This window comes from Salarias fasciatus (assembly GCF_902148845.1).
Source record: "Salarias fasciatus chromosome 7 unlocalized genomic scaffold, fSalaFa1.1 super_scaffold_4, whole genome shotgun sequence".
In the NCBI taxonomy this organism is placed as follows: Eukaryota; Metazoa; Chordata; class Actinopteri; order Blenniiformes; family Blenniidae; genus Salarias; species Salarias fasciatus.
Window position 1 is genome coordinate 3,630,145 of NW_021941229.1, and position 60,948 is coordinate 3,691,092.

At 46.5% G+C, this 60,948-nt stretch overlaps 1 protein-coding gene and 1 non-coding gene across 3 annotated transcripts; one reads left to right on the forward strand and one right to left on the reverse strand.

Annotated features, from left to right (window-relative positions):
• Nucleotides 1–30,397: 30,397 nt before the first annotated feature.
• trnat-ugu (transfer RNA threonine (anticodon UGU)) lies at nucleotides 30,398–30,471 on the forward strand. Its single transcript has one exon. It is a non-coding gene; the product is annotated as a tRNA-Thr (tRNA).
• Nucleotides 30,472–33,916: 3,445 nt separating this feature from the next.
• On the reverse strand, nucleotides 33,917–59,383 carry atp8b1 (ATPase phospholipid transporting 8B1). 2 transcript variants are annotated; one of them, XM_030085210.1, is made up of 30 exons: nucleotides 59,233–59,383; nucleotides 47,667–47,848; nucleotides 46,394–46,491; nucleotides 43,576–43,689; nucleotides 43,396–43,494; nucleotides 43,159–43,220; nucleotides 43,009–43,081; nucleotides 42,818–42,888; nucleotides 41,825–41,907; nucleotides 41,586–41,744; nucleotides 41,308–41,396; nucleotides 41,037–41,227; nucleotides 40,674–40,758; nucleotides 39,851–39,974; nucleotides 39,444–39,487; nucleotides 39,203–39,359; nucleotides 38,914–39,102; nucleotides 38,693–38,805; nucleotides 38,436–38,600; nucleotides 38,197–38,308; nucleotides 37,853–37,928; nucleotides 37,338–37,470; nucleotides 37,096–37,224; nucleotides 36,864–37,020; nucleotides 36,552–36,775; nucleotides 36,377–36,460; nucleotides 35,584–35,829; nucleotides 35,350–35,488; nucleotides 35,031–35,161; nucleotides 33,917–34,927 (listed from the first exon to the last, which is right to left on the reverse strand). In XM_030085210.1, the coding sequence occupies exons 2-30, from the start codon at nucleotides 47,827–47,829 to the stop codon at nucleotides 34,694–34,696; spliced, it is 3,744 nt and encodes a 1,247-aa protein (XP_029941070.1). In that variant the 5' UTR covers nucleotides 47,830–47,848; nucleotides 59,233–59,383; the 3' UTR covers nucleotides 33,917–34,693. The 2 variants fall into 2 exon arrangements, with proteins under 2 accessions (XP_029941070.1, XP_029941071.1); XM_030085211.1 differs by lacking the exon at nucleotides 59,233–59,383 and adding an exon at nucleotides 48,873–48,951.
• Between the last annotated feature and the right edge of the window lie 1,565 nt (nucleotides 59,384–60,948).

Here is a 60,948-nt window from a genome sequence, read left to right on the forward strand (position 1 = left end):
CCTCATGGAGCCGAATCGCTCCTCGAGTCAGTGGAGGACATTATTCAGTACTTTGCACTCCAGATAAAAAGCAACAGGTTAGTTGTCTTTGTGAGCCTGTATGTTTGAAGTAAAATCATCAAGTTTCTTCTATCCTCTACCTTCATAGAAGCAACAGACACATTAACAAGCAACTGAGATAAACTGCAGCATGCTAATGCTAATGCTAATGCTACTTTGAGCTGTAAAGTGTTTTGTGTTGCTGTCAGCATGACTGAATCAGATGAGGATTAATGAGGAGCTCATAGTGAAGTGAAACCCGAGCAGGAGACCCCGGCTGATAGTCTGCTGGAGCAGCAGAGGTGAATTGTGGGGCATAACATAGGTAATCCTTAAACTTATTTTCCATTGCGCAAAGTATAGTTTTGTTCAGCAGATATTAAGGTGTGTGACTCATGTCTCGTCACTCTCATCTTGCTTTCCTGGCTTTGGTGAAGGACCTTTCTGAGAAGCATACATGTATACATGTGTTATCTGTAAACTGAAGGCAGAGTCAGAGTCAGAATCACAACCATCAGAAGATAGTGTCCAGGATTCCCCTGACCATCTCTCACTTACTAAACAATATTCTTCGTCTCATAAATGTAAAATAGTAACTGTCTTCATTAACTGGGTGCACTAGGAGCTTTTGTGATGAAGTTCAGTCCTTAAGCTCGTGTCCAGAGTTTCTGTTCGTTTTCAATCTATGAATCATTGATTAAAGGTGTAATACACCTTTCGTAAGGCGGTTCTCCGTGCTTGCGCCCAATCAGCTTCTCCCTTTTGCGCATGCGCATTCAGAGTGTTTATGTAGCCGGTGAGCTTCTGAGCTCGTACTTACCGATGGCGAGTCTGACATAATGAAACTGTAGCTGTTTCGGAAAAAAAAGCTTTATTTATGAGCGAGGCGGATCGCAGAAACTGTACAGAGCCGTGCACGCCGGAGAAGAGGAGATCGCGCTCGTACACTTCCGCGTTTTCTGGGAGAAGCAGGAGAGCCGGGCGGATGGTCTGGCGCATGCGCGTTGTTCAAAAAGTGAGTAACAGACGTGGGGCTTCGTCTTTTCGAGAAAATGTTGTATTCCACCTTTAACTATAATACAACTAATAAAACTATAATATAATATTAGCATAAAGCAATGTGCAAATTTATTCATGAGCTCCGCCTTCGTCTCATAGATCCCCATGTTATCCGAAAAAGCGCCGGTCAGCTTCAGCCAATAGATTTCGAGCTTCCACTTTGTCATGCTGTCAGTCAACGTGTGGTGCAGCCAGAGAGCACGGCCGCTCGCCCCGCTCGCCCAGCAGAGGAGAGTTAGCTCCGCAGCAGCCGCCGCGCTTACCTCGGATATATCCACTGTCTGCTGAACATCCACCGTAAACAGCTCAACATGGAGGATGCTGTAGGACTCGGAGGCTCTCATTTTCACTCCACAGGCAGAGGCGGAGCGTGGGTCTCAGTCCAGAGGGGGCGGAGCATTCTCGATGGGTACTTATGATAGTAATTTTACCATTCAAACAATCCCTCATGCTACCATCAAACAACACACTAATGCTCACTTTTATTGAGCCAAGCAAACCTCTAAGCCTCAGAAAGCAGAATAAAGTCACAAACCAGTTCACAAACTTTTAGAACAAATACACATAAGCACACCCGCACACAAATGCAGCCGACAGGCGTCAATCTCAGAGCGTCCGCTGTCCATGGTGCTGAAAGCTCAGATAAAAAGTCACGGGCTAAATCTGTACCATCTTTGATACAGCTTCAATATAAAATGAACACAGCTGGTCTAAAGTTACACAATCTATTCAGACAGATATAGACACAGATATCTATATCTTTTGGAATTCACGTATATTAGAAAAAAAATAGACTCAGTGTTCTCTTGTAGTTGAGAGCAACACAAGGCACATTCAAATAGAAAGGTGTTTAAGACCACAGCATTCTGATAAAGATAATATTTTTGAAGGTTTCACTGACTCACCAGTGGCTCCGATGTTAGGTTTTGGGTAGTACCGCTAGCGGCTAGCATAGTGTTTAGCATACTGTTTAATGCTTAATGCCGCACAGCCAATCAGCTGGCTTACAGCTCTGATGCATTCATGGACAGTCGTAATGTAAGAATTGGCAAATTGGAGCCCACACTCATCTGCGTATACCTTCTCGCACACACTGCACATTGTATTATAATAATTTATTTCCGATTAAATGTGAACACATCAAATGAAACGTGGCCCTATGACCTTGTGGGCCGTGGGGCGACCGCCCCCTTGCCCCCACTCTGGCTCCGCTACAGTCCACAGGTAATGCACGAGCACAATTAAAGGGGCGTGGCTTGGTAGCTCACGAAAGCAGAGGGAGGGCGGAACCTCCAGACGTCGGATTAAAAAAACCTCTTTCTTTCAAAACTCTGGACACGAGCTTTAAACTTCATACAATAGAACCAAATGTGCTTGCAGGTTTTTGTGGGCACCACATGGCAGCTGCCTGCATTTAAAGAATTTCCCTCTGGGATTAATGGAGTATTTCTGTTCCAGTCTTTCATTTTACGTTGAGAAGATTAACAGGATGTAATTGTAATTATCACTGGAGTTGTAAAAATCACTTTGGCTGTACAGACAGTAAACTGATGTAGTCTTTATATCTAATCCCATGACTTTTCATACGTCCAACATACAGCAATGGGCAGTTTCCAAAGTCTGCTTTCCATCCCTGAAGGGCCTCGAGATGTTTTTAGATATGACGGGGAGTTCTGAAACCAAGCAAACAAGGTCCGATAGCAGGTAGGGAATCGAACCGTGCTCATGTTCCGAGCTTCAGGACGGTGGCCCTCAGCTTGAAACACACCGTCAGGCAGTGAGTGAATCCCAAGTCTGCACCAAAACGTCCCGTCACACCAAAGAGAGCCAACTCTGGGTCACAGCCAGAGGCACAATGTATTGTGGTGTATGGAGGAAATTACCCAGAGTTCCACAGTGGGGCTGGAGAACTAATAAAGCCTGCGTGCGCGGGTCCGGTCGGGCCTGCAGGAACTTTGCCTCCTCATAAGGCGTCCGCCTTGTTTGTCCTGATAAAAGTGGACATAAATCCGTCGCCTCCCTTCCTTCCATTGGTGGGAAACGCTGGTTCCGGCCGGCGACCGGATGATGATGGATGATGATTGGACAGCCGGATCAGGGTTTGCCGTGTATTTCCATACATCATCCGGCCGGCTCCCTCTCTGCCCTCCACGATCTGCACCTGCGTCGCCTCGCTTCCCCCGAAAATACCTCTGATTAATGTCCAGAGCCCAGGAGGAGAGGAGGGAGCAGAGAGGAGAGGCTGGGATATCAATTAAAACAACCCTCAGACTGGGGAGGGAGGAGGAAGAGGAGGAAGAGGAGGAAGAGGAGGAGGAGGGGGGGGGAGGAGGAGGAGGAGGAGGGGGAGGAGGAGGAAGAGGAGGGGGAGGAGGGAAAATGGAAGAGGGAAGTTTGGAGGAAAAACCAATATGAGGTGGGAAAGAATGAGCAACAGGAAGGAAAAAGAGTGAGACGATGAGAAACTAGTGAGAAATAAGTTTGGTTAAAACAGAAATATTGATTCGGAGCTCGATTATAAACACATTTCTGTTAAACTCATTTTAATTCCTTTAGCTATTTATTCTGCTGTTTTATTGCTTTTTTCTTTTTTAATTGCTCTTTTGTTTTCTGATTGACCTGCTTTGTTGTTTCTATGATTTTAACATAATTTTCCGTATTTTTCTTTTTGAAGCGCTTTTAATGTCCCTGTGTATGAATGGTCATATACAAATAAACTTGCCTTGCTTCACTTTACAGAAGTGAAAATAAGAAATAAGGTATAAAAGCAAAAAATGTTTCCTTTGACTCTAACGATGGGACGGAGTGAGTTTAAAGCCTGTTAGCTGGTTTCTAAACAACTCTAAAACATCACATTCCAGCAGATTCTCGTGTGAACAGGGTGAAACAACAAGCTGTCACTGACATCCGTGAGAATTTTTTTCCATTTCAGTTTTTTTTATTTTGTATATTTTACTGTCAGTTGTGAAATATGACGTGTTGTTAGATCAGTTTCGCACTTTCCTGAAGATCCATCACATATTAAAGGAATTTATATGGTTTTTATGTATATGTATGTATATGTATACTTACATAAAAATGACAGAAAAGTTTAATAAATAAATAGATAAACAGGTATGTTTTGAAAAAAGTCTTTAAAATGAATAAAAGTGCTGAAGTCAATAATAATAAGTAAGTATAAGTGATGGATCCTTAAAACAAAGTTTTTCTAATATAACATGTTACTGACAATATCTGGTAAAATATAACTGAGTGAATACAATGAAAAGAAGGTTCAAGAAAAAGAGTGAGAGGAATGACTGCTTATAAATGTAGAATATCCATGAACAACAGCGTGTAACGCTGGCCTGAGGGATGCTGGAAACAATCCTCAGAGATGATTTTGTTCCTGATTTTCGTGATGTTTTGTTTCTGACTTAAAGGTGCGTTCAGGAGTTTGCACGTGTTATGCGAAACAACGGCCCCTGCAGGCCTTGGGTGTAACTGCAACTTAGTGAAACGCTCGTGCCTGTGGCTTGCGTCCATGTACGTGCACGGAAGAGGGGAACTCCTTCCTCGCTCTTTTAGTAGCGCTCGAGTAAAATCTAAGTTTCTTTTCGCTGGTGGAGTCTGTGCTGGAGCTGTGGCAGTGCTAGAAGCCAGTCTGTTCTGACTTTCTGGAAGATCCATCCTCAACACTGCTTGTTGCTCGCTAAGCATCCAGCAGAGTAATGGCAGACAAAACGAAAGCTAAGCAAGTCAGGCCAGCGGGAGCGTGCATTATGTCACATCATCTCAAATTCTCCCCAAAAAATTCTGGTGCCGGACCGGCACTGCAACTTTCAAGTGACAATTTAGCGCTGTTAGCAATACTTACAATGAGTATGTCAGGGCACATTGTACACATCATTTAATATTTGTAACATATTCATGGTGGAAAATAAGTATTTTTAAAGTTGAAAAACTCCTTAATGCACCTTTAAAGGCCCTATCATGGAAAATGAACTTTTATGAGCTTTTAACATTGTTAGTGTGCAACTGCTTCATAAGAACTTAAGTCAGTGTTTCTCTTCATTTGTCCATATTTGAATAATCTATAAGAATATTCCGACCCCACCTCCTTCCCCCCTCAAACGACTGACCGACCTCCGATCTATGCAGACCGGTTGAACCAATCATTAAGCACCGAATATGCATGACCTCTGACCTCCAGAGACTTTCATTCACTGCTGCTTTACTGGCAACTTCCACAAGATGGCGGTATGGAGACAAGATAGATGTATACAATATAGACTCAGTGGTCGGCATGGGTCTATGTATCACGTGTCTATGGTCGCCACGGTCTTGCTGGTATGCAGGTTCCGGGGTAACGTGGAGTCCAGTCCAGATGATGAAGCTGAAACATAAATACTGCTGAAAATCCGATCATGACATAAATATGGTTTCAAAACGTCAAAGTAAGTGGATACAATGCAAAACACAATAAATATACCTTGAAGCAGTGGGTGAAAATAAGGTGGCTTGACTTGCCCGAGAATAAATATCTTGAGACTTCCACATGTGTGACTCGGCCGCACGTCTCAGAACCCCAGTGCAACACAGACCACTTTGCTTCTCCGCGTTTCCAAGCTGTCGGCCATTTAAATGGAGAGATTAGAGCCTCTGTGGAGTTGTGACTGCTGAAGTTGAGCTTTCTGTGGAGCAGATGGTCTCTGACGGATCCGTGTCTGTCCCCCGGGGGCTCCGGGGCCTGCCGGGGCTGCGTGGTGTTGAGACAACCCTATCAGTGTAGTCATCTGGTCTCAGGTGATCCTGATCGCCGCGCAGCCCTGCAGCACGGCCAGGCGAAGCCTACGCAGCAGCACGCAGTGAGAGCAGGTCGCTCACCTCTCCCGCGCTCTCTTCTGGATTCAGGTTCTTTTCTGAGCAGCAGTTTACCTTCCACATGTGGAGAAAACAGATTCCATCTTAAAGTTATTTCACCAGCAGACCAAACGAAAGACGACAGATAATTATATTTTCACGTAACGCAAAGCTGCAGATTTTCACCTTTCAAGAGTAAACGCCTCGGTGTTGCTTCTAAGATCAGAAACATTCTGCCCGTGTCCGCTCGCCGGACTGATCCGGACTGATCCGGACTGATCCGGGGCCCCGGTCCGGTCCAGACCTGGTCGCAGACAGCAGAGGAATCCAGACGGTCCAGGAACCAAACAGGATCTTTTGTCATTGGAGGGAATTTGTAACTTTTCTGAAGGACGGCGGCGCTCGCTGGCGCCAACCTCCGACACACAATACTAATATTAATCCTTAAAATAATGAGATAATGCATCAGCTTATTAAAAAGCTGAAAAGATAATCTGAAATGAAAACAAGCAGAAATGTGGGGGAAAGAAGCTCTGTCAGTGTGTGTGTGTGTGTGTGTGTGTGTGTGTGTGTGTGTGTGTGTGTGTGTGTGTTCTACACCTAGCAGCCACAGTCTCCAGCAAACACATTTATTTTTCAGCGGCATTATTTAAAAATGCAAATAGATGCAATTACGCCGCCTTGTTTATCAGCGGTTATTACCAGTATTTTGGCGTCGCCACGCTGAAGAGGAGCCATATTTCAAAGCGTTCGCCGTCGGCCGCTCGCTGACGCTGATAACGAGTTTCCCCCCTCGCAGATGTAATTACAAAACTATTTTCTGGAAAACAACTCTGGTCCTGCGACCCCCACAGACACACACACACACACACACATATACATTTATATATAGATCCATGCAAACACACACACATCTCCCCCTGCAGCAGCTCTAAAAATACCGCGGCTCTCACTGATAGGGATCAGCTGATGGATTCATGGCGAGGCCATTATTACTGGGATTAATAGTCACTTTTGGTGTGTGTGTGTGTGTGTGTGTGTGTGTGTGTGTGTGTGTGTGTGTGTGTGTGTGTGTGTGTGTGTGTGTTTTAAGCGGCCTATATGTGCGCTCTCTGTGTGTGCATTAATCAAGTTATTAAGGCTCATCATTTTGCCCGTTTTGAGTGTGTGTGGCTGTTTTCCTGTTGTGGCTGTTCCTCCTCGTACCGATCGGTTTTGCTGCAGCACAGCGCCAGGAAAACGAGTGGTTTCAGTTGAAATGAGGCATTGCACCGCTCCCACGGGATGACACACACACACACACATCACACTCCAGAAGTGATGGCTGTCATCGTCACACTGATGTTATGATACTTAAAGGTGGATACACACGACGACGTAATCAGGATGATTTTATTGGAACTCTCGCTGCAGCATTTTGAACCAGTTGGAGACTTTTACTCCAGTTGTTGGTTCCTGATGACAGCTGCAGTAGTCGACTCTGGAGGTAACAAATGACGGATTAATTTCTCAGCATCGCTTTGAGTCAGCATGTTCCTGATTTTAGAAATATTCCACAGGTGAAAGAAGGAGGTCCTGCAGGCCTGTTTAATGTGGGAGATGAAGGTCAAAGGTCACTCCCAGGTTCCTCACAGTGTTACTGGAGGTTAAAGCAACACCATCCAGGGTCACTCTGTTTAGATCATTTCTCTCTCAGGTGTTTTGGATCAAATAGTTTTAGGACCAAACGAACCAAAACGATCCGTCTGCATCTCAACCAGACTTCTGCTCGAGAAGTCAGAGAAACGGCTGCCTGAGGGAGGAACTCAGCTCTAATCTGTTGTAATCACATATATATATACTGCTAAAATGAGAAAAAAAAACAGCTGTTCCATATGAGATGGTGGACAGAAAAAAGCTTCTTTTTATAGGATTTTCTTTTTTTCTTTTTTAGCCAAATCAAAGTTTTTGGTCACTTGTCGAGAATTGGCCAATCGATGAATCCAGAGATCTGAATGATGGAGCTGATCTGCAGCTGAGTGCGTCCAGACTGCAGAAAATGAAAGAATGGAACTTGTGGACTGAAGGAGGGATCGGGCGTGATCATCAGAAACCCACCGATGCTCCGGCCGGATCAGTGAAGTCTGGATCAACTGAAAACTCTCCTGCAGCCGCTGCCTTAACGCTGTCGTCATGTCAGCATGCAAAGTGTGAAGTGAAATTCATACGTTCATCATCTGCCACCTGCGCACGTGTCAATCTGTCTCACACGCACACACACTCACACTCACACACACACCTGTGTACCTGTGTACATACACGTGTTTAAATGCCACAGATATGCATCAACCACACATATGAAAGCAAAAATACAGTCTCTCTCTCTCTCTCCTCTCTCTCTGTCTCTCTCACACACACACACACACACACTCAAACACACTCCTGCAGCGAAGGCATCGTAGTGCAGATGTGTGTGTCGAATGCACAGGATGTGGTGCCACACATGAGTGGTTGTCACGGCGCTCGGATGACAGATGTAGTACTCTGGTCTAGGCTCAGTTCCAGACACACACACACACACACACACACACACACACACACACACACACACACACATACACACACACACACACACGGCTAAAGCCACTCTTCATTTATCAATAATTGGTTTTTAATTCCATTTGGCAGCCAGCAGCGCGAGCGGCAGAACAACCACAATAATTAGTCCATCAGAGAGAAAGAAGAAGAAGAAGAAGAGGAGGAAGAGGAGGAGGAGGAGGAGGAAGAGGAGCTGGAGGGGAAGGCTGCAGTTTGAGAAGAACCCACCTGAGCTGGACTCTGACTCCGTCTCTACTCTGTTGTTTCCAGACAGCACCGGGATGATTTGAATCAGGGAATTGGATTGATATGAATCCCTCCTCCATCGATGGATCCTGCCGGATCATGTTTCAGAGAACACACTCCTGAAAAGCTAAGATAAAGTTAAACTTTCTCAGTTTTCAGAACAAACTCTGGAATATTGCGACGTCCTGTAATCTGAGTCAAACCGAGGCTTCAATCTGCTCCTCTGGCCGCTCTTCAATAAACCTGACTGACGCCAACGCGTTAGATTAGAGTCCAATCATTTCATTAGCAGAAGTGGAGCCCTGACCTCCGACCTTTAGCAGAGCTGCAGATTGGGGACGATGTTCAGCCGGTAGAAAGTGACCTAATTCGGATTGACGAACACCGACTCTGGCATTTATTACCGTAATCTCTGCGTGTTTTCACACCGTGACCTTTGACCTGCTGACGGCTAAACATGTGCTGGAGGAACTCAGTGATGACCGGGACGCACACGAAAAGACAAAGAGCAGCAAAATCACGTGTGTGTGTGTGTGTGTGACGCACAGTCCGCTTGAAATGTTTTAAATACAAGAAGTTGGTGATTTACCCTGCACGAGCATAGAAAATATAAAAACTGCTTTTATTTCACTTGTTTAGGCTCAGAACAATATATTCACAATATAAAGAAATGTTTCTCTCTGTACTTCGACACTGTTCTGACTGAAACTGCTGTCAGTGTCTGAAGGTGCTCTGATATGAATCCTCAACCCAAAAACAACACGCCCTGTTTTAAACAGACTTCACTCCACTCTCAGCTTCATCCAGCTCGGTGGGCTTTTCTCCGTAGATTACAGGAAGACTCTGGACCTGGAAGGGAGAATTACCCACCTGGTTGCTGCCCAACTTACCACCTTCAGTCATTTAGCTCAACCTCCACTTCCTTTTCAACAATGTTTCACTGAAACTCTGTTTTCTGTGTTCAGACTGAAGCTGTGAAACAGGAACTGTAAAGAAACGTGAACCTTCTGCTTTCAGAGTAATCTGTCTACCATTCAGTGAGAAAATATGCTGGGTTATCTGATCTCTCTCTCTCTCTCTCTCTCTCTCTCTCTCTCTCTCTCTCTCTCTCTCTCTCTCTCTCTCTCTCTCTCGCTCTCTCTCTGTAGGGGTGAGTCTCAGCAGCTGTTGTGGATTCGTTCATCCTTTCATCCTGCTGTATTGTGGGAAACATTTCTTTCCAAGTGAAACTTTCTCTCCATCATGACTTCATTGTGATTGAATCCCAGAATCCCAGTTTAGGGTTCATGGCGAGGTGAGTCAGCTGTTAGAGAGAGAGAGAGAGAGAGAGAGAGGGAGAGAGAGAGAGAGAGAGAGAGAGCAGACGTGGCGTATGCAGAGGACACCATCCTCTTTATTCAAGTAGTTTTCTCATGTTCACATGTTACCACATTTGTATCAGATCCTGGTTCTATTTGGTTTTTAATGCTGTTACTAAAAGTAACAGCATTGTTAAGCTAGAAAAAGTAATCAGATTACTTGTTACTAAATATAGTAACCCAGTAAATAACGCTGGATTTTTTCTACTCCCATCGTTGGTCTTGATAATAAAGTGACATTTGACCTGGATATGCAAATGAGCAGTGATGCAAATTAGCTGATGATGTCATTTAGAACTTCCTGACTGAGGAGTTGCAACAATGTATCGATTTAAAGCAACATTCTTTCTTTTAACCAACAGAATAACGTGCATCAGATTTAATTAAATGATCAAGCATTTAACATAAATATCGTCATTATTTCACATTATGCACTTTTATTCAAATTATTGTGACATTATAATGTGAATGACACATCTCGCCATTCAATTCAATTCAGCTTTATTTCTACGATGCCAGTTACAACACAGTCATTTCTAGACATTTTTCCAGGGAAAAACCCAGCAGATCCCCCTGAAAAAGTATAAGCAACTGTGGAAACACCCTTTTCAACGGAAGAAAGCTTCGCTGTAAATCCATCTTCATCCATGAGCGCTAATGTAACAACATCCCCGATGCTGCGACTGGAAACTTCACATGTGACTCAAGGAAAGGAACCCTGCTGCAGAACCGTCACAAGCTCATCGATGCCTCTTGGCCTCTTGAGGCTGGTCTAATAGATTTTTTTTTTTTTTTCAGATATTAGAAAGCAGGATTCCCGAAACGCAGGGTGAGAAACACAGTTTTCAATAGTGGAAACAATAACTTTAGAAGACGAAGACCATCCAATGTTGAACAATTGTAATGTGAAATTTTAACCTCTTCCTCGGGAGCAGATACTATTCAGCACCCGGGGAACTGTTGGGGGTCAAAGGTCACACTCAGGGATCCTCAGCAGAAACCGAACAGCTGTGGAATTCAAACCGACTGAGTTCCAATCACAAGCTGGCTTCCCTGACCTCTGACCTGCCAGTGCCGAGTGATGCCTCACTCAACTCAACTCTGCATGAAGGAACGTCTCAGTTTATACATGTTCCAGAACATGTTCCATCTGTATGATCCACGGAGTCCAGACGTTTTCGACGAAAGAGAGTTCGCATGAGAAACAGTGAAAACACTGATGGATGAAGTAAGAGGAGAAGGTCTGATCCAGACACTCATCCAGACTTCTAGACTGACAGCTTGAAACACAGACGGTCAACAGACAAAGCCGCTTTTAAAAAAACAAAAAAAGCTGCCCACAACCTTAAATATTTACCTGGTTGCCATGTCGACGGACATTCTTCCAACCCAGTATTTTGACATTTGGGTTTCCGTGTCTGGAAAAGCTGAGGGTATCGGATTCAGATCCAGCCACCACTCAAAGTCCCGCTTTGTCTTTCGTAGTGTTTTTCCTCTTCTTCTAAAGAGAACAGGTGTGGAAATGAACGCTGTGATGTTTAAAGATGCTGAAGGAATTCTGGGTTTGCTCAGAGTCCGAATTGCAGAAAACTTTTTGTTTTTAGCTTTGCTAAATTCATATACAAGGGCAGAAATCCTACAAAGCTGTCTGTACTGCAGCTGTCTGTGTTGCAGCTGTCTGTGTTGCAGCTGTCTGTGTTGCAGGTGTCTGTGTTGCAGCTGTCTGTGTTGCAGGTGTCTGTGTTGCAGCTGTCTGTGTTGCAGCTGTCTGTGTTGCAGGTGTCTGTGTTGCAGCTGTCTGTACTGCAGCTGTCTGTGTTGCAGGTGTCTGTGTTGCAGGTGTCTGTGTTGCAGCTGTCTGTACTGCAGCTGTCTGTGTTGCAGGTGTCTGTGTTGCAGGTGTCTGTGTTGCAGCTGTCTGTACTGCAGCTGTCTGTGTTGCAGGTGTCTGTACTGCAGCTGTCTGTGTTGCAGGTGTCTGTGTTGCAGCTGTCTGTGTTGCAGGTGTCTGTGTTGCAGCTGTCTGTACTGCAGCTGTCTGTGTTGCAGCTGTCTGTGTTGCAGGTGTCTGTGTTGCAGCTGTCTGTGTTGCAGGTGTCTGTGTTGCAGCTGTCTGTGTTGCAGCTGTCTGTGTTGCAGGTGTCTGTGTTGCAGCTGTCTGTACTGCAGCTGTCTGTGTTGCAGGTGTCTGTGTTGCAGGTGTCTGTGTTGCAGCTGTCTGTACTGCAGCTGTCTGTGTTGCAGGTGTCTGTGTTGCAGGTGTCTGTGTTGCAGCTGTCTGTACTGCAGCTGTCTGTGTTGCAGGTGTCTGTACTGCAGCTGTCTGTGTTGCAGGTGTCTGTGTTGCAGCTGTCTGTGTTGCAGGTGTCTGTGTTGCAGCTGTCTGTACTGCAGCTGTCTGTGTTGCAGGTGTCTGTGTTGCAGGTGTCTGTGTTGCAGCTGTCTGTACTGCAGCTGTCTGTGTTGCAGGTGTCTGTACTGCAGCTGTCTGTGTTGCAGGTGTCTGTGTTGCAGCTGTCTGTGTTGCAGGTGTCTGTGTTGCAGCTGTCTGTGTTGCAGGTGTCTGTGTTGCAGCTGTCTGTGTTGCAGGTGTCTGTACTGCAGCTGTCTGTGTTGCAGGTGTCTGTACTGCAGCTGTCTGTGTTGCAGGTGTCTGTGTTGCAGCTGTCTGTGTTGCAGGTGTCTGTGTTGCAGCTGTCTGTGTTGCAGGTGTCTGTGTTGCAGCTGTCTGTGTTGCAGCTGTCTGTACTGCAGGTGTCTGTGTTGCAGCTGTCTGTGTTGCAGCTGTCTGTGTTGCAGCTGTCTGTACTGCAGGTGTCTGTGCTGCAGCAGAGCTCAGCAGCTGCTGATTGGCAGCTCTAATGAAATGCAACAGTATTCAAAGCTGAACGGAGGAGAAGAAGCGGCTGCCTGTTGGACGGATGCCAGCTCCTTCCTCTCCTCTTTCTTCTGTCTTTCCTTTGTCTCTTTTATTTGTTTCATTATACATTCAGTCCTCATCACTGCTATTTTCACCTGTTTCACAGTTTTCAGCCAAAGTTTCTCACCCTGTCTGATTTAGTTGATTTTACACCTCACATTATTTGCTGATTTCTTTTTTGTTTTTGTTGTTTTTCATCACTCTATTTTCTCTTTTTGTCCTCATTCATGTTGTTGTGTGTTTCTATTTTTTTCTCTTAAATCTCTGTCATTTTTTTCTCGATTCTCTGTCTCTCAGCCTTCTCTCTGCGACTGACTCTCCATTGTGCACGTGTGTTACTGACAGCTGCGTTACATTAGTGTAGAGGGTATGAAGCTGCATCTCTCACACACACACACACACACACACACACACACACACACACACACACACACACACACACAGTAGGTCAATTGTCAGCCTGTTAGTCCAGTGTGTGTGTGTGTGTGTGTGTGTGTGTGTGTGTGTGTGTGTGTGTGTGTGTGTGTGTGTGTGCATGCATAGCTGAGGGTGTCAGATTTGAGAAAAGTTTCTTAAAATAAGATTTCAAACATGCTTATTGATAGCTTTGGTGCACACACACACACACACACACACACACACACACACACACACACACACACACACACACGCAGATCCACACCAACACCTCTGTGTCATTAAAAGACCCAAAACAGGGCTAGATTAATGTAGCTACCTGCCACCAGAGACTACTGCAAGAACACACACACACACACACACACACACACACACACACACACACACACACACACACACACACACACACACACACACGGTATCTGCTGACTTTTACATTTTCATTGTGGAATTTATGCTAAATATGCATATCTTAATTGCATTATCTGAAATAATTAGCCGGTGTGTTTTCCTCTCCCTGCCGTCCGACCAGGAGCTGAGCAAACACCGCGGCGCTGCAGGGGGCGCCGCCGCCGCCGCCGGGCGCTCATCAGCATCACCCACTTTCACTGTTTAGTTACACAAACGCAGAGCTGGGGGCGGGTGGAGGGATTCCACGGCTGTCAGTAGCAAAGCAACTGAACGTGGAAGAGAAAAGAAGGAGGAGGCAGGATAATGAGGCTGAAAAGGAGGAAACTATTCAACAAACCATTCCGCTTTGCAGGACTGAGATTAGAATTGGAATTAGAAATACTTTATTAATCCCTGAGGGAAACTCTTGAAACATGAGAGGAAACATTTAATACAGCCTGTGATGTGTGAGGCTGCGAGTATAGAACCGGTAATGAAGATGTTTATGTTCACATGAAGGGAGGAGACGGTACGACTCCGGATCGACTGTAATCCACAGACAGACAACAGACACACAGACATCCACATGATGCTTCATATTGATTTAATTAAATCAGCCTCAGTTATCTTTGAAATATCAACTTCGCTGTCCTGTTGTGCCTCATTTCAACAGACTGTGCGATCTATCTACCACGTCCATCTTCACTCCTGGATGTTAAGAATCTCTGATCATTGTGAGACTAAAGCTTCAGGTTTAGGTTTTAGAATGTTTATTTCAGGAAAATCTTAAATTAAACTGTGATTAAAAAATTGTTCAGATGTGAATTCAGGCTCATATGTGGTTAAAAACGATTCCCAGTAGTTAGAATCTGTGATACAACCAAGAACGTGCACATTTCTAATGAACAGAGTTTACAATAATTTCATTTTCTCCACTTTAATAAACTTCATTGGTCTCGGGGAGTCATGATTTGAGAGGAGATGTTTTCATTCTCCATAATGAAATGAAATTTCATGAGCTTAGTGTTTTTCTTCATGCAGTTCAGGGTCAGTGGAGTCGATCCCAGCAGCCTCCGATCTGGACATTAACTCACATTTGGAGAAGTTTGTGTCTTCAATGACTTCACGGACTGTGGAGGAAACAAACTGCACAAAGAAAACCTGGACATGGAGGTGCGGAGGATGGATGAAGCGGTGAACCGGACTTCCTGTCTGGACTCGTCACATGAAGAGCAGAACATCTTGTGTCCATGTTAGAAATCAGAAGCTTCATGTTTTCCACCGCAGGTCGAATCCTGTCTGAGGAGCAGGAAAGTCAGGAGAAAGCGTCGGTGTTGAAACTTCAGGCTGAAACGGGGAATAAAGACGTTGAGCGCGACCCATTTGAGGACGAATGTTTAGGATTTTTTCCTATATTCTCCAGATAATTTCAAAGGCAGTGAGAAGTGTTGACAGCAGCTGTTCTTTCCAGAGGGAGCAGTGAGGAAACAGAAATTTAAATTTTTATGTTTCGGTGATTAAAAACTTATAAACATCCTTAAATGCAACAACAGCATCTGTGGATTAAAAATGCAGGAAAGAATAAATCACAACATTTGGATTTATTGTTGGAATATTACTCCCTCTAATTTGATATTTTATTGAAAATAGATCACAGCTTCAAAGCGGAGCAGCGACGGGAACAAGAATCCTCTGCCGCGGTTGATTTAGCTGTTTGGCGCCGCCGAGCTTCCAGGAAATGGCCTCAATACATCAGACGCTCTGACACCGATTAATCACGCGCTGCTAATGAATATTTCCTTACTTGCCTTAAGTAGCAGCGTGTTCTCAATCCCCGAGGACCGGGAGGTCAGCGAGGTCGCCCCGGCACCCCAAAACCCACCGAAGTGGTTAAATATACCTGGCGATGCCTTCAGGGACCCCCGGAGATCTGACTCCTCGGTGTAAACGCTCAGTTTGATGAGGGATGGTGCGGATTGGTTCGCCACTCGTTTAGCAGGATTCAGGAGTCCCTCAGGGAGGAGGGGAGCGTGCGATCAGACCGCCACCAGGAAACAACCTCAGCGCCGCTTTCAGGCGCCACAGACTCAGAGAGCAACGGGATTTTACAGGAGCAGGTCGACGCAGGAATCTGTTTCAGTGTAACATGATCGAAAGATTAATCATTACTGTCATTACAGGGCGGGTCCAGCACAGAGTCCTGGAACCCCGCAGTGGCCTCTGCTCGCTTTAATGTTGCGAAAAATTCGATTTTCATCGAAGAATCAGAACAGGATGCTTTATAAAGCCTAGAGCCGATCTGGGAAACTTGCTGTTGAGGCCCAATAAAGGCCCGGACGGAGTTTTCCAGGCCCAAAACATAATTTCTCAAACTGGCGCTGCGAGGACGAACCACATGGATCCAGGACCAGGGACAGTAATTTATAGTAGGAAGTGTCAAACACAACCATCCATCATCCATTCATCACATCGTCCGTAACTCTGTCCCTGGCAGGGTACAGCTCCGAACAGAATTCATCAAACACTGAAAATCAAAATCAGTTCTTCATTCAGTCCTCAAACTGTATTTAATCAACTTGAAAACAGTTTCAAATTATTAGTAATAATAACTGGTTTTAATATTTATATAGTGACGTTGGGTTTCCTGGGCCTGAGGCTGGACGGCCTGAAGGACCATCCGGCTCTGACTCCATGGATGAACAAATGAACGGACGAACATGAAGGATGAAGGGGTGGAGCTGAAGTTCTCTGTGCTTTCATAGGAAGGTTGTGATGAAGGAAACATTCTGGGTTCAATACTGACTTCCAGGTTGTGACGTCCATCAGAGAGCTGCAGACGAGGAGACGGATGGAGGGGTTTGTCCGTCCTCACGGACTCATGGACAGAGCAGAGTGACCCCAGGACAGAGCAGAGTGACCCCAGGACAGAGCAGAGTGACCCCAGGACAGAGCAGAGTGACCCCAGGACAGAGCAGAGTGACCTGGGACAGAGCAGAGTGACCTGGGACCGACCTGGAGCCCCCCCCCCGGCGCTGCAGTGAAGCTCCGCCCACAGGGCTCTGGACTGGACCTCCAGTCACAAACCCACCAGCCCATCTAGGTCAGATCCACTCTTCCAGCTCTGAGTGATTATTGGTTGTTCGGCTGCCATGACAACGCCCCCCCCCCCCCCCCTGCATCCCGCCACCAGCTAATGGCTGCTTCACACGGTGACCGGCGCCCCGGTTTAAGGTGCGCGGGCGCCGCCGGGCCCCCGCCGGCCCGCCGCCGGCCCGGGCTCCATCCCGAGCGGTCCACCTTAACAACACTCCGCCTGGCGTCTCAAACAAGCTTTGTTTACTGACAGGATTTGGCAGCCAGCCATTTTGTTTTTGCACATTTACATAAACACCAAATGGTGCCTGTTTCCTGTGTGTGTGTGTGTGTGTGTGTGTGTGTGTGTGTGTGTGTGTGTGTGTGTGTGTGTGTGTGTGTGTGTGTGTGTGTGCGCGAGCGCGGGGCCCCGGCTAATTCCCTCCCTCGCCGCTGCAGATGAAAATCGGGAGGCAGTTCTGAGATCCATTAAAGCGCGGACGGCGTTTTGCCGCTGAACTCGACAGGAAAGCGAGTTCATCGCGCCGTACCTTAATTCAGTTGATTACTAAATTATGCAATGACCCAGCCAAAGACACGAGGGGGGGAGGGGAGGGGGGGTTGTGGGTGCAGTGGTGGAAGAGGGGTTTTTTTTGTTGTTGTTGTTTTTTTGGTCGGCCAGTGATTTCTCCAGAATCGCCCTGTTTTCAGAAGCCCTTCGCCGCTCGCCGCCACCCCGGGCTACACATGTGCCAGGCAGCGCCGCAGAAAAGAAATGGAGAAGGAGTCGTGTCCCCCCTCCCCCTCCGCCTTCACGCGGCCCCCATACATCAGGTGGACGGGGACTCGGACCGTCAGACCCGGAAACTAAACACACTAAGCACACGTTCAGTGCGTCACTTTAAACAAGCTGTCGCTGCTTCTGACGGGATCTGGAGTCGTTCTCCGGCCCAGGTTTTCTACATGCCGTCTTTCCATTCACTCTTGTTGGAACTGTGTGAAGTTGGTTCAGCGTTTTTATAAAGAACAACCTCCAAACATGTCTGGCTTTTGAATCTGGGGGGCAGCAACACTTTTCCAGCTGAAGTCAAGTCCAGTCAGGTCCTGCTGAACGTCTTCAGCATGTCCTCAAGTGAGTCTGAAGTCTTCAGATCCGTGACTGCAGGGTGACTCTGTGACTTCCTGAACATGTGGTCAGTCTTTCACCTCCTCAGCGACTCGTCTGATTTACCTGAGACACAGATGGACTGAGCTTCGTCCCACCGTCTCCTCTGAACGGTCAGAAGTGCTCAAGTCAGGATTTTTAAACAAGATGTTAAAATAAGCATCGGTATAGAATGATTAGTCTTATTGTTATGGGCTGAACTCCAGATGAACCCTGACCAGATCCAGGTTTTATGGCGGGTGTTGGAACGGAGCCTGTCATTGACAGGACCAGACTTTCCCCCCAGGCTGCAGGTTACCTGTTGCTCCATTGACCCTGTTCACCTCATGACAAGGTCTGAAGTCTTCAAAACTCTGGATGAGCGAGAACAGTCCGGTTCACCACATGAGTCCCTGACCTGAGACACTTCAGAGAGACCCAGAGAAGGACCTATAGAGGGACCTGCTGAAGACCTGCTGAAGACCTGATGAAGACCTGCTGAAGACCTGGTGAAGACCTGATGAAGACCTGATGAAGACCTGCTGAAGGACCTGATGAAGGACCGAATGAAGACCTGGTGAAGACCTGCTGAAGGACCTGATGAAGACCTGATGAAGACCTGCTGACGGGACCACGGTGTGGTGAGAGACGGTCACTGTGTCCGGGTCCAGAGGCCGGAGGACAGCTGTGTTTGAAAGGATTTCAGTCTGCAGACCTCCACCCGCAGTCCCGCCAGGCGCCTGCAGGTGGCGTCGTTTCTGGAGGACCGACTGATGTGAGGTGACACTTCTCCGTTCCTCCCCTTCACACCTTCTCTAAACGTCTCCTGGAGGTCAAGAGGGGAGCCGGAGGAAGACACTCCGGCCGGGAAGACGGAGGACACACAGTCCCAGCAAGGGAAGTCACACCTCCACATCAAACACAGGACACACACACACACACACACACACACACACACACACACACATCCTGGAGGAGAAGGTCACGGCGGCGGCTCTGACTCGTCCTGCTCTCCTGATCGGTCTGAGCTGAAGAGTTTCCTGTTTTTCACTTCCTTTCATAAACTCTGGACGATGTTCTGGAGTTTTTTACGCACCTTCTGGGTTGTTTGGGTTTTATATCACAACTGTAATTTACCTTCTGCCCCTGTGTGTGTGTGTGTGTGTGTGTGTGTGTGTGTGTGTGTGTGTGTGTGTGTGTGTCGTTCGTTCTGCTCCTGCTCTCCTCCTCCTACTCTTTCCTTCCTCCCTCTTTCCCCTCCTTCCTTCATCCCTCCTTCCTCTCTCTCTTTCTGCTCGGATGAAGCCTCTTGTCTCTCCAGGCTGTAATTAAGCTGCTCTCTCTCTCTCTCTCTCTCTCTCTCTCTCTCTCTTTCTCTCTCTCTCTCTCTCTCTCTCTCTCTCATTGTTCTCATGGATTCCGCTGTAATGCTTAATTGTTTAAACATTGTTTCGTCCATTCAGTCACTTTTATACTTCTTCTTGTCTTTATTATTTCCATTCTATTTTCCTCCTCCAGTCCTCCTCCTCCTCCTCCTCCTCCTCCTCTCACGGCATCCTTCCATCCCCTCCATCTCCCCCTCTCTCTCCTCTCCTCTCTCGCCTCTCATCTGGCCGTGCTCCAGATTCAGCAGGACTTTCGCCCGTGGTCCTCGCCGTCAGGACTGGGTGGATCCTGTGCGAGACGGCCATATGGCGCCGGGCCCCGGGGCCCACGTCCTCAGGTACTTTAATATATATATATGCGCTCGTTACATCCCACAAAAGAGAGGAGAGACAGAGCGCACTGCAATTTAGTGTTGACATAACTTCAGCCAGCTAATGTTCCTTCTGCTCTGATCGAGCTGATTGTGGAGCTGCAGTCTGAATATCACGAGCAGTCATTGGTTCCTGTTTGACCCCCAAACCGACCCGTCCTTCCTCCTTGTTTTTTCCCAGTATAGCTGCAGCTCAGCTTGGCGTCGTTGTTGTCAGTTAATTAATTTACCACAGAAGAAGAAATGGTCAGAAAATAAAGAATAATCACAACAACATGAACACTTTTCAGTTCAACCGTAAAATCATTCCACCTGCATAAATATTCCATTTAAGTCAACATTTCTTGGTTTTTATCGGTGTAAGGGAAGAAAAAGGGAAATGAAAAGTTTTAGATCCTGAGTTTTTTGTGACCTTTGAACCCGGGAAAGTTTTTTCAAAGATTTGTGCAGAAAACAAAATCTGCAGTCGTGTGTGTTTAATGTGTTTAATGTATGCAGGGGAAGATGCTCCATATGGTCCTGGTCAGCAGTTCAACAGCACTAATATCCACACACACACACACACACACACACACACACACACACACACACACACACACACACACACAGCATCGCCTCATCTTTTCAAACATTCAGACACACAACCTGTTGGTTGCCGACAAACACACATCACACATGACCTCTGCCTGTGTGTGTGTTGTCTACAGGTGTGGCTGGTGTTTGCCACCGTGTGTGTGTGTGTGTGTGTGTGTGTGTGTGTGTGTGTGTGTGTGTGTGTGTGTGTGTGAGCTGTAGACATAGCACGAGTCCCACCGGAGACTCAGCATCCAGCTGCTGATTTCAGGAAAAAACGGCATCTGCTGCCACACACACACACACACACACACACACACACACACACACACACATGCACGCGCCGCCGCGGCGTGCCAGATGCAGTGTGGGCCGCAGACACATGCCGGGCCTCCTCCAGCTCAGGTGTTGAGGGAGCAGAGGGCGTCGCAGGAAGACGGAGACGGAGGAAGCGCGGCGTCCGTCCCTCCGTCCGGCCGTCCAGCCGGGACCTGGAGGACGGTCCCCCGCCGTCATCTGGAGGATTATTCAGCAAAAACCAACATGTCTGACCTCTGCCAGCACGAGCAACAAGTGTTTGAGGACGGAGACGCTGCGGCTGAATTTCACTCCGCTTTTATTTACAGAGGAAAAAGTCACTGATAGAAACAGACACGCTCTAAATATGAGGCAGAAAAACAAAACTGTTGCATAAGAAAACTTACTGGATTCAACCAGAAGCTTGTTTTTTTTTTTCATTCACTTTTTCCAAGCATCACAAAAAACCTGACCTCTGTTCAGAAAACAGTGTTACAGTCTAATTCCATAGAACTCCTTCACAGCGTTCACCAGAGTGTTAAAAGTGTCTGAAGCGTTCAATTCCTGGTGTTGTACAACATTAACGTGTCTCTGTCAAACAGGAAATCACTGTACTGGAGTTTACATATTCATAAGCAGATATTTCCTGCAGTGTGTTTGCACAAACAGACATCGGCTCGTTTTATGCAGAATCTCAGTAAACCGGGTCCATCGGTTTTAGAAGGGCGTTTATACACTGAGCTAACCTTTACCCCTGAGCAAGGCACTGCTCCCTTTGCCGGAGCTGATCCATAGGCTGATGTGTTTTACCTTGTTAGCTGAGAGCAGATGTGATACGTAGCTGGGTTGTGTGTTCCTCCTGGAGGGTGTGAAGGGTGCAGAGGGTGGAGGAGGCAGACATCCGTAAATTAAAGGGCTCAGTTAATTAACTTTGACTAATCTTTCCTGTTCTTTTCTTCAGCTTAGCGAAATATACTGATGGCATTTGTTTGTGTGTGTGTGTGTGTGTGTGTGTGTGTGTGTGTGTGTGTGTGTGTGGGGAGGGGGTCAGTGGATCAGAGTGGCAGGTGCAGGGATCGTGGCGACGCTCCCGGGCCGACCGCCGGGCTCCAACGCTCGCCGCGACGATTAATCACCCGGCAAAATGCTTCTGACGTGCTGGAGAGGGAGCGAGCCGAGGCTTCCCTTTACTGCACCCTTCAGTGGACAGACGCACGCCCGTGTGTGTGTGTGTGTGTGTGTGTAAGACAGATTCAGCTCAGACGCTCACAGCAGTAGAAAGAAGCATAAAGAGGTGTGTTTGTTGGTGTAAGTCTTGAGATCAAAATGATAAAACGTAGAAGAACTCCAGATGAAAAGTCGAATCACCTCCAAACATTCGTCGTATTTTCAAGCGTCACTGTTCCAGGACACACTCCGCCGAGCGAGGTGAAGCTGTGGAGAAGTTGGTATAAATCGGCCTCGGGGCTTTTGCTGTGGAGACTTTACAGAGTGAAGCATTTCATCAATCACAGACCAGCGTCTCGTCACTTCACACCACGAGCTGCAGACTTAAAGACCTATGAGTGTGATGAACCGGATCTTCAAGTCCAGCCGAAGAACCAAGAGAGAACCCGTGGCGGCCATTAAGCAAACAGTCTCTATGGAGAGACGCCGATTGTTTACTTTAGCTCAGAAAGACAGAAAAGCCTGGAGGCAGAAAGAAACCGTTCTATTTTTTTATTGTTTGGGTCTCAGCTGGCGGAGCATTGTGTGTGTGCATGTGTGTGTCTCTGTGTGTGTAGACATGATGTGAGCCCGGTTTACTCCAAAGTGTCTGAAATTCGATGGAGGTTGGGTTTTGAAAGCGATCCGCTCAGAACGGCTCCAGAGCGCCGTCGCCTGCAGATTCTGTCAGAATGAACGTCACATCATGTTCGTTTGCTGTAGCTTTTACTGCCATTGGATGCAGCTCTGTGCCCCAAAAAACACAACAAGTGATGGTTGGTTGGTTGGTTGAAACGAAATCTGAATTTGAGGGAAAAAAAGTTGATTATGACAATAAAACAGCAAGAGTCTGTTTTCAGAGACTTCATGTCAAATCACCCAATGTAAATATCGTACTGATGTATACCAAGTACTTCTTGCACACACACACAAACACACACACACACATCGTGAAACTTTGGCTTTTCATCCATGGATGTCATGCTAACGCCTGAGCTAACTGATTTAGCCGTCACTCAGCAGAGGGATCTCACAATAACTGTAGACTGATGTGGATCAATTAAACATTCCTGAACTTTCCCTTGCTTTGATCGCACACGGTAACCTGACTTATTCATTCATTCGTTCTCATTTGTTCATCCATTTATTCATCACTTCTCCCGCTCTCTCAATCACCTGCGTTCGTTCATGTTAATGTCTTATTTTTTAATAATATGCATGTGCAGCGCAGGCAGCGCGCTTGACTTCAGTCCAACATCCATTTTAATGTCAGCCGTTTGGTTGGTTCGCCTGTTTGCAGACGATCCCGTCCTCTCCTCGCTGGAGCACTTTCAATATTTCAGCTGGGACCTGTGCAGGTATCCGTCATGAATATCAAACTCGGCTCAAAAGGGAAGAGCGCTCCGCCGAGGCCCCGCGTGCACGCGCGCACGTGCACACGGCATCCTGCGTTCTGTCACTCCGCCGCTCCTGCAGCTAATCTCTTCGAGTGGCTGCAGACACGAGAACAAACACAACGCGACAGATTTGATCTGATTATTTGGAAAAGCCTCACCGATAATTTATGCCGCTGTAAGTTTTATACACAACATCAGTGGTGCACAAAACGTGCAAATGATCACAGCTACGAGTGAGGGTGCTGCTGTTAGATGTAGTGGAGCGCAGTATGAGTAACTCTGGAGAGTGGACAGTTTTAGTGACGGGGATATAGCAGTATGACTGAAGGTCATCTGAAGACAGAGTGAGAGGAGGACGATGCTCAGCAATGAGCCTAAAATCACTGGTCAATAGAAATTGATAATAATAATAATAATAATAATAATAATAACAATTATAACGTAACAGGAAGCTGTTAAAAACAGAAGCTGGAGTTTATTCATGGTTGCTAATTCGTCCCGGCTCCTGTGGATGACATGCTATCGCTAATGTGTGAAATCTCTCATGTTGCTGTCAGGACTGAATTAGCTCAGGATGAACGAGGCCCTCTGCTTCCAGTAAACACGAGTTTAGAGAAACAGTAACAGACAGCTTCGAGTGAGGTGCTAATGTTGCGGGAGTGTTTGCTGAGCATCGTCTCGTCGAGCTGGACAGAACCAGGCAGAAAGAGTTTTTTTTCTCCAGAGGAGTGTAGACCCAGCAGGGCCGGAGTCGCGGCTCTGACGCCTCCCTAACGACACCGGAGTCTGGAGCGACGGTAACATCCTGTCACATTTCACAAATTTCATGAAAGAGTCGAGCTGAACTGCTGCAGCATTTCTCGGCGGTGCTTTTTCAAGATATTAAACTTAATTATGAAACAATAATAAAGAAGTAATTGGCTTTTTAATCTATCTTTTGTTTACATGTAGAGCGGTGTTATATTGGGCATCAGCGAGCTTCTCCCCATTAGCCAGAGACCGGCTTTCCTGCATCCTGCTCTTCTCCCTCTGTGTGTTTCTATAGTAACCTTGGCTAAAATCCAAACAGCCGGCAGGGCCCTCTGAAGGGCACTATGCAGGCAAGATGAAAGATTTCCACCAGGCCACCGCAGCTTCTAGGCAACAGATAAATGTGATTTCTAAAGGAGGACACGGCTCCACTGAGCAGGGAAGTGACAGGCAATGTCACGTCGAGATGGAGTGCCTCGGCCGCCGTCTTTATTCAGCTGCTATCAGCCTGCTGGATGGAGCTCATGTTTACTGAGTCCTCAGCCTCATCAAATCCGGAACATTCACCATCCAGGCCCAGCACGGCGGGACGAGCAGTCCTGTTCAAGGTAGAGAACAGACCCAGTTTGGTCCAGTCCAGGTCCAGACCCAGACCCAGACCCAGACCCAGACCCAGACCCAGACCCAGACCCAGACCCAGTCTCTGTCCTCCTATAAGAACGTCATCACCCGCCTCCAAGACCCTGTTTGTGCTTTTGTTTCAGAAATGTTTCACATTTACACAGCAGCGTAATGAAAATGACATCTGTTTCCATGGAAACGACAGAAATGCAGAAAATGACGGAGTTAGCATGTTGAGCCACTAGTTGGCGCTGTTGCTTGTTTTTGTAATAAAATTACACACACATGCTGCAGAGAACAATACACACTAGAACACAGACGTTCATATGGACAGAACACCAAGCTGGACTGTTTAACGGTGACTGTCACCTCGAAAACTACCAAGTCCAGGAGAATCTGGACTGAGAGTCAAGACACAAAGTGTGAGAAAACTATCACCCAGTGGTTGAATACTATCATAAGTTGGAGGACTTCCAGTGACAAGTCTTCTCTGGACAGACATTCTACATCAAGGCACCCGGAGATAATTCCATCAGGCGGACTGAAGGAGACTTTTCTACTTTAGAACACTTATAAATTCTCCTCAAACTAGTGAAGAAAACCAGTCTGATGATTTCTTTATTCTTGTTGCAGCAATGAGAATCATTTGGAGACTTCTCAAAGACTTCCTTAAAGTTCTTTCACTGCTGCCAAGTGTGAGTGAATTATTACTGTGAGGTTTAACAGCGGAACAAGAAAACTCCAGATAGTAACGGGCTGCTGCCATCTTCAGGGTGTCGTCCTCCGTTCAGCTAATCTCGGCCACGATGGGCTCCAGTCAGGGACGGAGCGGCCGGACAGACTGAACCAAAGCCACGTGTCCACGTCTCAAACAAGAAAGCAGACTGACAAAAACTCCTCTGTTCCCCGACGCTCACTTTTGGGTGTTGAGACAGCGGCTGGCGAGGAGAGTCTGAGGCAGCGAGCGTCAGTATTTCTGTTTGTTCGCTGAAAGATTCATAAGCAGCACATCGACATGAATCATTCACTAAGGAAATGATTGCCGTAAACATGAAGTGCCATTCCTGCCACTGTGTGCTGAAAAATTCATGCTTTTTAAGTCATAAATTATGACACGCTGCTCTCCCGCTTTGCCGGCGGTGCTGGTGGGGGGCGGGTGGAGGCGGGCGGAGGCGGGAGGTTGAGATTCCTCAGCGTCAAGCTCCCTCTTCCTGACGGAGCTCCCCTGACGCTCTCATGCCACTGGTGTCGTCTCCACCACAGCGGGAGGGAGGATCAGGCTCTGAAGGTCCTGATCCACAACGACTCAGTCTGACTCAATCTGACTCAGTCGGATTGAATCTGATTCGATTTGGTGGAGTCTGATTCTTCTTGATTCAGTCTGATTCAGTCTGATTCAGTCTGATTCAGTCTGATCGACACACAGCAGTTCATCCAGTGGTTTGACTCGTTCTGAACCTGTCTGGCTTCTCGCTCGTTCCTGACTTCCCTCCTCTGCCGTCACTGTGTTGACAGACCTCAGCCATTAGTTGAAGTTCACGTCCTCGTGTCATAATTAGTCCAAAAAACAGTCAATAAGAACTGTGGAAACCATGCACGCGTTGTTTTTAAGAAAACACCAGCTTTATGACAGTTTTAGTTCATCATCCATTCATCACATGCTGAAGGACTCAGTGATTGTCTCCACTGGATTGATTACCCTCTGTCTTATTGACCTGGGCTCACTGTGAAAAGGAGAGAATTCCTTTCCCCACAGATGGAAACGTGACGGTCTTTCGGCAGGATGCGATAATTCTGCTGGTTTCAAAGTCAAAATGCAGTTCTCCAGCGATTTTCACCATTTCATCAGTTTTAGCTGCTTTCGCTCTTTGCTACTTTCTATTTTCAGCCAGAAGATAAAAGTCATGTTGCAAAATTAGACACATGTTCAAAGAAAGCATGATGAAGTCAGTGTGCTGATGTCCTTATAATGTTCTGAAAGCTTGGTGGAGCGGAGGAGCTGAGGCCTGCAGACCTGCCGGTCAGCGGTCGCTCCGAGTCTCAAACCAAGGCTGAGGAATCAGACGTCAGTCTGTGGACGTTTGAGAATCATAAATAAAGAGAAGAGTTCTGGTAATGTTCAAGGAATATGGACGAGTTGAATCTGTAAATGCTTTGTTGATATAATGAAATGATGAGCATGTGATGCCAGTCAAGTAAAACCTTCAGAATGTGCAACATTCATGAAAGCACCTTCCCCCGGTCGACAAGGGCCGCAAAGCCGGTTTTCACATTTTCAGTCCTGCAGGTTTGGTCACTTGTCAAACTGTGTTTTGTGGTATAAAAGTAGGACTGAATGTGTTGGTTGTTGTACTTGCAGGAGCATTAATTAAAGCACTGCACATCAGTGAGTCCGTTCACGGGGGAATCCGTACCGCTGATGACTGCATTGTTTTCCATCATCTATAATCTTTCCCCACAGATTTACAGAAGCATGCATGTTTCTACTGCGAAGCTCCCTCCAGAGCAGGATCTCACCGTGGAAGTTCAGCGGAGTCTTATCTGAAGCGCAGTCTCCGCTCTCCAAACCTTCACTCATTCATTCATTCGATGGTTTGGAGACGTGTTCCTGCCTCTCCTGCTCCCTCTGCCAGGCCTCGTTTCTCCTCTGTGGTCCTATCGGTGCGAGCGCGTTCCCATCTTTGTGTGTGTTCCTCCCCCTCCCTCCCCCTCCCTCCCCCTCCCTCCCCTGCATTCGGCCCTCACCTCCAGGCGAGTCGATCCTCTTACAGTAATACCATTGCCTAATCTCAGAGGCGTATCAGAGGGAGCTCAGAGCGCTCGGCACTAATAGGTTCACACAAATGGGATCTGGTGAAAACCCTCCCAATCCTCCTGCCACTGTAAATATGGAGAGCATTATCTGAGTCGGCCCGCAGGCCCCCGATGTGGAACTGATGCAGATTTGACAGAGAGACTGAGAGATAGCAGCCAAAAAAAGAGAGATGATTTAACATGCAGTTTAGGATGTTACACCACTAATTTTATTGGAGTGGAAATGATGTGAATTTCAACTTTGAAAAACTGGGATGAGGCTTTTTTTTTTTTTTTTCTTTTTTTGATGGTGCTGCCTTCAGGTCCAAAGCAAAGCGGTGCCTCTTCACTTCAGGTCCATGCTGTAGGAGTGTTCCTTCATGAGTCTTTCCAGCAGCAGTCCACACAGATCGCATTGTCTTCCACAGGGCCAAAGTTCAGGGCTTTGCACGCTCCCAGGTGGTTGAAATTTGATCTGCAGCCGTTAAACTAAACCTAAATGAGATGTTTTCTATGATACAGAGTGAACCTGGAACATTTCCCGTGGGGGTGAACACGCCTGGACATGTCCTCCTTTAACACAAAATCATGTCCAGGGATGTTTTATCAAACTCCCTGAACTGTCCGGGTCTTGCTCAGCTTGCTGGACGGATCATTATTATTGATCATTATCGATACTGAAGCGTTGGACCACAGGCCACGCCTCCTCCCGGGTCAAAACACGAACCCTGCCGTCCTGCTCTGCAGTTCCTAGAAAACTACCCCTGAAGAAAAAGACTCAAGTAAATTTATAATCACATTGTAATCTCTTTAGTCTGAATCTTCTGGAGTTCCTTTGATTGTTTTTTTTTTTCTTCTGGGTTTGAAATTAGTCCATTTGATTCAATAATTGATTGATCTATTTATTTATATAATAATTCATTCATTTATCAATTAATCTGTTCATTTATCCAATACTCGATCCAGTCTTTCCTTATCGCCTCTAATCCATCCACATAGTTGGTCAGTTATTTTTTAATTTATTGGTTTACTTACTTACTCATTAACTTGAACTCACGAACTTCATTCATTCATCCATTCATCCATCCCCAGTCCATTTATCCATTCATCCTTTCATTATTTGGTATTTGATCATTTAACATCACATCAATCCAGCATTTATTCTTATTGGTTTATTTACTTTCATTCGTTCATTCATTCATACATTAATGTATCCATATGTGCATTAATTATGCTTTAATTCATGGAGTTCATGGAGGCATTCATCCATCCATCTTCTGCATCCTCCTCCTCCCTGCAGGAAGTCTTCAGGTGCAGTCAGAGCTGAAAGGTGATCATATCCTGACACCTAGTGGTCACACGCGGTACTGCTTCACACACTGGACTCCACCTTACACTGAAATAATGACACATTAATGCATTTATTTTATATATGGAGCCATGAAATCTTTATTATTCCACTGATAGTTAACCAGTTAAATTATAATATGAAGATAAACATCAGATTCATGATCATGGAACAAAAAACACGTTAAAACCATCTGAAAACATGTTTATCTGCTGATCTCACCCTGCAGAAAAAAGTACTTCATTGTATTTCAAGTGTATTCATAATTTCGAGTATATTGAAAATGTACAGACATAAATTGTACTTTTTGTACATACATAACAAGTATATTAACATGACACTTTCACACTAACACTTCTTACACAACAAAATCATACTCACAGTGTGTCATTTTGAAAGCATACTATTTGAAATGCTTGTTTTCCACACATTTTTGTTATATTTTGAAAGACATGCTCAAAATTGTCTTTGTAACATGTTAAAAGTACACATTTTAATATCAACGCTGTATTATTGGGTTTGAGTGTATTTTAAGGTACATTTGAGTCTATAGTAAAATGTAACTTAAAATGAACTGAAGTTCTTTCCACTTGCACTTCAGGACTTTCTTTTAGAAAATGTTCAGTAGTGATTTTATAAAAAAGCACCAAAATCCATTTATGAAATTTGTTTGCTGTGTACATACACAGATATTATTAGCACAGTAAGAATATATTAAATGTATAAATGTTGTATATTTTTAAGACACGAATAACAATCTTTCATGTACCCATAATATAAGCAAATAACACTTTTGTTTGAGTAATTAACCATAAAGTGTTATGCTTAAAGTTTGTTCCACTTTAGCTAATAAAAATACACTAGATACACTCCAAATTGAGCAATTTAATTACACTTAAAATATATTTAGCTCAAAACTAGCTGTTCCCACACAGAGAGAAAAACAGATGTTCACATCCATGTTAGGAGAAGATGGAAGAACGGAGGGAAGGATGAAAAAACTTGAAACAGTAAGAACATGCAAACTCCACCATTCAGCTGTTTCTTCCATTCTTCTTCAGAACAGCAGAGAGCCTCGTCCTCTGAGCTGGTTCTGCAGGGTTCTTCCTCTCCACAGTGGCTTCTGGGTTTTTTTCTGTAAAAGTGCAGAATGACTGTGATGTGAATAAAGATGATTTGAACTGAAAAACTCTTTTACTGCTCTGGTCTGTTGTTCTGCAGTTTCACAGTGATCCCAGATGGAAAGGCCAGAGTAGACTCATCAAAGTGGCGTAAAGATAAATGGCAGAGGTTGAAAAGGTAAAATCACTAAAAAGTGAAAAATAATGTAAATTTCCAAAGTTTACAAAATGGGCTTTATCAGGAAGGCGAAATGAATTATCAACTTCAAGCTGCTCTGCAGCAGTGGAGGTGATCAAAACTGTTGTCAAACGTTTCAGAGGGCTTCCTGCTCAAACACACCTGATTCAAAGGACTGGTTTGTTAAGAGGCTCTGCAGAGCAGGATGACTCATTTATTTAAATCATGAGGCTTAATGTGAAAGGAAACAGTGATCCAAGGAATCTAGTTTAAAAACACTGTGGAAGTGTAGTGGCTCTGTAGCTCAGTGGTTTAGAGCACTGGTCTTGTAAACCAGGGGTCATGAGTTCGATCCTCATCAGGGCCTGTTTTACACCCTACATGACTCACTGCTTCGCAGCGGTCATCATCAAGCAAGTTTATGAGAATCGTGTGTCGGAGGCTCAAAGGTATTAAAGGTAAGGCTGAAAGGTTTTGACTGCAGCCTCAAAGATTTTGCTTCCTTCCAGAAAACTGGCAAAGAGCTGGAGGACTGGCTGAGTCAGGTCTATCAGGAGGGTTCAAGGTCTGGATTTACCAGCATTCCACCCAACCCCAGCCCCTCTGGCTCCTGCTGGTGGGCCAATCAAGGCCATGGAGGGAAAGATCAGCCGGCGGCTCCATCGACCACGCAGATGGCACCAGCACCATCCTGCAGTCACTGATCAACAACCCTCCTAAGAGTTCCTGGAGTCCAGAACACAGGGACTGCTGCAGTAGAGGGAGTGAAGGGAACCGAAGGCGGCATCATTAGGACACCAAGAGGCAGGAGCAGGAGGGCGGACAGAGCTCAGAGTCGTGGGGCAGGAGGTACTGCTGGAGTCCACCGCCACAGGGAGGGAAGGCTGGGCGATTTCCCAGGCCTCAGAGATGAGCACTCCTGCTGGCACCGTGACCAGGTGCTTAGAACAGTTCCTGACAGCACAGCCACTGACCGCTACAAGCCCAACGCAACCTTGGGCAAAGTCACCTCTGCCACCGCCTGGGAGCCAGAAGAGAACCTTAGAAAACAGCTGAAGTTCCCAACCAGCACCAGGAAGAGACCATGCAACAGGAGGAAGCGTACCAAGAACCAGGAGCTGGTCGAGGAGTGCAGGAGGTGAGGCTGGAAAGCCTGCTGGGAACCGTCTGGAGGGGAGGCGAAGAGGAAGACCAGCAAGTCTGCAACTGAAGCAGCCACAAGGCGGACCTGGACTACAGGCTGCTGGGGTCTGATCAAGCCCAGTCCGGTCTCCTGGGTGAGAGAGATAATGTTTTGTAGAAAGGTTTACAAAACATTCCACCACCTTTCTTATCCTCATCTTGTAAACCGACTGTCATGTTTTTGATCCTCATCAGGACCCATCTTCCATCCTGCACGTGGAGGTCTGAGTAGCTGCAGTGAGATCCGGCAGTGTCCCGTTTGGCTTCATGTCAGTTTATATGAGAACCATGTTAGAAGCTTAAAATATACAATTAAAATGTTCATGCCAGCAGTTATTGGTGCCTGTTTTCAAGCCTCCTCATATACAATACACCTCCAGAACCATCTCTGTTCTGTGAATCACTCAGCTGCTCAACCTGTATTCACTTCTACAGTGTTTTGTCCAGGCCAGGAGCTCAAACAATACTGTGTGTATGCATTTGGATACATTTTAAGATGAGTTTTAAAAATGTTTTGGGTTTAAGTGTTAGGGTTCGGGTTAATGATGTTAGAAGGGAGTGAGTTCTGGAGGTCAGTTAGTGGAACGGTTTTGTGGATTTGGAGAAGGCATTCGACCGCGTCCCTCGTGGTGTCTTGTGGGGGGTGCTCCGGGAATACGGAGTCCGGGGCCCCTTGTTAAGGGCCGTCCGGTCTTTGTATGACCGGAGTAGGAGTCTGGTCCGCATTGCCGGCAGTAAGTCGGACCTGTTCCCGGTGCATGTTGGACTCCGGCAGGGCTGCCCTTTGTCACCGGTTTTGTTCATCATTTTTATGGACAGAATTTCTAGGTGCAGCCAGGGGTCGGAGGGGGTCCGGTTCGGGGACCACAGGATTTCATCTCTGCTTTTTGCAGATGATGTTGTCCTGTTGGCTTCATCGAACCAGGACCTACAGCATGCACTGGGGCGGTTCGCAGCCGAGTGTGAAGCGACAGGAATGAGGATCAGCACCTCCAAATCCGAGGCCATGGTCCTCGACCGGAACAAGGTGGCTTGCCCTCTCCAGGTAGGTGGAGAGACCCTAGCCCAAGTGGAGGAGTTTAAGTATCTTGGGGTCTTGTTCACGAGTGGGGGACGGATGGAGCGTGAGATTGACAGGCGGATCGGTGCAGCGTCTGCAGTGATGCGGTCGTTGTATCGGTCCGTTGTGGTGAAGAGGGAGCTGAGCCGAAAGGCGAAGCTCTCGATTTACCGGTCAATCTACGTTCCCACCCTCACCTATGGTCATGAACTTTGGGTCATGACCGAAAGGACAAGATCCCGGATACAAGCGGCCGAAATGAGCTTCCTCCGTAGGGTGGCTGGGCGCTCCCTTAGAGATAGGGTGAGGAGCTCAGTCACCAGGGAGGAGCTCGGAGTAGAGCCGCTACTCCTCCACATCGAGAGGGGCCAGCTGAGGTGGCTCGGGCATCTGTTCAGGATGCCTCCTGGACGCCTCCCTGGGGAGGTTTTCCGGGCATGTCCCACCGGGAGGAGACCCCGGGGAAGACCCAGGACTCGCTGGAGAGACTATGTCTCTCGGCTGGCCTGGGAACGCCTTGGGATCCTCCCGGAAGAGCTGGAGGAAGAGTCTGGGGACAGGGAAGTCTGGGCATCCCTGCTGAGACTGCTGCCCCCGCGACCCGGCCCCAGATAAGCGGCTGAAGATGGATGGATGGATGGATATATGGCCAAGGGGGAGTTCAGACAAAGAGGATGGGACCGAGGACAGAGCCCTGAGGGACACCAGAGGAGAGGGGACATATCTGGGATGTAAAAGATTCTGAGTGCGACCAAAGAGGTCTGACTTGATAGTCTGATGGAAGCTAATCTGTGGAGGAGGATGGATGATAGCCCAGAGGTGGCTTTGTTTCAGAAACCAAACTAAAACTGCTCATACAGCCCGTTGATGGAGACGTGACAGTAAAGTTGAAAAAACATTTTGTCCCCAGAAAAGTCGGGGGAGCAGCTAGTGGATTCAGTCTTTTTTCTGGTTTTATTACTTCAAAAATATTCAAACATGAAAGTAATACAAATTAGAGTTACCAGTCTTCTCTCATGTTTATACGCCTCATTGAAGTGTTTCAATAACCTGAGTTGTCATCTCCTTTGGACAGAAAAGAAATAATCTATAAATGAAAAATGAACGTCAGAACCAGGACAAGGGGGGTTGAGAGTTTAACACCCCTGCTGGCGGGGCGGTACGGTGGTAGTACGCTACATTTCTAGAAACCTCAGGGGATTATCAACACTTTCGGAGAAAACAAAAAGAACGAAAACCACCACAGACAGAAGAGCAGGAGGCGGCGTTACAGATTCCTAAACATGCCCTTGGCTTTTATTAATTAACAATCACAAGTTAAAATACCATCATCATAACAGCACTGAGCTGCTGGCGAGCCACAGAGGTCCTGAACAGCTTCGCTCTGGAGCAAAGCCAGCTGGTGTGCAGACAGCGCCACCAGCAGGAAGAACGGACAGTAACAGTCGGAGCAGGAAGTAACCTAACGTTTGGCCTAAATCTGATCGACTGGACTCAGAGAATCTTTGGGTCACTTGTAAACAACCTGTGACACGCACACACACGCAGACACACACACGCGCAAACAGACACACACACACACAGATTTAATGCCACTTCTGAACAGTTAAAAATAGAAATAAGATAAAACAGAAAAACCTCAATGTTTAAATGCACATTCCTCGACAGAAGCATCAGTGAAAGGTAAGGCACAGTTTAAACAGGACAAACATCAAAAACGTGAGGCACTGACCGGGATGAAGCTTTCAAAAAGGTATTTCAACGTTTTAAAAGACGGCATCCTCTAAAGAAGTCGTTGCAACGTCAGTATCAGTACACTTGGGCGTATCGAAGCAGCACAGAGAAAAGATGATTCACATCTCATATTTAAATTAAGAAACACTACAAAATATCCGACCACCGTTGCATAGCCTGGCATAGTAACAGCCCACCCTGGTTTGGAGTAAAACCTTTAAAAGAGGATTTCTGGACAGATTATTGGTCAGTTTCAACGTGTTATGAACGGAAGGACAGCTGGGAAGAACACGTCATGTGATCTGCACACAAGAGGTTACCTAATGGCGGAACAGAGATACACTGGCTAAAAAGAAGGCTTTCATTATTAAAATCCTGAGTTAAATGACATTGAGGGTCACACAGAAGCTGTGTGACCTCTGACCCCGCTGATGGCGAGTCTCTCTTCGGTGAGTTGGGTTTTTTTTTTTTTAAGTTTGTGCGGCACTGGGAGCCTGGACCACAGCCTTCAGCGGCGCTTCATCAACATGTCCGTCTCATCAGGCTGCGACTCCAGAGGAACCAGGAGGAACCAGGAGGAACCAGGAGGAACCAGGAGGAGCGCCCGGGTCTCTCAGATGTTCTCCGCCTCCCTCCGCGGGGCCTCCCGTATGGTGTCCTGGTTCCCCGCCCTGCCCGTCGGGCGCCGCCGGATGCTCCGCCCTGATGCGATGAGGTCGGCGTAGCCGCGGGAGTGCGAGAAGGCGTAGGCGGACCGGCGGGACCGGCCGCCGCGCTGGAAGGCCGAGGGCTTCTTCTTCTCGTCCTGCTCCAGCTCCATCTCGTACTTCTTCCTGTTCCTCTGGACCTGCAGGATGGAGGGACATCAGTTACACAAACTGTCATCGGTCACGTTAACGGCTGATCTCCAATCAGATCAGTTCACTCGACGCCCCCCGCCCCCCTCCTACCTTGTCTCCGACAGAGGGGTAGATGGTCTTATGGAGGAACTGGATGCAGATGACCGGCAGCAGGCTGACGCCCACCGTCAGGATAATGGTCAGCCACAGGTAGGGCTGACGCAGCGCGTTGGACGCGGCGCCTGAGAACACACGAAACACACACGTTGATGGGAAGGACTGTAGCCGGACCGCATGCCGAAGATCAGCTGGCAGCAAGAACAGGGTCAACGAACACAAGAGGCCCCTCGGTGAAGCTACAGCAGTGGAGTTCTACACACTGCTCAGTCAAGCGCAAAACAAGGAGTAAACCGTGGTCCAGCTGACTGACCGGTGAAGGTGAACACCGAGGGCAGCAGGACGTGGATTCCCGCGCTGTGGATGTCGAACATGATCCCGAAGTAGATGGCGATGCTGCCCAGAACGGCGAAACAGCTGACGAAGGTCCAGTACGACGTGTCCAGAGAGATCTGATCGAAGGACACAAGACGTGGTGCGTTCAGTCTCAATCAGGCTGAGGAAGGACTCCTGATGGTGACATTTCAGTTTGAGGAGAACGTCTGACCTGCAGGTTGACGACGAAGATCAGGGACGAGGCGGTGACCACGGCGAAGGACTGGTAGTCCGAGGGCGCCTCGCCGTCCTGCCCCATGGTCTGCAGGAACGCCCCGTACGGGATGAAGAAGATGATGAGCGAGACGAAGATGCCGTGGAACAAGCTGATGAAGAAGTTCTTGTAGTTGAACAACAGGCCTTGCTGGCCCGGAAGGTAGAGCTTCGGGAACTTCAGGCTCAGTCTGTCGTTCACGTCCTTCAGGGGGAGGAAGAGGAGGAAGAAGAGTCTCTTTTAAAGGTGCTGTAGGCAGGATTCCGCATCTCTGCCATCTTGCTTAGGGTTACCTAAGCAAGATGGCGATTTGACCCATCTAAGATGGTGATTTGAAACCCAGCACAGCCAATCCTGTCCTGTTTTCTGTGACATTACGACCTTACGCAAGTTAAGCCCCTCCCACAAGAACGTGCGACGAACACCCCTCGACCAATTATGGTTAGAGCCTCATGGGCTCTTCTGATTGGTCAAAGATACCTGGAACTGTGGAGATTCCTTTTCAGCTCAGAACAGAGACAGATGGAAACGCTACGCCTTCGCGGTAGTGCAATTATGCTACACTCTTAAAGGATTATCAATGGATACCTTAACATTTAATCCAAAGAAAACACAGAAAAATTAGCATCGACTAGCAAAATCCTGCCTACAGCACTTTTAAGAAGTAAAGTCGGTGACCTTAGTTTGAATCTGAAAGGTCATGTTTGCGTTCTGTCTCATTATGATGTGTCCATGTGTTGAGGGTCTTTACCTGGTCCAGGAGTCCGACCAGCAGGATGGGAAGGCTGCTGTAGCACAGGTTGTAGAGAGTGATGAACATGTCTTCAAAGGCGACCTGCAGGGAGAGGACGGAGTTCAGTCTTCCTGGATCGGCCGACGCGTCGCACACTTTCTAGAGATAGCATGAGCAGAATGGCGCCGCTGACCTGCGAGGAGTATCCGTTGAAGAAGGAGTACCAGAAGTGAACCAGGGTGAAGGCGAAGTTCTTGAAGAAGAAGAACCGCAGGAACTTGCACATGCGGATGTACGACCAGCGACCGTGGACCAGCAGGAGGCGCTGCAGGTAGCGGAATTGAGCGAAGGCGTAGTCGCTGGACATGACGGCCTGCATGCCCTCCTGACCGCTGATGCCCACGCCGATGTCCGCAGCTGGACGGAGGGACAAGAGGACAGACAGTCAGTCTGGTGAAACACCGAGTCCCGGGTGGACGGCGGCGGGGCGACTCGGCCTCCTCACTCTTGATCATGTTGACGTCGTTGGCTCCGTCTCCGATGGACAGCGTCACGGCTTTCTTGTACTTCTTCACCAGACTCACCACGTTGGCCTTCTGCTTGGGCGTGACGCGGCAGCAGATGACCGCCTCGCACTCGCACGCCATGTCCACAAAGTCGATCTGAGGGAGAACAGCCCCGTAAGCTCCGCCCCTTTCCAGGTGTGTGTGTGTCCACAACTCTGTCGGCCATCATACCTGTCTCATCTCCTTCTCCCACTCGTTCTGCGGCTGTCCGTCCTGAGGGTTGCTGGGAGGCGGTCTTCTTCCCAGACGGCGAAGACGCAGGCGACGGCGCTTCTTCTTCTTCTCATACAGAATCTCATTCTGATGAAATACAGCGAGAAAAACATCAGAAGGAAACTTCTAAAGACTGCAGCGAGTCCAAAGCAAGAGCGATAAAGAAAGGAAACCAGCTTAAAGAGAGAGGACTTCCTCACCAGCCATCCTCCGGTGATGATCAGAGCGTTCTTGCCGGGCTCGGGGAAGAAAGGCTCCTCGGGTTTCTTTTTTCCGTGCCTGAAAGTCTGAGGAACGTTTCTCCTGGTGGCCTGTCGGATCCTCAGCTTGTCGCTGCAGACGGAGACGCACCGTTACACAAAATGTACGGAAAACGAGGAGGGTGGGGGGGTCAGGGGTCACCTCAGACTGAAAGTCTCAGAGCCTCAGATTAAAGACGAATCATAAAACACACACCTGTTGAATCAGAGCCTTTAAGTCCCTTTAAACACATGATCTTCCACATTCACACACACTTCATCTCCCATACATGTTTACATTCTCTCTCCCCAGCTGCTCGCACTGTGGCTCGCTCTGCTTTCTCCTCCGACGTGCTCAGCGCTCAGTCGTAAAATAACGGAAAAAGTAAATTATATTCTGCACAGTAGGAAGGAAAAGCCGTCCAGGCTGAGCGCGCCGCGGAAGCCCGTCCACCACAGTCTCGGCGATAGCTTACTTGACGTCCTCGCCGTAGTGGATGTGCATGTCGTCGGTCAGGAGCGAACAGGAGTAGCCGATGTTTTCCGCCGTTTCTGGGGATAAATTAAGCGGAGAGGAACAAACATGAGCTCTCTGAGCAGAGGCATGTCATTCAATTCAGCCTTATTTATAGATCAGTTATGAAACACTGCGAGAAAGAAAGAAGTGAAGGAGAACTGGGAGCCGGTTCCACCTGGTTGGAGCCCGGGGTTATGGAACCTCCTGCACCCTCTGGGTCTCATTCCATCAAAGGATCAGCTGTTCTGATTGATGCCCAGTTCCCCTCCAGTCAATGACTGGACGTAGTCCTCTCTGCCGTACCTTTCTTATCTCCGGTCAGGACCCAGATCTTGATGTCGGCCTTGGCCAGCTTGGCGATGGTCTCCGGTACTCCGTCCTGCAGTTTATCCTCAATAGCAGTGGCTCCAATCAGCTGAACACAAACGCTAATCTTTAGACTGAAGCCAGGATTTCAGGCTACTGTAGTTTAATTAACAATGGTTCTTGAATCCTGTCTGAACTTGGATGCTTCATTAATGTATGAGCAGTCCTCCTCTCACCAGCAGGTTGTTCTCGATCTGCTCGTACACGCGGTCCAGAGCGCCGTCTCGGTCCACCAGGGCCACCTGGGCCTCTTTGTGCCTCCTGGACCAGGCTTCGTACTCGTCGGTGCTGATGTCTTTGTAGCACAGGCAAAGCGTCCGCAGGGTCTCGTTGGCAAAGACCTGCACGGCAGAAAACACAGGACCTGATCCCACTGGACAGACGAGACGATGCGATCCAGCGGCGGAGCGCAGGAAGCGAGCGGGGAACTCACGTCCAGAGCCGTCTGCGTGCTCTCCTTGTATCTGGAGTTGGGAGAGAGGCGCTCGTAGATCACCGTGTCCGCTCCTTTACAGTACAGACGGATCCGACCGTCAGGGAACCTCACTGGACGAGAAGAGAGGAGGGGAGGAATGGCACGTTTCACAACTGGAATGATATTTTAGCTTTAGCGCGTGTGTGTGTGTGTGTGTGTGTGTGTGCGTGAGAGCGTACGGATGATGGACATGCGCTTGCGGTCGGAGTTGAAGTCGAGCAGTGCCAGCATCTCGTAGGTGTTCTCCTGCTCCATCTCCCTGATGCTGATGGTGTCCTGCGTCCGGGACAGGAAGACGTAGCCGAAGTTCCTGGCCGCCGTCACCAGAGCGCCCTCGTCTGGAGACGCCGCCTGATACACCAGATCGCCTGACAGACAGAGAGAGAGAGAGAGAGAGAGAGGTGGATGGTTTAATAGTCAAAGCTCACCAGCGGCCGTGGATCTTGGGGGCGGAGCGATGGAACTCACCGTCTTTGTGCTCCACCATGACGGTGTGGCACAGCGACAGCAGCTTGAAGAACTCGTTGGCCTCCTTGTCCTTCTTGGACCGGACGTTTGCCACCAGCAGGTGGTCCATGAAGGGGAACTTCTTGTCGGCGAGGCGGTTCCAGCTCCAGTCGACCGGCTGACGGAGAGCAGGGACGGGTTATTTTAGACCACGGTCACTCCAGAAGCAGCGTCTGAAACGGAATTCCTCCGTGAGACTCACCCTCCCTCGGTCCAGAGACACTCCCTCCGCTGTGGTTGGGTCACCTGTGTGAAGAAAGACGGCGTGGAATGAGAAAAAGGGAAGCAGAGCCGATCCAAGACTTCCGGTTCAGCGTGACATCTGTCTTCTCCGTTGACTTCTGCTCTGTGGTCCTCATGTTTTGATAAACTGGAGCTCAGACTGAATGTGGAATATTGTATTTCGAAGAGCTCAAACATGGCGTTACATTTCAAATTCTGGTCAACTGAGTGAAAAATAACAGCTGGAGTTTTATAAAGCTCAGTTTACACAAAGAAGAACTGTCTCTTCAAAGTAATATTACTGCATTTAGCAGCATAAGAGCAGACTTTATCTGCTCCGGCCTGAATGACCGCTGCTCTCTGGAGGGTGGAGGCCGTCTGCAGTACCGTAGCTCCGCCCGGCGATGGTGCACTTCTTGAACTGCATGACGTTCTGCGTCAGCGTCCCCGTCTTATCGGAGAAGATGTACTGGATCTGCCCCAGCTGCTCGTTCAGGGTGGTGGTCCGAGCCTGCAGGAGGGGGAAGAGCGGCCGTCACACACACACACACACACATACACACACACACTGCTGACTGCTGGGAAGGACTTAACACCAGGAGATACACACAAGTCTGCAACTTATTCGAATCACATCATCTAGCATTGAAACTGAATTTCCCTCAGAAATAATTAAATCTTTATTTTTGCGCCGCTTTATATTTGTACACAGTTTTATTTACTCATTGATTCAACAGATTTTTAAAAAAACATTGTTTAATATAACTTGTACTAGTTCGAAGGGTTTGATTACAGTTTGTTCAGAACAAACATTCAAGTTGACACTTAATAACTTTAAAGGGGGAAATACAAAAAAGCTCCAAAACAAAGAGTCAGGGATGTCTTTATTCTCCTCTTTATATCTGTAGAAAAGCTGTGAACAGCAGTTTTTATTTCATTTTAACCAGCTGAACGTTGTGAAATGAGTCCATTACGGATTAATTTCACTTAAAATGATCAAACTGCATATTGTGATTTTATTTTTTACAATCATTACAGCAAATTATATGATCTAATAAATGTTTTCCTTCACCTGGGAAGCATCATCTTCAGGAAGAAGTAAAGATTTTGACATGGTGTCGCCACCTTTTCAGAATAATGCTACGATTACATCTGATACACACAGAAGCATCTCAGCCTTCTCAGTATGTAAAAGCATAAAAATCCCCACCTTTGCTGGTGTGTCCTTCTCTGCAAAGTACATCTGCAGGTCCCAGTTGATGAACTTACTCTGACCAAGACGGATCACCTCCACACTGCACACCAAAACACACGAAAACACACACACACACAAGTCTTCAGGAGCAAACCAGACGATCCGTACAGAGGGTGAAAAACCTCCGCTGGCAACATTCACCTCGATCTTTCAATAAAAACAACTGAGACTTCTAGAAAAGCAGCATCAGCTGCAGAAACCGAGAAGCCTGAGAACCGAGCAGCTCCAACTGCATGGTTTAGTGCAGGAAAACTAAAATCAACGTGGACTTGTCACGATATGGTGAACCTCTTCACCGAGCGCTTCGACCTTACTGACCTGACGTAGAGGGAGATGGGCACCATGGTGTTGAGGATGATGATGTAGCCCCAGAAGCTGAGGAAGCCCCGCAGCGAGGCATCCTGGTTTTTGCCGTCGTACAGGTACCAGGCCTTGGAGCCGATGTCGTCGTACCAGTAGGAGTGGCCGATGGCCAGACCGGCTGAGATCAGGATGAGCAGCAGGAAGATCTGCCGAGACGAACTGGTTCAGACCACGAGAGTCCGTCCAGACCCCCATGAGAGAGGTCCCAGCACTGATCCAGACTCACCGTATAAACCATGTAGTTCATCAGCTCGTCGATTTTGGTCCTCTTGAACCGGGTCTTCCCTCCGTTTCTCATGATTTTGGTGTCGGCGCCTGTGGAAACATTCAGCCAGGTACTGCCATCAGTCATCACGAGACACGTAGTCCGACTGTAATGAATCGACAGTATTGGGGAAGTGGAGCTGAACAGAAAGATGTCAGAGGTCTTGTTCCATTCATGTCTCCACTATGTTCCTGGGTTTGAAGGGTTCTGATCATGCAGCGGTTTATCTCCGGTCGTACCTGCGAAGATGACCAGGCCGTGGCAGACCTCGGTGTTGCGGACCTTGCAGCCTCTCAGCAGCATGTTGTCCAGCTCCAGCGGGTAGCGCTCGCCCTTCCACAGCATCGTCCCCGTGAACTTATCCAGACGGTTGTTGGGCTCCTCGCACTCGATCAGGGCTGCGAGTCGGAAACCGGGACGAGCTTCAGTCTGAGTCCAGTGTGTGAGTGTGTGTGTGTGTGTGTGTGTGTGCTCTCACCGTCGAACTCCGCCAGCTGCCGCTCCTCCTGCAGCCTCTCGTCGGTCACCCGCAGTCCCATCTTAAACTTCAGGTTGGTCTCTCTGCAGAGGATCAGGTCAAAGGTCAGGGCAGGCTGAACGGCTCAGTCAAATTTAACGCTTTTTAATGCAATACTGATTTTAATGCCATGACTGACGCAGGTTTGATGTTGAAACAAAAAAAAAAAAAAGAAAGGAAAGAATTTTCAACACCACCGTGAATCAAATTGAAATATTTAACGTCTCACAGAAATCCAGATTCAGGTTCAGAAGAGATTGTTTGGTGTCGGACAATTTCAAAATATCAAGAACTACTTTTTAAACTCAGGCAGAAGGATGTAATGTCAGCGACTATTCAAAGACACGGGGTGAGAAGAGATACAGCTAAATTTCCTTTTCAGGCAGAGAGAAAACAAAGAGCTTCTGTTTGGCTGTGAGAGGCTTTATTTCTTCGTTTGCTCTTGGTGTGGGCCTTTTTATTGTCTTCAGTGATTTACATGTTCAGAATGAATGAATGCATGAATTCCTGGTTTCTCTGTTAGCAGGACTGCTCAGAAACTGAGACCATATCCTGGATCCAGGAACAAACGCCTTTTAACAGCAGAAAATTATGATTTTTATTTCCCATAATAAAATACTACATGACACCAGAGTCACCAGAGAGCGAAGCCTTCTGTGACTGCTGCAACTCAAGGTATTATTGTTATCATCATGACTGGCTTGATGAAGGGCAAAGGTCGCTCCAGGAACAGGTTTGGCTGTTTGATCTGGAGGTGTTTCCTCTCTTAATCTGCTCACGCAGGCGCTCCGGAAAAGCTCTGCTCAAATTTACTTTTCTCCCATCGCTGAGTAATTTATTGACATAACTCTGTGAGGCTGAATAAAAAGTGCAGCTGGCGTGAGGACGGCGGTCTCAGACACGCCTCAGAGCCGTGCTGGAGGCCGTTAAAATGCCGATCCCCCCCGCCGTTACCCGTCCAGCTCCGCCGTCTCCACGTAGCACAGACTGTTGGGGTTGGAGCTGGACAGCAGCAGCACGTCGGCCTGGAGGGACAAAACGACGCTCAGCAGGGAAACACCAGCATTTGACTCGGAGGATAAAGTGTACGCTGTGGTGCAGTGGGTAGGATTTGTCATTTTCTTTCACAACAAAAGCTTCCTCACCGGGACGAAGTCGTTCTTCCGGAGCCGGATCACATCTCCCACCTGGATGTGTCTCCACTTGGACTCTTGGAAGCTGATGCAGATCAAAATGATCAGTTTTCACCTTTGTTATCGTCACCGATTCGACCGGACGAGCGTCTCTGTTCTGACCTTCCACCTGAGAGGACGTCACACTTCCTGTTGTTGATCTCCTTGTCCATCCGGTGACGAGCCTGGAAATTAAAAAATGAAAAACACACCAACGTTCACCACACTGCGCTGTCCTCCAAGGACCCTACACTTCTCCACACTGCCCCCACAGGGCAGCGGGGGTATTAAACACTGCCCCCACAGGGCAGCGGGGGTATTAAACACTGCCCCACAGGGCAGCGGGGGTATTAATCTCACCAGATCATCCACCAGGTCTTTGATGGCTGTGATTCCCAGAACCACCACCAGGGGGATCAGCGTGGTGTACCAAGGCAGCGTGGAAATGTCAGGAATGACCTGAGGAACAAACCAGAAGCAGAGCCGGTCAGAACCCTGAGCCTCTGCTGAGGGGAGGAGGAGGAACATCTGGCACCACACCTGGAGGATGAGCAGCGCCAGGAAGTAGCAGTTGGCGGCTCTCTTCAGCTGCTCGAACAGGTTCAGCGGGAGGAACGTCAGCGCGTTGTATTTGTAGGTCCTGATGGCGTTTCCCTACACAACACAACAAATCGGACATGCTGGACCATTTAAGACAAACTCTTTTAAAGGGGGAACAGACGATCTACATATTCATTATTTAAATCTTTGTACTTAACTATGAAATACAGCAACGACGTGAAACCGTCATCAAGCAGAATCAGAGACTCCTGAACGAAACGCAGTTTGCATGTGAAGAATGTGGACCGTGAAAACAACCCCGGAATTAGAGCAGAACTGCAAAATCACATTCTGAAACAACTGTAAACTGTTTTTAAACAACACTTCGTGAGAGCATTTAGAGCTGAAGACTGTTTAAACCATCTAAAACATTAACTCTGCGTTGAGGTGGATTTATTTTTCAGTCTGTTGTTGATGGCACATTAACAGACTGAAAAAATTTAATTATTGCTTTTCAACACTCATTGATCAGGGAACAATTTAAACATCTAAATTTTCAAAAGGGACCGTCAGATCAGCAAGAATATTCACATCTGGAAAATAACTAGTTTAAAGCGGATTTCTGCCAGTATTGATAACATGTACTCCTGTAACGGTACGCTGAAGAAGAAAACAGCCATCTGTCCAGCTACTGGAAGTCGTCAATAATAATCCTGGACTTCAGGAGCTCTCAGAACTTCTTTCATGCCATCAAGACAGATATGAATGTTTTTGTTTCCGACGTTCCTCTGCTGCGTCCCAACAAGCCGCGGCGCTTCACGACAGTTTCTCTCTGGGTTCCTGAGGAGCTCGGTTCTGACTTTACTCTAGATTAAAGTATCTGAATCCTGGAGGACCGGAGCTGAGATCAGTCCTCTGTGACGGAATAAAACACGACGTCTTTATTAGCAGGTGAAGAAATGAGGTCAAGATCAACTTTAACCAACACACACACACACACACACACACACACACAAGGAGAGAGAATACTGCGGGTTCTTAAGGGCAGGTAGGACGTGTGTGTGTGTGTGTTTTTGATGCTGTTAATTTTATAACAGGTACATAAATCCGAAGCCAAACTCCACCCAGTATCTCCCCGCAGCTGGATTTGCATGTTGCATGTTGCGTAACGCTGCCAGCTTCACTAAAGGAAGAGCAGAGCTGCACTCCAGGGCATCTATTCTGTGTGTTCGGATCAGTCAGGAGACCGCGGACGTGTGTGTGTCCTGGTTTTGACTGATTTGTGTTTGAACGCTTCATGTTAGTTCCGTTGTTAAGACTGCATTGCAACAGCGCAACAAGTTCCAACACGCCAATGTAAAGTTTTCCACACACGTTGCGACATTTGTGCATAAACAATGTAAATACCTCCTCGACTGGGAGGTGAGGTGGGTCTGGTGAGTTTGGATATCTTAACACTGCAACATGTTAAAACACAACTGATGCTGTGATCCATCAGTCTGATAGACTACAGACTGATTCTGACCGACCGCAGGAGGAATCGTCATCCACATCGTGGGAACTAAAGAGAATCCGGAAACAATGAAGCAGCGTCTCTCATTCAGGAAGACTTTTCTTCCAGTACAAGTGTTTCCATTCTGATCAGTCTCTGTGTCCTTATAAACACTTAATGTGAGAGTCTGCTCTCTGAAACAGAGATTAAACACACTCCCAGCAGGAAAACGCCTGAATTCAGCCTTGCTGTGTGTGGAAATGTAAAATATAGAGAACCTCCAGCAAAGCAGCGCTAAATGAAGTGAATATACACTGAAGCAATAATATTTTATTAGGGCTGTCAAAGTATTGCGTTTTTTTTTTTTCATCATGATTAATCACATTATTTCCATAGTTTCACACTTTGAATAGAATTTCTTAAATTATCCTTTTTTGCATTTGAAGCCCGTTTTCAGTCCATAACGTAAAGTCCGAACTGTCTATTCTAAAGCTGAATTAAAAGTCATAGTTGAAGTTTCAGCGTGGAAACTTCCTGCTGATCTCTGGCCAGAGCGTCTTCATCAGGAATCAAACAGAGGAGGAATTTCCTTTTTCACCTTGTTGGATTTTCTTTCAAAATAAAGTGTCATGTAGACCAAATTAATACGTCTTAGCCCTAAAAGTCCTAAGCCTAATTATGTGTTTATCGCAATTTAAAAAATTATCTTTAGTCATCCCTACATTAATTAATTAATGCAACCAGCTTTCCAGCTAATTGAATTTGTCCTTGACGTCGTTCACAGTGAGATTTTTCAGATTTCTATCCCGTGTGCATGTTGCTGCTCCGTCTAGATACACCTCCATTGATCATGAATGCACCACTTCCTCCCTCGCTGCTCGGCCGGGACATCGAGGCTACCTTTAGTTTGTTACCTTACGGATTTTCATGCGTTGAGCGGCTCTGACTGAGTCTAATGTTTCTCCTGCTGACAGCCGGGTCAGCCGGACGATCAGGTTTCAGCCTTCAAACACTCTGCCGTGTGCACACACACTTTAAACAACACAACAGAAGACACCCACGCCACTCGGCCGGAGTACTTTGAATACTTCAACAAGATTTGGTTTAACAAATGAGCTGGTTGATAAAGCAGAAATGTACAAAACACAAAGAGCCGGTCTCATTTTAATCATGTGGGTGAGAACAACAGCCGCTGAGGATCCCGACAAATGCCTGGATGTCACAACAGCTTTCATTTAAATCTCTATTCACATCTCAGCTGGAGACGAAAACGGCGTTCAGAAGCTTTATATGAAGGGTCCAGTTTACGCAGCCGGCCAAACTCACCGAGTATCTGCTCTTCTTTACGCACAGGAAGACTTTTTTCTGGAACTCAGGCAGCTGGTGATACGCCCGGTCATTAGCCTTCACCTTCCAGCCCATCTCTGAAACACAGAAGGAGATTTACATCATCTGACTGTATGGTTTATTTACTGTGACGACATCCGCATGTAACAAATGAACAACGTTTGCGTCCGAGGCAACTGAAGCTCATACATTTGAATAAAGCATTTAAAAAAAACAGACAGACTCTTCACGTGTTCAACCTAAAAACACAGGTCAACATTCCACGTCTTTATCGAGTGTGGCCATTTAAACAAAACACTCTCAGCTCTGAGATGAGCCGAGTCACAACCTGACTGACCGTCAGTCAGCTGTTAGCTTGTTAGCTTAGCCACAGGTATCAGTCAGCTGTTAGCTTGTTAGCTTAGCCACAGGTATCAGTCAGCTGTTAGCTTGTTAGCTTAGCCACTGGTGTCAGTCAGCTGTTAGCTTGTTAGCTTAGCCACAGGTATCAGTCAGCTGTTGGCTTGTTAGCTTAGCCACTGGTGTCAGTCAGCTGATAGCTTGTTAGCTTAGCCACTGGTGTCAGTCAGCTGTTAGCTTGTTAGCTTAGCCACTGGTGTCAGTCAGCTGTTAGCTTGTTAGCTTAGCCACTGGTGTCAGTCAGCTGTTAGCTTGTTAGCTTAGCCACTGGTGTCAGTCAGCTGTTGGCTTGTTAGCTTAGCCACTGGTGTCAGTCAGCTGTTAGCTTGTTAGCGTACGGTGCGTTCACACTGGACATGATCATTGAGCTTTGAATCCAAACACAGCAGACCTGGATCAGCACAAACAGGCAGGATAAACAAATAGTAGTCCTGGACCGTCCTGGACAAGTCCTGAAATGTCTACATTTCCTGATATGGCCAGGATTGGTCCAGACAACCCTATTCAAGACATCGTAAACAGAACAGACCAGGACTCAGGTCTGAGACTTGAAATCTGCGCTCTGTTATCTTTATCCACGAGGAAACGTCCTCTAAACACTCAACATGTCTGTCGGCAGAACACCAGTATGTGGAACTTGAGAACACAGTCGTCCACCAACTGAAGCTTGACTGATGTGACAATCGGCAAACTTTCCATGGAAATAAATCTACAGAACAGCTTCAGAACACGCGAGTCCAGCAGAGTTTACGTCCTTTCTCCAGCACTGGAGTTGCCAAACTGTCCAAACCAGTGACTGCTGTCTGTGGCCTGAACTGCTGGAGAAGCGCCCGACTCGTCTGGAGGTACTCACCACTCGGTCTGGTCTCCGCCGGGGGTTGTGGGGCCCCCGGCGGCTGTTCGGGCTCCTCCTCCGAGGTCACGTCCAGCTCGTCGTCCGTCTCGTCGTCGCTGTACGGCATGACCTCATCGTCCGGCCCCAGGGAACCCTGGGAGTCCGCTCGCCGCCGACTCATGGCTGCACCTCAAGTGTCCCTGAGAAGGAAGAGAATCGTTTTTTAAAGCGCTGGAATCACCAACAAAACACTTCAGAGACCTTCCACACCAGTAGCTGAAAATGCTCTCACACCGTGTGAACAGATCTTAGAACTATCAAACACTTTAAACAACCACAGCACCCAATGAAAAACATGATCCAGCAGATGAAGAAGCTTAAAAATGAAGATGCATGTCCACCTCAGTACGGATTCTCATGACTTTGTTTAGATCACAACTTGCAATCAGGCGAAACCTGAACCTTCCCAGACTGTGCCAGACTGTCCTTTCCGGTCCAAATGAGAAGGTTTGCATAGAATTTGATGTCAACCCAGCCATCAATCAGTGTGCAAATTTTTAACTGGATTTACATAAAATTAAATCAAGATAAATGTCAATTTGTACTTAAATATGAGACAGTCGTACATGACCCCTGTGATAGTTTCTGATAATGAGATTGTATTAGTGTCACTTGTGATGTTTCCTCTTCACAGTATTCGGTCATAAGTGCTGAACTTCCACAGAAACAGCGGATGAATCCATAAGACTCCTCAATACCAGGGTCCAACCACGAGACACCAAGACCTGACCGCTGCACCGTGACCGACTCACCAATACAACGGGCTCTGCAGAAAGAATCCATTTTTACCAGCTTATTTTATTTTCCTGAGCGTGCATTAGATTGATCTTTTTTATGAAAGCTAACTTTAAAGTTTAGTTATTGTTGGATTTTCTACAATAACTATTTGAATCTAAGTATTAATTTTGAGGTCTGAATATTTGCCCTCACCTCTCCATCATCATCCACAACATCAATACAGAGCATCAATACCAGATCAACTTTTCACCTGAAGAAACCCATCAGTGCTTCCATGAACAACAGTTACACAAAACACAAACTAAACAATGTAATTTAACGTTTGATTACAACTGTTTTTTTAATCAATTTGGTAATCACTGGCAACTCTGCCATTTAAATCAATTAAACAGGGTTTATAATGGTAAGCAGTTGAATTTTATGTACTTGATCTGTGGGTCGATTCTGAGGGATCCTGATATTGAAGGAAGTTCCAAGAAATTCAACCCAATGTTTCCGTTTGAGGCAGACCTGAAATGAGTCATTGGAAGACATTGCCAGATTAGAACAGAAACAATTAGCTGATAGACGAAGAAAAATAAATGTATGCTCTCCGATAAACTGAACTCTGGCACAGATGACTTACTCCGGAAGTTTCGACTGCTCAAACAGAAAGTTGGAAAATGTTGCTTGTGCCAACAGTCACACCAAGTCAAACAGCGACTCACGACACTTCGCTCTTACGTACTTTTCACGCAATCCTGCAAGATCAATCTGCCCGGCGGCGAAATGTCAGCAGGCAGGTTTATCCATCGTATGAAGCTAATATCTAACAGGTAAAAGCTCTGCCTCCAGCCAGGTGAGCCGTCCGGCGGATCCGTGGACTGAACACATCCACAGCTGCAGATCCGGTTCTCTCTGATTTGACAGACAAAGCCGGTGACGTAGGGAGCCGTGATGGAGGCGTAGCCGCGAGGGAAGAATGTGAGCACGCCCTCCTCCTGACCGCCGCATCTTCTCAGGAGATCTGCAGACGGGTTTCAGCAGCACCAGACGCCATGGTGGGCGGTAAGCCCAACGCCTGGCTTCAGAATGAAACACGGAGAGAGGCCAGGAGGGCAAACAAAATGTAAAAATGGTCAGACAGGAAGAACAGGAAGTACCCGTGACCACGATTCTACTGGCCGTAGGACAGATGTCCAGAAACCCTCAGAGGAATCATTTACCTCTGAGTCAGAGACGCGTTTTGAAAAGGTCTTCGTGAACCGCGCCGTCCTGCTCGGCGACCTCTGGCCTCATTGGTAATCAAACAGAGTCAGAGTGTGTCTTTTCAAAGAGTAACACGTGCAGTCGTTCCGTAAAAGCATCCGCCCTCTGGTGAAAATGCCCGCTCCCATTCACAAGCCACAGCTTCACCAGGGAAGAAACATCAGGGAAGCTACAACTAAAACAGACATTGGCAACAGTCAAAATCACTTTAGGATCCTTTCTTGATATTTCAATTTACTGAATTCAATCTCAAAAGCATCAAAACCTCTAAACCAAGTCAAGTGTCCGAATGGCTTCAGGAACAGAGCATCTCTGCAAGAGATTGTAAATGTATGAGTATAAGGGTTGATGCCCAAACTCAACTACTTTATAGACCAAACCACAATAATCTAACATGTGAAAAATGCAGCAAAACAGAAATTTGGTAAATCTAATAAAACCAACTAGTCTGGCAGTTTTCTGGAAGTTGCACTTAAAGGAAAAGATTTATTAATAAGTAAATCTAAGAGGCAGCTGTGTAAAGTCAATGAAACCCGTCACTATCCTTCAACTTCAAAATGACTTTTTGTGCCAATAAAGTCATAAAATCAGAAGTTTCCAAAGAGATTTTTTTTTTAATTCTATTTGAGAATCAATCTTTATTGTTGGTAGTATTAACCTGTATGTAATCAAAACAACCATGTGTTAAATTTCAGAAGGAAACTGCTCAGTGAGAGCCAGGAAACAGTTTGAAAGATAACCAGACTAGCCTATTAATCGATGACTTGACTGCAGCGTCTGCTGAGCGAGGTTAATTAATCGAGAGTGTGTTACGGGGAACTCCGGTCAGAGTGTCTGGCTGCTGCCGCCGTCCAGCGGGTGATTCCCGCCAGTTTAATGTTTCATGAGTGGAGGATCCATTAGAGCTCCTGATAAGGTTCATTAGTCCGGTTTCAGAGAACAAACCACTCTAGAAGGCAGCGGTCAGTGCCAGGAGGGCAGCGGGGGGGGGGGGGAATGGCATGACGGGCCCTCAGGCAGGGGCCTCAGGGAGGGGGTTCAACAAGAACATGGTAGAAAACCTACAGGACCCTGACGAGACCCAACAGAACCCCAAGAGAACTCCGACAGGACTTCAATAGAACCCCCGACAGGATCTTAAACAAAACCTCCAAAAGACCTGAACGAGACCTAACAGGACCCCAAATGGAACCTGACAAGACCTAATGGGACTCCCAACACAACCCCCGGGAGGATGTCCAACAGGACCCTGAGAAAGGAAGAGTTTCACTGGATAAGAAAGAAAAAGCATAAAAACCATGAAGACCAGCGGTTCCTATCATCCATGAAGGCCCTCAGTTTACCTCAGAAAGGAGGAATAATTTCTTTCCGACGTGGAGGTAATATTTTAAAGATTTGGAAACCAAACAAAAATACTAGAGCTGGACCCAAACATCTGAATATTCTGTCGTATTGGTGATATGATCTTAACTTTGAGATCCGGATATTCGCTCGTGGTTAAACAAAGCCGGAGTTATTCTGACATAACAAGCAGCATCGTGTCAGGCGGCCAACAACACAGCATTCCAAGGAAAGGTTCCAGGACTGTTACTTCTACTAACGGAAGCTCATCAGATATTAATGCGAGTTGTCTTTGTGGGGTGTCAAATTAATGCTGTTTTGATGCATATTGCAGATTTTCTGTTAATCCAAAATAAACTCACTCCTCTACTGAAACAGTACTGTGTCCATCAGAAACTGGATACATGATAAAAACAGCCAATGCTTCAGAAATGAAAAGAATGTGCACTCTCAGGGGTGCTCTCTGTTCCACACCACCGTACTCGTCTGAACGTCCTAATTTAACCTGCGACGAGTCAAAACTCGGCTCATTCAGCTTGAACCAGCCGTCCTCCTGGTTACATTTACAAAGTGAGCTGCATACTTAAAGAAATCCTCCCCACCCGTCAGTCGTGAAAATCAAGTTTTGAAGCTGCCTGAATATTTATAGTCGTCATAGAAAACTATTCAGTCAGAGAGGAAATGCTCTCCTTCTTTAAGCCCAACCCAGGTTATAGCTTCAATCTCTCATTCCAGATCGGGAAGCCTTTTAATAGAACGAAAGTGTTGAATCACTTCAACCAAAGCTTGCTTGGCTGGATGACATTGCACTTTGTGTGTCATAGATTAAAAAAATACCCATGGAATCATGTGTTTCCCAACATGCAGGTTCTCTGAATTCATTGTTCACGAGAGTTGAGAGTGTAAACGCTTCACGGCGGCTCAGAAGGTGAAGTGACTCAGCGCAGCAGGACATGCCCATTTTCTCTCCTCGCCACGAACAGTTCAACTCAGAGCTCATCAACATTTCATAGCTCCAGCCTGACGTCAAGTTCCCCTCTCTCTTTCTTAAATCTGGTCTGCATTGTTTTAAAATGCTGCAGAGAATCATGACGTGATCATGATTCAGTCTCTGTCTTAGTTTATTTTTCTTCTATGATTTGCTGACACTTTATATTTTTGGGCTTTATTTTACTGAACCTCAATTCAGCATATTTCAAAGCAACAGATTTCACAGTACACAGCAGTTAGAAACCAGGAAGGGCAGATTTCTAAAGACCATGTTAAGACTGCAGGTTTTAAAGTCTGCGCATGCACAACTCTTTGGTTCGGCTGTATCCATTTCTAAAGTATTGATAAAGTTGAGGGACTGCAGAAAGTTTCAAATCTGGAAGTCTTCTCACCCTTCCCTTTTCCTTGAAGCCTGAACCAGATCGGAGGAATTCTCCTGCCACACTCATGTTTCTGTACTGCTTTAAACAAAAGTGACTGAAATGTAGTTTTGTTGTTTGATTTTTTTTAAACTAACAAGAAACAAAAAAAGAGAATAACCCAGATTTCCAGCAGCAGGTACTGAGTGTTTCTTCAGACACGTTGGAAGAGTTTATTTTCTTTCAACTATTTTTTTTTTTTTTTGGTTTTTTTAATGTTGAAGAAAAACACATGCAGAAAAAAACCTGTGGAGAGTTTTGCTGCATAAAAAGAGATGACGACAGAGAGAACTCTGTAAAAGCTCAACATGTCAGCGGTTTAACAACAAACTCTACGCTCCACAAGCCTGAACATGACGGCTGGAGGAGGAGGAAGAGCGAGAAGACAGAAGACCTGGACCAGAGGGAAGCACAGAGCCATTATCATGTGGGAGAACACCTCACTACACGTACTTTGGCTTCACTTTTCTTCTCATGGTTCGATTATTTTGAACCACAACATAGATGAAGACTGAATTCTACTGTCTTCAAAAATAAGTCAAAAATAAATATAAAAAAAAAAAAAAAAAAAATTGTAAAATCTAAGCAAAATTAAATCAAAGAAAATAAACTACCTGTCCGCACATCTTGTCAGAGATCGTCTATGTAGTTTAGTTCTGGAATAAATCGTGACAAATGTTTGACTCATGCCGAATCAAAAGAAGAGTGAGCGGACATGATGTGTGAGTTACACTAATGATTTATTCTCATGTTGAGGGAAACAAAGCCTGAATCTCCCTCTGGGGTAATAAAATATTTCTAGTCTACTCTGTGGAAAAGAAAATAAACCTGGAGGTTTGACCAAGATGGGAACATCCCAAAACTCCTTCACTGATGTCAAAGGTCAAGCTATGAGTTTAGTTTGAGGGAAAAGGATCTTTGTATTCCAGGAATGGATTTTTTTGTCAAAAGACCAGTAATTGACGACTCTTAACTTTATCTTGTAAAAACCAGCTGTTCGCCCTCGATGGGAGGGGCAGTTTTGATTATCGGCGCCTATATTCAGCATTTTGACGCATATCAGCATGACTGGCAGATTAATCATTAAAGGCTGAATTCTGCTTTCCACACAGACGTGATGCCGTAAAACAGTAAATCAGAACATGCATTATTAAAAAAAGTCCTGCTAGCTTAATGCTAACTTGAATGGAAAAACCAATTGACATGCTAACAGTTAGCATAATAGCCACGGAACATGTTGGAACAAATTCAACTGAGCAGCATTTCACTCACTAAATACAAAACACAAACACAAATTATTTCAATACTAACAGGCAGATATTTCCCTCACTCAGTAAAAGAAGGAACAATAACGAAATACTCAGAAACTCTGCTGTTAGCCTACAAGAAAAACAGGAAGCAGCTACAGAAGTCTGAAAGGCTTTATACTAGTCAACAAGCTGACACCAATATTTTAAATTTTACTGCAATTTTAAATGAATATCGGCTGTAAATATCGATTATCGTCCTCCTTGACTACCCGTAACTTTTTAGTTTTCAAACCATTAGTTTTTTTTTTTTTTTCTTTAAACAAATGTAAAAAAAACGAGAGTTTATCTAAATTCATGACCCTGAAAGAACAGAAAAATCCTGCAATGAGTCTCTCCATCCATCTCTGGATGTAATGGCATCACTTCTTAACACGCTGGTTTGATCATTCTTAAAATAGACCTCGATCCAGAGAGTTAAAAATAACTGGGTGGAGAAAGCCTTGGCTCTCTTTCTGGCTGTGACACCAACATCAGCAAGAGGAGGCCGGAGCCAGCAGGCCCGTCTCAGAGAACAGGTTCAGTGTCTGAGCCCCGGGCGTCGCCACGGCAACGGCGGGGAGAGGGCGCCTCGCCGAGCGGGACGGAGGAGAAGATACCCACATGACGGGAGTGAAACCTGAGAGGAGGGAGGAGCAGCAGCAGGAGGCGCGAGGTAGAAGAGGATGAAGAAAAAAAGAAAGAAAGAAAAAACTGCGGAGCGGGACCAGAAACCCGTTGAACTCTGGGTAATGAGTGAGACCAGACTGACATTCAACACCTCCACCTGCCAAACAAAACACAGCAGGCCCCAGCCCCCGTTGCATTGTGGGTAACGCAGGCTGAATGTTTTGAATGCAAACCGATATCCACTTCCCCACAGCGACGGCGTCGCCGCCTGGGCGAGACACGCGGCCCGGGGGGGTGCTCAGCATGAGGCCGGCAGGCCAAAAACGGGCCGCAGGAGGCTCGGCGGCGGCCCAGGAAACGATAGAGCAGCAATGGAGTCATTCTATCCGTTTAAATCCGAGCCGATTGACGAGGCGCTCGAGAGATGGAAACCAGACGGGAAGACAGAAACCAGGAATGCAGATCGTAGTTTCAGGTCTGCATATGAAGAGACGTCATGGAGAAATTCACTACACAGTACTCTGTAACGGAAAACAAAATGACAAAACGTCCTACATAAGTCGTATCGGTCCATGAATGAGCTGCAGTCCAGGGAGAAGCACGGGAGGGACAAGTTCTGCAGCCTCTTTTCACTTTTCGTACTTTACTTAAAAAGAAGCTGGATGGAAGCAGGACGGGACAGTCGGCCTCTGAAGCTCATGCAAAGCAGCGAGTGAATCAAGTCCATCTTCCTTGTTTTTTACATAACAGCTGCTCGTCGGACTCGACTCCACTGCTTCTCCGTGTGAATCACGCAACTTTTGTTTTTTAATGATCACATTAAATTTGTTTAATCGCTCCGTTTCCTCTGCGCTCTCTCTCCTCTTGCGTAACTCGGACTGTAAATCCAAAGACGCTGCTGCCTGGAAATTATCTGTAAATATGAACATTTCTCTGTTGTCCCCGGATATTCTTCTTCAAAATTCCCAGAAATCCCAGCTTTGGAGTTAAATACAAACATGTCCAGCTATTTTTGTGTTATGCCATTTACTAAATATGACAGGAAGAGTTTACAACACTCATTTTAGGAAGAATTAAACTAAAAAAAATTAAACTGGGCACAAAAATCGCAGCTGTTAATCCTTATGACATAAAACTAGGATTTAGAGTATTAATTGGAGAAGAATTGATTCATTTTGGCCATTTTAAATGTAACAAAACACATAAAACAATAAATTGCTAAGACTAAAAATATTGATTCAATTTTAGATTAACTTTAAAAATAACTTCATTGTTAGATTAACTGGAAATTATATGACTGGACTAGCATTAATAAAGAAAACATTTAAAAATGGAATAACTGCCGTCAAAGAAATAATGCAGAAACCGAAATTAAATGTCTAAAACTTCTTGTAAACTTTCCTCATTAAAGGCAGAGCGGCGGCGTTCGGTTCACTGAAGACACGAACCAGACAAAAAAAAGTTCTTTACATTATTAGCATCTTGGTGCTTTATTCATTTCATTTGAAATGATGATCATGAGATGATCGGTTGCTTTAAATCTCTCTGAGGATGTGAGACCCGGACGGAGGCAGAGTCGGGTTCCTGCCGATCCGTCTGAGCAGCAGAGCCAACACTGAGCCTGTTCTCCGCCGGACGCCCAGCAGGTCGACCGGCCCCACCGGCCGCTCGGGCCCGGAGGCCGAGGCTCACGACCAACTCGCCGGTTCAGAATCCCCTCTGTGACGTTCAGCGAGACTCGACCAGATTCATGACCACAATCACGATCCAGCAGAGATCAGCTCAGAGAATCCAGGTGCAGAGATCGTCTCAAGTCTATAGATTTTCATTCACTTCTCGTCCTTAATCCCTGCAGTCTGTTTTAGGATCATCCGGAACCAGAATTTGCATCTCTTTGGTTAACTGCTTTTGTTTTTGGTCTCACTGGCAGTTAATTTCACTCTGGACTGATCTGCTTAGCTCAGCTTTTAACTTCAACTAACTTTAAGTTTACATGACGGCGTGAGCCCAGTGCAGAGGACGAGTTCAGGACGGACAGAGACGCACAGGACAGCACTGGCTTTCCAGACTCATACAAAGACTCATATGTGCCGTAAAAAGAAGAATTCCAGAAGCAGGTTTCTTATAATGAGATCAAACCCGAACATAAACCATGAAGTCAGAACTGCCGGGGCTGAGTCTTCAGAGCTGAAAGCCGCTCTTCGGGTTTGAAAGGGTCTGTAGCTGCTCTCTCCGCCCCAGTCATGTTCCAGGCTTAACTTAAAGCAACACAAAGCCCTGTGAACGCCTTCTTCGGCTGAAGACCTGCCAAGCAGTAGTGAAAGTGACAACCTGATCTGGGCATCAAATGCAGCCATTTAGACACGAATGGAGGGCTTCCGATCGCCGGCATGGAGCCAAAAGGTGTAAAAATGTATCTGCTGACAGATTCTGACCCAAACTCAGCGGTGAAGTCAGCATTCTGCAGAAATCCTGCAGGTTCTGATCAGTCGCATAAGTGTCTTGGGAGCATTTCAGCTGAACCCCACTGCATGGAAAGCAGAAGTTAGGTGAGCGTTATGACCTCCAGCCCTCCAAAAGCAGGGCTGGTGTGGTGGTTCGGCGGATCAGGTGGTTCGGGTGGTTCGGTGGATCAGGTGGTTCGGGTTGTGCGGTTTCAGTCACTGGATGAGGAATGCGGCGTGCCGCCACACCCCAGCCTGATAAGACAGACTGGAAGCCATCAGCGGCCAAGTCGTCTTCACCTGCCGTGACCCCCTCATCTATTTGACTTTCAAGGCTCCATTCAAATGTTCGCTCGCTGCTCTCGGGGCGGAACATTTTCCTACGGACAGACATTTCCCTGAGCGGAGCGCCGCGACCTGCTTCACCCTACGGCCGCGGCCTCGCCGCCTGTTTATGGAAAAACACGCACACGGGTTAGAAACCTGCATCGTGCTGCTGCCACTGTGTTCATACACACACTCACACGCAGACACACACACACACCAATACCGATCACCAGACTCCATCAAGAACCCTGGAGCAGCTCTCCCGGTGTTCTGACGTCGTCCTCCATGAAGAATGAGCTTCAACACTCTGAAACCTTTTCCTCACACTTCACTGTGTTGATGAAAGTAATTATTTGTGAACAGGAACTGCGGGTTTACTGCCAGCCGCAGCGCAGATCTGACCCAGATCTACTCCAGATGCAAAACACATCTTTAGGATCAAGAAGGAAATAAAAGGACTTTTCAACACGTGAGCAGCTGGAGCCACAACAATCAGCTCAGGACGACGGACCTGATCGGAAACACGACGCTCGAGGTCTCAGGAGGAACTTTGGAAAAATAAAAACAACCACATATAACATAAGCGGTAAAAAAAAACAATAATAATACGGATTACTTTAGGTTAAGAGAAGAAATGTTAAAGTAATAAGTTTCAGAAAAACTTGGACCAACCGACATTAGAGCCTAAAAATAATCTGGTGACATTTTCCCAGATAAAAATAGAAGTCCTGGGATTCTTCAAGTCTTGTTCTGGAACAAGTTCCTATTTAGTTGCTTTGAGTTAAGAAACTAAAATGTGGAAAATTAGTGGAGAAACTTCTCTGCAACGGGAAATGGTCAAAATGCAATCAGGTTGTTTCTTTTTTTCCCCCCAAGCCAATAAAATGCCCAGAATCTCAGAGCAAACTTCCAAAACCTACAGTAAGTTCCAGAGGACTGAAAAGTCTGGATATTTAGATTAACGGCACTAAAAGCTCATGATATCTGATCATGTCTGATGGTTCAATTCAAACTTGCTTCAACATGAAAATTTTTCTTAACATTCAGTCAAAAAGCCGTCAGATCGGTGCAGAAAAAGGAGTTCACATTCCTGAAATCAAAACCAGGAAGCATCAGAAGTCATTTCAGTGCTTTTGACGACTTTTTTTTTTTTTTTTTTTTTTTTTTTACAGCACAGCCTTCCAAAATCCGCCCTGCTGAGAATCTGACCTGTTAAAGAAAACTGAGTCTCATCACCTGCTTTTTAAAGGTTCTGCACCAAAACAAACACTGACAAGAATCCTGAACAGAGCACTGTTTTCAGATAGGTTTGAATTCAAAGTGAAGCCAGAGTGTAGAGGAGTTTCAGAGAGTCTTAGAAACAGGACATTTCCTAGGTTCCAGGTTTGTGTCAGGTTTTTTTTTTTTTTTTTTTTTTTTTGTATCCTTGAGGAACAGTCTGGCGCCCAAAAGGCCCAGAAGAAACACCGACAACAACCTGAAAAACGCATGGATGAGAACTAAATCAGAACCAGAGCAAGAACCTGAAGTGGCATCCGAGCCACCAGCTCCAGTGACTGAGCCTCAAAAATAAACGTACACGCGCACACACACTACACAGCTTGGGACTCCATAGGAAGGCCACAGCTGAAACGCAGCGTGTCGCCATCAGGCCTCCGGATTCACGTCCCTACATGTTCTGGGTGGATGTGGGAATTTTGTAGATCGGTGTTTTAGCAACATTTCTGGGATGTAATGAAGTTAGAGAAAGAAAAAAAAACTAAACCAGACGCGAATCTAAAGAGATAACAGCGTGCGTAAAGAGCCGTGCCATTTCTGCGCGTTTCCAACCCGTGAAACGGGAAGAGCCTCAAATTCTAAAAGAAAAAGAAAGTGTTTTTGTTGTTAACTTCTCACAGAATATAAAATCAACAGGTGTGGGAGATTTGTAGCGTGAATCTGAAGCCTCTTCCACCGGTCGGGTTTGTTTTCCCTCTCCAGGCTCCCCTGAGAGGAAAGGTGTGTGTGACGGGCGGCCGCTGGCCAGGTGAGCCTCCGACCGACAAAAACCCCAAACACAGCCCTCCACAGACCCCCGCGCGCGTGTTCCGGCTGGACTTACTCCGTGCGCGCCGCAGGTGAGCAGAAAGCAGGTGAAGGCGTCGCTCAGTCGGTGTCCGGGGCGCTGTGGCACCGCACCATGTTGGACTCCTCTTCCTGTTGAGACTCTCCCGCGGCGGCTCCACGCCCTGCTGCCCCGCTGCGCCTCCTCCGCCTCCTCCGCCCCGCAGCAGCCCGCACCAACAACCCGCAGGACCGGTCCGACGTGTCCCGCGCTCCAAACAGCGACGGGCGGCCGCTGCGTAAAAAGCTCGGGTGTCAGTCAGCGGAAGCGCGCGCCTCTGGTCACGTGCCCGCCAGGTGGAGGTGTGTAATTGAATTCCTAATTAAAGCAGATGGAGGGTTGAATGTGGATTATTGTGCTCTAAACATCCGTGTTCTGAACATTTGTAATGTGAATAACAGTTTTAACCTTCGTCTCACCGTCCGCCTCCTTTAGACTCAGTTCAACAAAAAAAGCAGGAAAAATATTTAACTATTTTCACCTGAAAACACATTGTGCCAAAAACACACCCATCTATTCATCTGCAAACGTAAGGTTTCCATATCTGACTGACAGTTTCCAGACAACAGAAAAAGCTTCTCAACTCAATTAGAAACAGCTGAAATCACTTTTTTTTTAAATCAAAGTCATTGTTAAATCATCAAATTAACACGTGCACTAATCTACACATAAATCACAACGAAAATTTTGAATAATGAAAGAGAAAGAAATTTGATTTGTTTTTATTCTCTCAAACAGGAATGGATTTTATGAGTCAAATCAAACAGAATTATTGATTAATTGATTCCAGCAGTTAGCTGGAGTGTTTACTTTGTGTGACAAGAGATATTTTTCACCAAAATTCCATGGAAGTAAAACTTCTCACATAATTTTTTTAAACCTGATTTGCAGTCCTTGATCTCCACCTGGACTTTTGGATCTTTTGGATTTAATACCTTCTTTCTTTACCCCTCACCTGGAGTCTGGAAAATAGTCTGAGATGTTAAAACTACTCCAGGAATCAAAGTTACTCTTTACTCTTTCAAAAAGCCAGACTCCTGAAACCCGACTGTTGTCTGGATTCATAAAAACAGACTTTATACTGAACTTCATCGAGCAGCATGACACAGAAGAGGAGGCCCAGAGAGCTCGGCCGGGGCCACTGCCGCTGTGATCTATAAACAAAACTTCACACTAATGTTCAAACTCTGAACCTGCCAGATGCCCACTAGGAACAATAAAGAGCTCACTCTCTTAAAATCCACTTCTTTCCATCTGGGGTCGACTGGTCTGGACTGAAACCAGCAGTCTACAGCCAGGATTGTTTGTGTGTTTTAGCTGCAACTTGTTTTGGAAGAATTTCCATTGCTTCCATTGTTCATGCAGCAAAGGCTTGTCCTTTAAAAAGCATAATTCTTCCAATAATACAGTCAACAAAGTGAAAATTAATGAAATGATCATATGATGAGAAGCTCCTTACTTTCCTTCTATTTGTTCATATATTATTTTGTTTGAATCTCTGTAACAATGAAGCCTTTTTAAACTCTTTCACTGTTAATCCATCTTTGAGTTCAAACTGCAAGAAGTCTCAGAAGCTATCTCGCTTCAGAAATAACAGAACTTTCCAGGGTTGATGGCCTCGTTTCTGAATCCTATAAAGCCTTTCCTCGAGTTCAGCCCTGCTCTGTGAGAACTGTTTTCTGAAAGCAGTGAAAGAGAAGCCCTTCCCCCTAC

Bases quoted from the DNA above. Each gene is read 5' to 3' on its own strand.
- atp8b1 (XM_030085210.1), bottom strand. From the start codon at position 47,829: ATGAGTCGGCGGCGAGCGGACTCCCAGGGTTCCCTGGGGCCGGACGAT. The intron at 39,975-40,673 runs GTGGGGATTTTT...CCCCTCCTGCAG, and splicing joins AGAAGGACACACCAGCAAAG to GCTCGGACCACCACCCTGAA. The intron at 36,776-36,863 runs GTGAGGAGGCCG...CCCTCCGTCCAG, and splicing joins CGACGTCAACATGATCAAGA to CTGCGGACATCGGCGTGGGC.